We start from the raw sequence: 68,413 nt of genomic DNA on the forward strand, positions 1-68,413 counted from the left end.
CCCTCTTCTGGCCTCTGCAGGCACCTGCACACATAGAGAGGGACACACATATATGCACATAAATAAAAAGTAAAATAAATATTTCTTGAAAAGACTATGATACCCCCCAAAATGTAGAATTGCTTAATATAATAATAGTGACAATTCTCATGAATAATATAGGTATAAGTTGTATATTTCCCACTTGGAATCTATTTTTCTGTGTTCCAAAAAGGAAAATATATATATATCATTCTTGACTGCTCAAATATATTTTCTAATTTCTTTGGTCTATTAGTTGTTCAAGTGTGTGTTAATTTCCATATATCTGTATTTTTTTCTTCTGTTATTGGTTTCTAGTTTTCATTCACTATGGGCAGAAAAGACAAAGGTTACTATTTTAGTCTTTCTAATCCTAAGGCTTGTCAACCAGTGTGAGGTCTGTACTGGAAAATGGTGTGCCTGTACTTGAGAAACTTGTGTCCTGATGGCAATGATTATAATTTCTATGTGAGTCTTCTGGGTCCATTTCTTCCCCAGTGTTCTCTAAGCCCAATGATTTCTTTTTGGTCTGTCCATTACTGAAAGCAGAATAGACCCTGCTACTAGTAGCATATGGCTGTGCATGCCTTTCCTCATCTCTGTTCTTATCTGCTTTATATATTTAGATACTCTGGTGATGGCTGCATTGATGTTTAAAACTATTATCATAGCTTCTTTCACCAATCATTTTATCATTATATAATGGCCCTTTATGCATTTTATGACAGTTTTATATATTTATATTTATTAGCATTTTCATGAACTACATTTCCATTTTTTAACTATCAGCCAACAAATGTCCAAAATACAAAGTGAGGCTCTGTTGATGATACGGAATAACTTTATACATTCAGCTGTTCCATGTCTCCGTTAAGGGGTTGAATCCATTTACTTTTAGAGTACTTATGGAGAAGGGGTTGTGACTAGTAATTGACATTTGTCGTGTGATTCTTCTGTCCCCCTTTTCCTTTCTTGTGTTGACATGCCATACGGCTTCAATCACTTTCTGGTTTTGTTCATTTTTTAAATATTTTACTTGTGGCTGTAAGGCTTACACAAAATATCTTATACTCACTAACAGTTTAGTTTAAGCTGATAACAGCTAAATTTCAAATGTGTTCTAAGATTCTGCATGTGGACTTTCCTGATTGACTTTGGTGCAACTCAAGTTACAATTTATGTGTTTCATGTTGTGCTTCAATTTTTGTAGCTATAGTTTTACTATTTTAGCCTTTTAAATTTTATGCTAAAATTAAAACTGATTGCCTGGCACTCTTTTGTTATGGTAGTCATCTGTATTGACCTTACCAGCAACTTTTTTTTCAATGTTCAATAAATTTAATATGAATTATTTTACGAGTTCAAGTTAAACAAAATTAATTTACATACTTTCTAAACATGACCATAAAAATCATTAAAAGATTTAAATCTTTTTTTAATTTATTATCTTTTATATTAATTACAGTTTATTTACTTTGTATCCCAGCTGTAGCCCCCTCCCTCATTCCCTCCCAATCCCATTCTCCCTCCCCCCCTCATCTCCTCCCTGCCCTTCTCTAAGTCCACTGATGAGGAAGGTCCTCCTTCCCTTCCATCTGATCTTAGCTTATCAGATCTCTTCAGGGCTGGCTACAATTTTTATTCTTTCATAACCTTTCATGTTTAATTTATTTTTTTTCACTTTGAAGAAGTACCTTTAGCATACCTTCTATAAAGAATCCTCCCAGCTTTTGTTGGAGATATTTTATTTATGCTTCCTTTGAAAATTAATACCTTTTTGAAGAATCAATAATTCTTTGAAAATTCAGTACATTTATACACTGCATTTTGTCACAATTTTCACAAATGTATATAATGCATTTTGATTCTATTATCCAATTTTTTAACTTCAGAAGTTCTTATTTTAAAAAAAAAAACTTTTGAAGACTCTAAATAACTTTAAGTTCTTAGATATTATGTACTAATCTTTTTCATAATTGAATTAAAGTCAGAAATAGTTAAGCAGTTACAAATAACAAAAAGCTTTGTTTTTAATAAAAGCATTTTAGGAACAGTAAGTGTTTTCAAACAGCAACAATACTTACTGGGAAGAGTAGAGTTGATTTTTAGTTTAAGTCACCTTTTTTCTGAATTAAGGATGGTTGTCTTCTAAATTGTCACTAGTCTACAGAAAGTTATTACTACTAAGAGCTTGACACTGGTAACCTATCTTTGAGAAATAACAGTACACTATTTAGTGTAGTGAAGTACTCCAGAGTCCAGAGGCACATGCTGAATGTAGTTTTGGTTTCACTATATACAACCTTTATCACTATAGTTAATACTTTTAAATTAATTCTTCTCTTCATTCCTTGGGGTTAGAATCAACACCTAGGTATGATAAGAGTAATTTTCTTTTAACTATAAGAAATTCACAATAATCACAATGTTCCTTGTAATTGGTTCTAATGTATAAATGAAGAAAATGGGTAATCAATTGAGGGAGAAGAGGAAAAAACACAAGAATTTTGAGTCAGCCACTTTTCAAGACACTTCTTAAAATGATTCATTGAGGAAAGCCCCTCAGATTTCATGTACAAAAGGACTGTGTTAGGCTTAGCAGTTCAAGAGCCAAGCACATAAGGTTCTGTCAGTCATGGGACTTCAGCATTATCTGAAGAGAAACCTGAATCAGCAGGGTCATCCTAGAAGTATTTGAAAGCCCTCATTGGTCCAGGTGGACAGGGCCAGGCTTCACCAAGAACAAATGGAAAGGAGCCAACGGTGGCTGGGTGTGGTGAGGATGTCATATATTTCTGGAGATGTGAACAACTATATCCTAAGAGAGAAGAGACCCTGTAAGAAAGATCTTAAGAGGTAGGCAAATGTCTCTATTCTCTTTAGGCATTTGGGCAATACTCTGATTACTATGAAAATAAGGTTTTGAATTGAGGTTGAAGATCATAATAGTTAAATGAGAATAACTAAAATTAGTGCCTTTCCTATCTTTGGTTCTCTTCTTCCCTAATCCATGATCCCTGAGATGCTAACAAAAGAAATACCCACAGCTATGTCTCAAACGTTACTAAGCATTATACAATTCATGGTTATCCACTGTTTGTTGCATATTTTAACTGGTAGTCTCTACAAAACCATGCATTTCTTTCGATGGCCAGTCATTCTGATTAAATCTACAAAGGAAGGCATTATATTTTGTTCAACGTTGTCATTGCTTACCTCTTCCAGGGACTTCAAGGCATTTTCCACTGAAGTTGGTGCCATGAAGTTACTTTACCTTCTCATCTCAGTTGTCTTCTTTCTTTGTCAAGTCATGGCAGGTAAGCCCTGTTCAGCATCTGTCTTCTCTTCTAAGTTCAAATGAACTCAGTTTCCCCAAGGATGCTTCTAGGAAGCAATAGCCCATGTAGGGTGGAAAGATGAGAAAGGGAGGATGCTCCAAACCATGTTTCCATGCTAATCCTGAACTGTGAAGGAATACTGCAATCTAGGAAGAAGCAGGGAGGGGGCTTTTCTCAACCACACTGCCAATGCTCTTCTTATCCCTCTACTGATGTGGCGTTGAATCACAGCAGTCTTTACCGTTAGCCATGGCCTGGAGACATTGCACTTGAGGTTTGGCTACAAAGACAGGAAGAGAAAGCTCAGAGCCCTTTAGAGAATGGCTCCACACAGTTGGAGCCATGGCACTTTGGAGGAAACTTAGACAATTATGTTCCCTGTCTTGAGAAAAGAGTGCCGAGTGTGGGATGAAGGGAGACAGAGGTTTGGCTCTCTACCTACTGTTCATCTCTTACATCCTGGTGCAGGACTGCAGGTTACAGTGGAGCTCATAAGGTTTCTGAGCACTCTGACTCCTTGATTGGGGAGGTCATTGAGAATTCAGACCTTGCTTCCTTGCAACAAGTTAGATGTCATCTCTCCACCTCAGCCCTCCTGCTCTCTTACCTTTTCCTCCCATGATTAGCCCTAAAAACATATAAAATAAAATATTTACTTCCTGTGTCTTCCTGTTAAGAATTCAATGTGCTTTCCAGGCTAACAGTTCAGAAGACTGCTAGACAATGAGCTCAGAATTTGGGGGCAGGTTGGAGGAGTCCTCTCCCCTCCATCCATGGTCCTTCTGTCCCTTTATATGGAAACAGTTCATTATCAACGACCCACTGGGAATAAGAAATAATGTCTCATTCAAAACACTGATCCTGGTTTCGTTTCCTTGCTAAGCTAATTTTCAGTCAAGTAGGTGGTAAACTGCAAGGGGCTTTCCTGTGGAGGAACAGGGAGGGCTCCCAGCAGTTTCCATATGAGACACTTGCTTACAGTATTTGAGTAGAAATGACTTGTACCGAGGAAGAGGAAAATAATATTACAAAGTTCCCGACTTATGCTGGAGTGATGCTGTCACAGGATCCCGTGATAGGCATGTCTGTGAAGCTCTGCTACAAGCACAGTTCTAGTCACTTCCCTTTCACTGTGCAGATAGAATGGTGTCCAACTGGTCTGTGGAAATAGGGCTGAGGCCAGGTTATTATGGCATGGGATGGGTAGATGCTGCATTCAGCCATGGTACTAGTTCTCACATATGATGGGCATAGCCTGGGAAGCTCCTCTGAAGCTGATGAGAGACCTCTGGGACATCCACTGAGCTGTGAGGTTGACAGCCTCTGCTGGTGGTCCCTAACATACAAACCAACCCACAGGGGCTACTGCAGCCCTGCACTTCCTGTGAGCTTTCCTTTTCTTCCAAGTGAAGGGCAGGTAAGAAGCAGAAGGAAACTTCCATGTCGGATTGTGTCTGCCATTCTGAATCCTTTACTTGTGGAATCGGAAATCTAGATCTACAGTCTCATTTTCTTACCCCACATATGTTACCAAATGTGAATTTGTGAGCCTGGGAATTGTGTGTGGATGTTCGAGTGTTGCTGACACCTCAAAAGGTTTGAGGCATATTGTATATCTTCATACACGTTAATATCTCTGTTAATAAAATTCTTCTTGCTCAGATGTAGTCTATAGGCAGCTCAGTCTCCCTGTAGTTCCCTAGTAAGGGGAGCAGGAGCTGTCTCTGATATGGACTCTGTTGTCCGCTCTTTGGTCACTTCTCCCTGGTGGTGGTGGGAGGCATTGCTAGGCCACAGAGGAAGAGGATGCAAACCATCTTAATGAGACTTGATAGGCTGGGGTCAGATGGTAGGGGAAGTGGTGCCCTCAGGGAATAAGGGGATAGAGAGAGGGAGGGTGGGACTGGGAAGAGATGAGGGAGGGGGCCACAATTGGGATGGAAAGTAAATAAATTTAATATAAAAAAAAGAAAAATTAAATTCTTCTTGGGAAACAAGCTATTGAATTATATCATCAATACTATCCTGCCCCAAGAGGATGAAAGCATAAAGTCTTTTTTAAAATATAACTTTATTGATTTATTCACTTTACATCCCAATTGTATACCCTCCCTACTCTCCTCCCAGTCCCACACTCCCACTCTTTTTCCCCCTCTACCCTTCTCCACAGAATAAGGGAACCCTCACCCTCTTATCAACCCACCCCAGCACATCAAGTTGCATGAGGACTGAATATGTCCTCTTCCCCTGTGGCCTGGCAAGGCAACCCTGCCAGAGGGAAGTGATTAAAAAGCAGGCAAGAAAGTCCATGTTGCAGACAGCCCCTGCTCCCCTTACTAGGACCCACATGAAGACTATACTGCCCATCAGCTACACATGTCTAAGTCCAGTCCACGCTTGGTCCTTGGTTGGCACTTCAGTCTCTGTAATCCCCCACTCCACACGTCTGGGTCCAGGTTAATGGACTCTTTTAGTCTTTTTGTAAAGTTCTTGTTCCCTCCAGATCCTTCTATCCTTCCTCCCACTCTTCCACCAAGCTCCCCTCTTTCTCCCTAATGTTTGGCTGTGAGTCTCAAATCTGTTGGTGGGTGGAGCCTCTCAGAGGATAGCTAGAAAGTGTAAAGTCTTAGAACGCTGCTTCCAAACAGCATTTTTGAGCTGCTCCATGATAGAGCTCTAGTGTTGTATATGATACAGGCTCCATGACAGAGCTCTAGTGTTGTGTATGATACAGATTTAATTATATGTTGGTCCTACGGGATGATTCTTATTCTGCAAATTACCACAAAAATGCTTTCATTTATAACCAGCTCCTAGAGGCTGTAAACCAGAAAGAGAGACTAAGCAGAATGGTCCAGTACAAAAGAAAGACTCCTTCATCAGCACCTTCATCAACACCATCATCACCTTCCTCAACAGTGAGTTCATGGGTTCCAACCCTACTGGATGGATCAATTCCTGCACAGGGGGCTTGAGAGTTTCTGCCTAAAACAGCTTATGTTCCTTCTACAGATTATGAGCCCCATTACTGTGACTCTCCTACAACCGTGTGCCTGCGGAAGAAAACAAACTGTACTCGTATGCCAGGACTGTGCCCTGGCAGGAGCTTCTGCTGTGTGCGAACCATGACCTGAGGAATTCCTCTTTCCTGTCCTTCCCGAATTATATCAGAACACTGAGACCTCATTGTGTCATTCTCTTCATTACTCACTAACTTTGAAGCACCACCAAGTACCTTTTGTGTGTCAGAACTGTGCTGGTGAGCTGGAGATATAACCCCAAGCTCAACTTTACCCAGGAGCTCACAGGCATGGAAACTGTATCTATAGGTAGATTGAAGTTATCGACCTAATAATGCCATGCCTGAGTGGAATCTCAAGTGTTAAGGACTATCCAGAAGAGTTGAAGTGGTCTAAATATCTTCCTGTAAGGCTTTCATGCCAGAATCATGACTGCCATCACAGGGGTGGGGGAATTTGGAAACTAAGACATGGGAAACAAAACTTGCAAAGGAATAGCCTATCTTTGGAGCCCTTCAGATGCTAAGCTAAATGCATCTAATTTAATCTTTTGTACTGTAAAGCAACACTGGAGACTTTTTAGTGGTGTGCAGAAAGGTTGGAAGGCTAGAAACAGAAGCCAGGGGATACTACACAACTTTAGGTGGAAATATTTGGGGACTAGGGGTATAGATTAAGACATGCAGCTGGGCTTAATACAGAACCAAACATGGTGGAACATGACAGGAGTTCCATTTCTTGGGAGGTGGAGGCAGCAGAATCAGGACATATAAGGCCACTGTCAGCTATATCATTTCAAGCCAAGATAGTCACAAGAGGCTAATAACTAATTAAACATATGCAAGAATTGGCAGCATGGGGTTTGGTCTTTAGAGATGTGGAATCTGGGTGAAAACTTCCATTTTTGACTTGTTGAATAATGGGCACCTCCAGGAAATTAGTTTCTTGTGGTGCGGAGTTTTAAAGTGTGGATTTAGGCAGGCGACACTGGGACACTGGGACTCATCCCGCGTGGCAGGTATGGCAGGATGAATCCATGAGAACACAGGGGTAGCAGAGTGTACTGGGTGAGGAGAGAGGCTGGTGCCCTCTTGAATACCGACCTTCCAGGTGTGGAGACAGGTTAGACATGGAAGAGACATTGCCAAGCAGTAGAATGAAGGCACAAGTCCAGGGTGCAAACCAGGAGGGAGGGAGATGAGAGCCACTACGAGGTCAAGGTGCAGCCTGTGGGGATTTTGCTTATGGCCACCCTGGTTAACTGCCTCCTGTGTCCAGTTTAGGATCAGCACAAACTTGCTGCAGATCTATGAGGTTGAAACCATCTTAGTTGTATCTTCAATTTTGATGTCTCCTGCTTGAATCTAGATCATTGAGTGTAACATTTGGCCTCTGAAAATTCATCTTCTTTCTCGCATCAGTGGGTTTTTAGAGGGTGGATTTTTTTTTTTTTTTCCCATACTGTGCCTGGACTGTGAAGATCGGGTGCTCCAGAACTGTTAACAAGCCCTATTGGTGATCATTGATGAGTTCTCAGTGCTCTAGTAAAGGGAGATACCCTAAGTTCCTTAGGTCACCAGGCACAGGGTAGCTCAGTGAGTTATAGAAAATAATTTATGCTGGGGGGGGTGGCTCAGTGGAGTAGGCATCCCTGCTGTACATTTGCGAAGCCCTAAGTTTGAATCTCTGGACCCATGTAAAAGCTGGATGTAGTGGCCAGTTCTTGTAACCTCACCAACCAGGCAAAGTCAGAGAACAGGGTCTCCAGGGCCCACAGACAGACAGCAGACAGTTTGGCTGAAATAGAGGGCCTAGGTTTAGTCAGATTTTATCTCAAACAATAAGGTGAAGAGTACCAGAGGAAGTACCCAAGCCAGCCTCTGGCTTTCTCTCTCTCTCTCTCTCTCTCTCTCTCTCTCTCTCTCTCTCACACACACACACACACACACACACACACACACACACAGTGAATACACTTATACACATATGTATCCCCACACATACCTAATCCTTTCCTAACAGTTCTACTAACCGGGTAGCAAGCATTCAAACATACAAGCCATCAGGGGTGAGCCCCATTCAAACCACCCTCATCTGTTTCAATCTTGTCACTGACAACTTTGCTCAGCCTGGTGTTTCAGCTCCACAGATTACCTGGTTTTGGCTTTTCACAAACTGTGCCATGCACACCTCACTGTGTGCATGAGAAAGGCAGGCAGGAAGTGGGATCTCAAACATCACCCTTATTTGCTTTTAGCCCCAAACTTTCAGCAAAGTTTCCTTGCCCTTTTTGCAAATTTTCGTGAGCCTTTTATTTCTTGAATAAGAGGCCACGAGCCTGGAAACACTGGACCCTCAACCCCAACCCCACCACCACCACCACCACCACATTCTCCATTTTCAAGCTCACTGGCATGTCACCTAAAATTTACTCCCTTGGAAAGAACAGGTGCACATGATGATGCCTTTATTACACGGAGATTGGAGCAGGCGCCTACTCTTCCATTGCGCTGCGCGCGCCCGCAAGCTGCCGTTAGAGCCTGCAGCAGTGTTTGTATCGATTTTTGCATTCTGCAGGCAGGATGGAGCATCCATGGGTCCTCTGATGTTTGCAAATGCCACCCATTCTCTCACACAGATGATATTTCAAATTTCTTTTGCGCCCTGAAAGCAAAAGGGAAGGGAGTAGTGAAGAAGCAAGCAAGGAAGGCTTCATTAAACCAAAGATAGTATAATTTATCGTGCCTAGCCAGGGAGGGCAGAACAGTCCACGAGACCCACACTAACTTTCTGATGGCTCAGGTGTGGCCTGAGCTTGTAACCATTTTCTCATTGGCAGGCTATTAAGAAGAAAAGCCAGGCAAGGAGGATCATTTGAGAGTGTATGAAGTCACATGTGGGTGTCTTTGAAGAAGACAACTGGGAGACTGCCACGCCCCCCCCCCCCCCCCCCCCCCCCCCCCCGCTTACTCTCTGTGGTTGTTTTCACAACAAAGGCGGAGGTGACCTGTGGTAGCTAAAGCCATGTGACCCTCAGAATCTGGTGGTTTTTATTTCCCGGGCCTCCAGGAAGCCTGAGGTGCCTGTAACTTATTTTCATTTTCACTTGAAGTTGCTTGGATGGGAGAAAGCACCTCAGATGACTTTGTTCCGGGAACGCGAGTGTAGTTTACTTCCTTTCCCATGTTCTGTATAAAGCCTTTCTAACGTGCCTTCCTCCTAGACCGCGCAAACTGTTGCGGGTGTGCAGAAAATATCGAGCAATACACAGTGAGTGCTTGACAGAAGTGGCGTGTCGCTGGTGGTCGAGGGGTATGCCTCCCCTGTTTGGTGTGGTGCGGGGTTTCATACACAGAGATGCCTTTGCACAGAGAGAGCGTCATGTGTCCAGTGGGCCAGAGAGTTAGGCTAGGAAGGTATGGAGCCGTGGAGAGATCAGGGCGAGAGGAGACGAGGCCCCAAACCCTGTCCAAAGTCAAGAAAGCCAAAGAATGAAAGACAGCCACGAAGGAACACTGAATACTGCTTCCACCAAAACCTGTGGCCTTTTGAGGTGACGGAAAACACAGCAACTGGGAGTGAGACACTCTGGTTCTAAATATAGCTTATGTTACCACTGAAGACAAGTAGGCTTTTCCAGAAGAAAACAAAAATGAACATGCAGATATAAACATATGCTTCTATCCGTAGCCACTTCACAGCCATATCTTTCCTGCATGAATATATTCATCAGCTAGCTACGATCCTCTATCCATCTTCCCCTCTCTCTTCCTTTAGGCTGTTCAAAAGCTGCTGTCTTGACACAAAAATATGATTATCTTATGTTTTGCCTGAGTACATGTAGCTATGAACCCAGTCAGTCAATTTTGAACAAAAATGATGCCTCTGAGGGATGGAGTCCTTAACTTCTAGTGTGAAACTGTTTGGTGTTGTTTGTTTGTTTTTGTTTTTGTTTTCAGTAGCTGGCAACAGCCATGGTGGTAGCTGTTTTGTCAGTGTGAACTGATAGATTGCAGTGAGCAGAGTACCCCTGTGACCTGAGGGGATTCACCTCAACAAGGATGACTCCCTTTGTTGTCTTAAGATCACAAGGCTGAGAATATTGTTTGTTTTGGTTTTGGTTTTTCATATAAGATCACCAAGTAAGATAAAAGGCCACCTCACTAAATCTGAATTTTCAGGTAGATAAGAATTCAACTATGCTAGGCATGGTGGCACAAGCCTTTAATCCCAGCACTTGGGAGACAAAGGCAGGCAGATGTCTGTGAGTTCCAGGCCAACCTGGTCTACAAAGTGAGTCCAGAACTGCCAAGGCTACACAGGGAAACCCTGTCTCAAAAAACTAATAATAATAATTAAGTTTTTAGAATAAGCAAACCTCAAATACTGCATGAATCATATTCACATGAAAAGCAATCCTTGTTTACCTGTAGTATAATGAACTTATTACCTAAGATTGTTGGGTATTTAACACTATTATCTGCAGAATTGAACTATTTTTACTTTTATCACCTATATGGCTTGAAGCAAGTTTTGTCATTTCTACATAACAGTTATGAAATACTCTATAACTATTGCTGCAAACAGTAAAGCAGCTATCATATGACAGAAGCCTGTTTTGTGCCCAGGCATGGTGGTCCATCTTCAGTTCTAGCTTTCAGGAGGAGAGTGATCTGAGTTTAAGGCTAGCCTGGTCTACATAGTGAGTTCTAGGCCAGTCATAGTATCTGGAAATCTGCCTCAAAAAAGAAGATATTTAGAGACTAAGCATTTAGGGACTAGAAAGATGGCTGAGCAGTCAAAAGCACTAACTACTTTTTAGAGGACACAAGTTTGATTCCCAGCACTTACATCAAGCTGCTTATGACCACCTATAACTCTAGGTCCAGAGGAATCCAGTGCCTCCTCCACAGACATAATAAAGGTAATAAAAATGAAATATAAAAATTTGCAGGAAAGTTGAATGGACTTATACAATATTAAGTGAAACACAATATTAAAAAGAAAAAAAAACACATTTTCTCTCTCTGATGCAGAATCTGTGTGTGTGTATATGTGCATGAGTGTATGTAAAGAAATGTACATACATGAATAGAACAAAAAATACTAAGTATAAGGCGATGAGGAAAGACTGAATGAAGGTAGTAGACATGAGACATGAAGAAGACATAAAGCTGTTTTTCTACTTCTAATCCTGTTGAGGCACTTTTTGGTTTGGTAATGGCCAAGTGCAGAAAATACATTCAATGCTGAAAGCGTAAGATTTAATGTGAAGCTCCACCACAGCTTCTGATCTGAATGCCTGTTCTAAGTGTGTAAAGTTCGCTGAGTGTCTACACCTTGAGTCAGTAATAAAGTCAACAAAATTAAAAATAAAATACTGACAGATATTTAATTTTTAAAAAGTGATGTTTGGGAAGAGAAAGTGGTCGGGATCGTTTGTCACTATTACTATTTGTGCTGGTGCTGCTGTTTTTATTCACCTGGAAGTGATTTGTAACCTGAAAGGCGCATTACAAATGTGTCACAATTATTAGTTGTCACCAGTTAAAGATAACGTAAGGGAGATATTTTTATTGCTTTGAGCTTCTCTTTCTTTGGTTGTACAGTGAAGCAGTTCTCCACACCATCACAACTGAAGAGAGATGGACTTCATTTTAGCTCACAATTAAAACACGGTCCCATGGTAGACGTCAAGTCAAGAAGCAAAGAGGGGCAAGCTTCCGGGAGCTTGCCATGTTCCATCAAAGTAAAGAAACAGAAAGGGGCAAATGCATGCATGTTTGTGGTCGGCTTACATCCTCCTCTCTGATACAGTCCAGGAACCACTGCCCAGGAAGAGCATGGTCTTCCCCTATCAACCAGCATAATTAAGATGATCTCTTATAGACACACCTAGAGGCTTCACCAACATGATGCCAAGTCTGTCAAATTGATGGCACCAGCAACTAGATCCACCATGCTTCTTATAGCCACATCAAGATAGTATTTTGTTGTCGTTGTTATGCATTTTGTTTCTATAATTGAATTCGTTTGGTTTACTCCAGGCTGCAAAGTCATCTGCCATCCCATCTCTCCCATCCAGGTGGGGTCAGAGCTTACCTGAAATTGTCTGAGTAAAACACACGAGAAGAAGAAAAAGAAGGAATAGCAGCCTCATGGTGAGAAATGAGTTCTTGGGGTGGAAGGAGGAAGTGGCGGTGTCCTTCTTCAGTGCACATGGATGTCAACTGGTGATCTAGGGGAGTTGGAATGACTCAGCTAGGAGGAAACTCCAATACGTAGGAGGTAAAAGGCAGAGGGATTGTACATTGAAGCCAATCTGGGTTATACAGTGAGTGACAGAACAGCATGGGCTACCTGGTAAAAACCTGTCTTAAGTCAAACAAAACAAAACCCTACGTAATAAGCTTTACAGGAAGCCAGGATTTTCAAATCAGTTTTGTTTCTAATTGTGATTCAAAGGACTTGTGTTTGGTTTTGGATGTGTTTGTTGAGACAGGGTCTCTCTGTGTAGCACTGGCTGACCTCAAACGTGCAGTGAATCACCTGCCTCTCTTCCAGGTGCTGGCATTATAGTGATACACCTCGCCCATTTCAGAAGCTAAAAACCAGAAAAGATCTTTGTAAACGGAAACTCCCTTTTTTCCTTATTTGATTTCCGTATTCTGTGAAAACCAATTGAGAAAGGCTATTCCTATGCAGGTCAGGCTCCATGGCTCCCTGGCCAGCTCTTGCATGGACCACAGCTGGTGAGGCCTACAGGACCAGAAGCTGCTGCATCGAAGCCATCGGTACACGGCTGAATGAATGGATGGGCAGAGGAAAGAAGGAAGAAAGGAGGTAAAGAAGTGTTACAGGCTTTGTGTTTGTGTCGCCTGAAAAACTCCATGTTGAAATGCCCTAAGGAATGGGGTGAGAGTCAGTGTTGGGATCAGGGCCCTCATTAGAGAGATCCATGTCTTTACAAAATAGATCTACCCACACCTTTATCATGGGGTTCTCCACCTCTATGCCTATAAGAATGAAGTTTGCGTGTGCATGTGTGTGTGTGTACACAAGCTTGATCCAGAGTGTGTGCATGTGTGCCCATGGGCACGTGCATGCTTCCCAATTAATTCTAGTTTGTTTTAACATCTTGAAGGAACTAAGACAGAAGTGGAAGGAGAGAGAGTAGGAACTAGGAAGGGAATCCAGAAACACATATATCCCTAAGCACTTACTCATGGCTGCCCCACACAGGTAAGTGACATTCCTAGTGAGGAGTCAAGGGTGCTTGAGATACTGACATCAAATAAATTGCTCTACCTATGAAGTAGGCCATGGTCTTTGGTGAATGGAGAGAAAGAAATCTTACTGTGTAGCTAGATAAGCCTGGGATCAAAGCCTGCTTTGCCTTTCATTGTTTGAGTGATGTTTTGCAAATAACTTCTCCTCTAAAGCTTTCATTCTTCCTCTGTTCTTGCCGCACAAGTGTGTGGCAACACACTCTCGAAGGGCCCAGCCCCTCTTCTCACTGGGAGTAATTATATGGCCAGCTTCCTTCTCTAAATTCCAGCAATGGGACTTGGGATGGTGTTTATTTAGCTTTACCTGAAATCATACTTCGGAATTTCAGAATAAACTGCAAAAGGATTAAGGAACCTCAGCATATGTTTCCTTATATGAAAACTAAGCAGCCTCAGAAAACGGGGGGAGGGGAGAAATTTAAAACTAAATAAAGATAATTTGTGTCTCTTTCCGTCCCTAAGTCAAAGATCAGTAGGGGAACTGGCTGTGTGGGATAAAATCTTAGAAAAGAACTAGAATTATAAACAAATCTCCACTGGATTTCACTTCTAAATAGTAACATAACTTAGCAGGTTTCTCACTTAATAAAACAATATTGAACTTCACCCATTGCTCCAATAAGAGAACTTCCTTAAATAACTTCCATTCCATAGTCTTTGTTTGGTTTGGTTTTTTTGAGACAGGGTTTCTCTGTGTAGCTTTGGTTGTCCTGGACTTGCTTTGTATACCAGCTGGCCTTGAATTCACAGTGATCCACCTGCCTCTGCCTCCCCGAATACTGGGATTACAGGTATGTGCCACTGAGCCTGGCATATTGCATAGTCTTAAATGTGGCATTTAGCTGATGCAGCATTCATGTGACATAGGTACTTTCTTCAAGCAAGGTAAGGCAGGTCATACTGAGCCTAAATCCATTTCAAAAATTACAGGGTTTTTTTTCTTGCTAAGACAGTAATATTTGGAGAACATGGCTACAGGAACAGTGTGTGTGTGTGTGTGTATGTATGTGTGTGTACACATGTATCCTACCCATGTACATATGTGAACACACCCAAGATTAGAGAGTAACTATAGGGTACAAAAGGTCTAGTCATTCTTTCTATCAGAGGGAAGGGCCATGGCAGGGTCAACTATGATAGGTTGAGATGCTAAAGCAAAGTTACGAAATGAGTAATCATCTAAAGAGAAGCAAGATTTCAAGCTTTATTACTGATAGTTGCTGTGGGACAAGAGTCAGGCTGGGAACCAGATGTTGCTGCCTCATCTGCAGAGAAACCTCTCATTTAGCAAGCATATTCCTGCACTGCATGCTCAGTATCTCTCCTCTCCATCCCCAACCCCTGGAAATAACAAAAAACAGTGCAGGACCACAGTGGTTTTCCGGTACATGGGGATTACTGAGGTGCAGGCTACCTTCTGCATTTCCTACTATTTTCCATTTCCCTTCTTAGCCTGAACATAGTGGGAGGCTGAGATCGGAGATGGCAGTAGTGAACACCTGGATCCTCCTCGAAAGTCATTGCTACCGTTTGGAATGTATCTCCAAATTTTCAGTAAAGGCAAACCACCCTCACCTTGAACCTCACTCCTCACGGTGCATCCCACAGAAACAGGGCAGGGATTCCTGAATCTCAAGGGAGACTCTGTAGAGGGCTTTCAGCCTATCTATTCTCAGCTGTGAAAATACACCTGTTTTTCTCTTTTAAAGCCCCCAACACAGCAGGGTATAGAGTAAAGCTAGCTTGGTGATGGAATTACTTCCTTTACCTTCTGACTCTACTGTGCTGACTACTGGATTTTGAGAGATTTGGAGAGGATTTGTTACCCTGCTCTTCAGGGTCCCTGTGGGAAAACATTTACTTCCTCCCTGGCCTTCTCCTAACTAAGCCTGCCTCATTCAGAAGGGAACTAATCTGTTCATTATCTAATCAAGTCACCAAAATCTCCCTTCCTAACTCTGCTGTGCCAGAGATCATATTTTGACACACAAATGACGAGCAGACACGAGCATGTAGGCGATAGCGAGTGAAGAAAGAAAAGAAAGCATGTGGTATAAGCTTTGTCCACACTTCTGTGCGTGTGTGTGTGTGTGTGTGTGTCTTTCTCTTGTATTTTCAAATGAAAAACAGTCCCGATAGTCTCCTCCCCTCCTCTTTGCCACAAGATGGTTCCCGCAGTGACTTACCTAGCAGTTGGTCCCCTCTACCCACCACAGGCGATGTGCTGCCTGTACACTGAGGCAGAGCGGCTTGGGAGCAGGTGCCCAATTATGATACAATTAGGAGTCAGGAAAGCCATGTGCAGAGGGAGGGCCTCATAAAACATGCATTATGACCCTGATGACTAGTCAGGCCTGAAAAGGAGGAGAAAAGAAAGGAGGGAAAAGGAAGGAGGAGGAAGTGGGGCTAGTGGAACACCTGTTTCATGCTGTTTCACTGAATAGTCAAGCAAAGCAGTGCAGAGTACCTGAGGGGTAACACAGTGCCAAAGACTTTCACATTGATACACTCAGTAGTGGCCATACAAGGTAGAGCCAGGCCCCTCTCCTTGCTTTTCTTGGCATCTCTAGTGTGTCTTCTGGCTCTATTGTCCTATTAGGTTGGTGCGTCTCAAAAAGACTAAACAATCCACAAGCACAGTGAAACAGAAAAGGGTAATCAATAGAAAATGGCTTCCATGAATCCCACAAACACCACATGCCTGACAGAATGAAATGAATGAATGAATGAATGAATGAATAGGCCATCTACTCAGAAGTCAGGAAATGCCAATCTAGGGTTTATAACCACACTGCTTTTACATCTGGCTTTGTCCTGTCCTCTGAGATAAATGTTGGTCACACAAGCTAAAGTTTTATCAGTTACAGTCAGCCCAAAGGGAAACCCCAGTGGAACTAACCTCAGCGTGCAAGCTTGTAATTGAAGATTTTATAAAAGACTTAACTAGTTCATTTAAAAATCTGCCATAGCCCTTGGGGTAGACTGAGACTAACTGGTGTCTGGTGGAAAGGGTGCTCATGAACTGACAGAAGCTGACCCAGAAGCCTCTCAAAACTCACACGCATGTTAGAAAGGGGGTGAGGGAGGAGGGCTGAGGCATCACTGGGCACCCCTCTTTTTCCCCTCATGGTTTCTCCAGATGGCTCTCAAACATAGTAACTTAAAAGTGACCAGGACTTGCATAGCATGGGTAAAGGCTCACATCACAAGCCTTGTATCCCGGCAGCCAGAGAAACACATGCCTGATTGCCATCTCTTATGACATCAAGGGTCTTTAGCAACACAGAGACCCTCTCAGCTGTGACAACTGCAATAGCCTATTTGGGAAGCAAGGGAAGCTTCCATAAACCACTTCTTGATGGAAGAGTGAGCTATGTTGGGAACATTTGGAAATATAGTATCATGAAGACTGTGAAAGCACACATGCCCCACAGAGACTCATTAAAAATGAAGCCTAATGTCCAAGGAAATCATCTAACAAACTGTGTAATCAGCTCATCACTAGAAACAAAAACAAGATGCTTTGGTAAAGAAATAAACAGTCTATAAGTACTAGCCTTCAGATGAGGATGAAAACCAACATTGTTTTATGTCTTGTTGAATTTATAAAATGCCAGGAGGTAAAAATTAATGCACTAATCGCTGAAGACTTTATCTTTAGCTAAATGGATAAGATAGGAAGATTCCTAAGAAGTACTAGTGAGCATCACAGCACTGTGCAAAGACTCAAGAGGAGGCAGGTCATTTTTCCTTATACTTTGCCTACTTTGGGGCCTGGCTAACAACATCATTATCTACAAAAAGCAAACTGAGCTTAAGTTCAAACAGGCAACCATGTAGAGAAACCTTGAGAATTGGGGCTCACTGGGAAATTCTAGTGCTATAAAAACTCACAATCTTTTATTGTAGAGGATTGTTTTAGCGATTCTGGGTTTCTTGTTATTCCATATGAAGTTGAGAATTTTTCTTTCCAGGTCTGTAAAGAATTGTGTTGGTAATTGCATTGAATCTATAGGTTGCTTTTGGTAACATGGCCATTTTTACTATGTTAATTCTACCAAGACGTGAGCATGGGAGATCTTTCCATCTTCTGATAGCTTCTTCTATTTCTTTTTTCAGAGACTGAAAGTATTTTTTCATACAAGTCTTTGATTTGCTTGGTTAGAGTTACACCAAGATACTTTATGTCCTTTGTGGCTGTTGTGAAGGGTGTTGTTTCCCTAATTTCTTTTTCATCCCATTTGTCTTTTGTATACAGGAGGGCTACTGAATTTTTTTTTTTTTTTTTTTTTTTTGTATCCGGCCACTTTGCTGAAGGTGTTTATCAGTTGTAGGAGTTCCCTGGTCCCTGGTAGAGTTTTTGGGATCACTCAGGTATACTATCATATCATCTGCAAATAGTGATACTTTGATTTCTTCCTTTCTAATTTTTATCACCTTGATCCCCTTAATTGTCTTATTGCTCTAACAAGGACTTCAAGAACTGTGTTCAAGAGACATGGAGAGAGTGAGCAGCCTTGCCTTGTCCCTGATTTCAGTGGGATTGATTTAAGTTTCTCTCTGTTTAGTTTGATGTTGGCTATAGGCTCACTGTATATTGCCTTTACTATGACCCTGCTGTCATTGAGCAGAGAGTTATTCAGTTTCCATGTGTATGGATGTTTCTATGTGTGCACCCTCTACCTCTGGTTATGTCAGAAAAGCAAATGGTCCTTTAGTTTTTAGAAGTATAAAGCTGCTTAACGTTTTCTTGCTTTTATCCTTTTTACCTATGAAATCACAGGTCTTGACTTTAAAAACAAAACAGCCACTGAAGCCTTTTGCCAGGTGAAATTCACTGAGAAAAACCAACCTAGCCAGTCATGCCGTCCTCTAAAGACAAGAGTTACTATTTCACTTGCAGCAATAAACTCCACCTTATTTCTGCAACCTAAGACCGTGACTCTGAGTATCAGTAAAACAACAAGCTTGTTATAGATGAAAATTACAAATTATCAAAAAAAATTATTTGAGGACAGTATCTGGGGAGCCTAGCATCAAAGTGAGGTGTCTGGGTTTAGTAGCGCAAACACAAGGTCAGATATTGTCCTTACATAAAAATCAAATCCTTCATTGCTTGTGGATATTTTTAAAAAACACTTTCATTTGTGTGTGTGTGTGTGTGCGTGTGTGTGTGTGTGTGTGTGCGCGCGTGCGTTTTGTAAAGCATTTGTTTATGTTGTTGAATACATGTGTACATGCATGTGAAGGCAAAGTCAAGTGTTCTCTTCAATCACTCTCTACCTTATTTTTAAAATTATTATTATGAATTATTACTTTTATGTGTATGGTGTTTTAACTGTGTGTACTGTGTGTATGGCTTCTGGAAAGGCAAAAGAACATGTTAGATCACTTGGAACTGAACTACAGAAGGTCATGAGACACCATGTAGGTGCTGGGAAATCCAACTAGGTCCTTGAGAGTATCCGGTGCTCTGGATTGATGAACCATCTCTCCAAGGAATCTGCCTTTTACTTTTATCTTTTGAGATGGACCTTTCCTGGAGCCCGTGGCTCGCGCATGTGGTGCGGCAGGCCGACTATTGAGTTCTGGGGATCCATGTGCCTCCATCACCCCCAGGTGCCAGGATTACAGATGTGCTGCTGTCCTGGCCTGTGACATGGTGCTGAGGATCAAGTCAGGTCTGAAGGCATGCACCGCAGACTCTTTATTGACTGTGCCCTCTCTTCAGACCCTTACCTTCTTGGTTTTTGCTTTTCAAGACAGGGTTTCTCTGTCTTAGCCTTGGCTATCCTGGACTCACTCTGTAGACCAGGCTGGCCTTGAACTCACAGGGATCTGCCTGGGACTAAAGGCATACACCATTCACATTATGAAACTTATCTTCATATCTTCATCTTATCTCTTGTTACACTTCAATCACCTGACCAATGCTCCCTTTAAAAATTGCATCTATCCAGAGGAAATACTTTTACTCTGAGGTCTCACTTCTTCACTCAGTCTCAGAGTGTAGAAAATCTATGGTGTCATGCTGGAACTGACTTAGATGCACAGACAGATTCTATGCAATAAATAGCTTTGCCTGAGAGGACACAGAGTCCATCACACTGTAAACGCCCCAGGGGGAATGACAGCCCTAAGACAGGCTGACTCTCTTCCTACCTAACTATAATCTCATTTCCATCTTCCCCCTGCTCTTAATTCTGCTTTCTATAAGGTCTTGTTTTCCTTCATAAGTTCCTTGTATTAAGTCTACATATAAGAAAACCTCTTTATTGGCTTAACTTGGCCGTTCAACTTAAAATAACGTATGATGCACTATTTCCCTTCGGTCGCCGGTACATAGATGAATTATGCCACACGCAAGAGCTCTCATCATCAAAGAGTGTGTTAAAGACTTAACCACAACCATGGAAGGCACAATTGACTAAGAGGCACAAGCCAAAGGGAAGCTGGAGCTGCCTTCTGTGGCTTTCACTGGGTTTGGGTGGATGAAACTAGGAGGTGAGAGGAGGCAAAGGAAAGCAGAAAGAGGGGCAGGATGAGTGCTGGTTATAGGAAATCACCCACCACACCAGAGGCAGAAGGACATAAGAGAGCCCTGCTTTTGTCACTGACTTCTGCCATGGCAGCTCAGTCTCCAAGTGGGTTCCTTAGTAAGGGGAACAGGGATTGTCTCTGACATAAACTCAGTAGCTGGCTCTTTGGTCACCTCCTCCTGAGTGGGGAGCAGCCTTACCAGGCCACAGGGGAAGACAATGCAGCCAGTCCTGATGAGACCTGATAGGCTAGGGTCAGATGGAAGGGGAGGAGGACCTCCCCTATCAGTGGACTAGGGGAGGGGCATGGAAGGAGATGAGAGAGGAGGGTGGGATTGGAAGGAAATGAGGGAGGGGGCTACAGCTGGATACAAAGTGAATAAACTGTAATTAATAAAAAATAAACATTTAATTTAAAAAAGATTTTAGAAGAGGAGGACCTCCCCTACCAGTGGACTTGGGGAGGGACATGAGTGAAGAAGGGAGAGGGAGTGTGGGATGGGGAGGGGAGGAGGGAGGGGCTATTGGGAGGATACAAAGTGAATAAAGTGTAATTAATAAAATAAAATAAATTTAAAAAAAAAAGATTTTAGAATTCAGCCCACAAGGAAACAAACTATTTAAGCAAAGTACTTTAATTTGTTTTAAGCTTTTGTGCATCTTCATGAGGGAACAAACTCTGGAGTTTTATTTGTCTCAATGGTTCTTGGTCTTCTTGTTTACTTTTTCTTGCAGCACCTGACTTTAGGGAGGCCACAATTGCCAATCTGCCGGAAACCCCCAGTGCATGGACCCCAGCATATGCCTCCGTTGGTGAAACAAGTTAATGGATTGTTGATTCTTTGGGTGAAAGCTGAAAGATGAGTAAGAAGAAAACATGTTAGAGTGAAAGCATCCTATCAGAAATGCATATCCATGTGGTTTTATCTTGAAAAAGTCCCGGCAGGCTTCCTCCTCCCACTTCCCCACCCCCACCCCTGAGACTGGGACTTCTGTTTCATCAGGGTTTAATATGGTTCTTGACAGAGACTGGCACTGCAGCTGTAAGGGGGTGCTGGCCCAGGCACCCCGATGTTGACAGGACTGCTCCACGCCTGACTGCCTGCAGCTTTCAGGGCAGTCAGAGGCTCAGTAAGGATTCCGTGTGAGTCCCCAGCTGCTTCACACGTTTGCCTCTGCTTCTCCGAACACGCGCCCCTTGTCCTAGTATCAGAAACAGCCAGTGGGTGTGTGCGCGCAGGTCCATATACATGTGTGCACACCCATACAGAGGCCAGAGGTTGGCATAAGATGTGCTCATCAATCGCTCCCCTCCTCAGTGTTTGACAGAAAGCCTCTCACTGAACCCGGAAGTCACTGGGCAGGTGTGCAGTGGGTCCCTGAGATCCTGCCAGCGCTAGCATTCCAGATGTGCACCAGCTGTCTCTGCTTCTGCATGGACAATGCAGATCCAAACTCAGATTTTCAAACTTGCACAACAAACACGTTTACTCACCGGCTCATCTTCCTATTTTTAACTAAAAAATTAAACTTCTGGTTACCTATTGTTAACTAAGTATTTGACCTGAAACTTGTCATATACAATTTGTTTAACGATAACTTGACGCCTAAGTTACAATAGAAAACAAAACTCAAAAGAAAAAAAAAACTGTCTGGTGCAGTTTCAGGCATTTGCTTCATTCTTTCATTTCACATTCTCTCTGGCTTGTTTTAGCCCCTTCTCTTGAGTTGTCTATCCCTTTTATTCTGTTTCCCTAATGTCAAGGATTAAATACAATTTGGACCCTGGAGAGATGGCTCAGCAGTCAAGAGTGCATGCTGGTCCCACAGAAGACCTGAGACCAGTTCCTAGTACCATCTCAGACAGCCCACACCTATCTATTTTTTATGGCCTCTGTGGGTACCATACTCCATAGCACATATACATACACAGATACACACATGTACCCGTAATTTAAGAGAAAATTAATCTTTCCCAGAAAATACAATTAAGACAGAGTTTGGGAAGCTGTTTTCAGTGGCCTCCCCTGAGCTGGCAGCCTCATCCTGCTGTAGAAAGTGTGTGCATAAGGGTCCTCCATGGGGGGGGGGCAGGAAGTTCTCAGATGGAGGCTGGGCTGGTTATTCTGCAGGACAAACTAGAGTAAGCAGAGACTCTGAACCTCAAGTGTAAAGGTTTCTAAGTGAATCCGTTTTTCCTCAGATAAGAACCAATCTTTCTTTGGGTTATTATTTTTTTTAAGTCACCTATACAAGACTCATTTCAAGTTTAGCGTGAGGTGTTAGGAAATGGAAGACAGGTGCTGCCAATCCGCTCAGAAAGAGTCTACATTAGGCAACTTCAAAGTGAAAAAGAAAGGGTCTTTGGTTCATGTTAGTAGACCCACAGTACACATTGTCTAAAATGTGCTTAGAAGAAAGAAAGAAAACAGGAAGATAGAGAGGAGGAATGAAAAGGGAGAGAGAGGAAAGAGAGAGAGATAGAGACAAAGACACTGTCTCCCATTTCCCTTTGGAACCACACTATTCCCCTGCCTCACCTGCAAGAGGTGACAGCAGCACCAGGAGAAACGCAAAGAGAAGGTGATGGATCCTCATGACTGAAGCCAGGTGAGTTGCAGAGACGAAGAGGGAGCTGAGCCCAGAGACTTATATAGGTCCAGGTGCTGGCTCCTGGGTAGAATTCTACACTGACTAGAACCCCAGTAATTACAGTGATGAAACACAGAGAGCCTAACCTCTCTTGCCAAGGAGTGGCCCTTTGAGAGCACACTCAGTGTCTCTTATGCAAATGGGGGAGCGCCAGAAGATTTCCTCCTACACTGGACACAAAGGGCAGTTTCCTGCCTTACTTCTTTAGGTGTGACAAACCCAGGCTACCCTGGAACACTCTTACCACTCACAAGTGACTTTACCTGCCTGTTCCTCAGAGCTTTAACTTAGTCATCTCAGAGTCTGGCAACAGGCTTAGGCCCCAATGGGAATCAATGTCACATGGATGCATCTAAGCTTGGGCATACTCAGCTGCTGGCTGCAACAGGACGTGGGCCAAGCCAAGGTTTCCCACACTCTTCCAGGTCAGAACATGGGTCTAGTCTCAGGTTTCTCCAAATTGCTGCACAATAATGAGAATCATTTACTGGAAAATCTCCGGCAATCCACCCAACGTGATAGGCATGGAGTCAGGTAGGTGTGCTGTTTCCTCTTCCAGAGAAAGCAGTAAATTGGCAACATCTTACCTGAACATGTCTCCCTATGCCCACCAAGAACAAAGCAGTGAGTGGTTGGTCTGGCCACCATGTGACATGCAACCCCATGGGGCTTGATAGCCTTTGGGGATGTGGTTCTTGGCTTTCTAAGACACTGTGACTGTAGAGAAGATAGGTCAAGTTTGCTTTGTGGACTCTATTATGAGACTCCTAACAGTGGGGCTCCAGTCTTCCCCACCATCTCCCTATTGCTCTTGGTGGCTCTTGGCTGAGTGAGATCTCTTGTCTTTTCCACAATCAAGTGGTTCATTTTTAACCTAGAAAACCATTGACAGTAATCAGAACATAACCCATTTAAAGAACTGAGAGATGAGCATTTTTTTCCTCAGGGAAAATAAGTTATATTAATTAAAGTTAAATTAATAATTATATTAATTATTTCTCTTTTTTTTAACACTAACTTCCCCTCACCACTGCCTTTCTCTGGTCACCATTAGCCTACTCTGTAATTAGAGGCATTTTTAAACATAGCCGGTGATTGATCAGTAATGACAGTTTGATCCAAAGAGGAAGTTTCTGATGGATCAGGGAATGGCAGGGTTGGGTTAGGGAGCTGCTGCAAGTTATAAACAAATTCCTCTCTGAGGCTGGAGAGCAGCCAACTAATGTCACACCCCTTTTCGAGACTTTGTTTTCCTGTGTGATGCTGGCTTGTATTGAAAAGCTCGCTCATTCACTAAGCTGTTTCTTCCAGGCCAGGGAAGCACATACAAAACTTGAATGTGGAGAGATAATTGTCTGAAAACTCAGCCTCAAAGAATACTCCATCCTCTCTATTTGCCCAGTTTCCTCACTTTTTTTGCAAAAAGCAAATGCATTCATTTTCTTTCAGTGTGTCAAAGAAGAAAGGTTATCTCAGCTCAAGGCTCAGAGAATCAATGGGCACCACCATTTTGTGGGTCTGTCATAGCAAGGAGCGTGTGGTGAGGTAGAGTCCCTCACCTCCTGGCAACCAGGAAGCAGAAGGGAGGGGGATGGTATGCCAATACCCACGTTTGTGTGTGTCCAAAGACCTAGCTTGAGTCTACTAGGCTCATCAGCACTGGCCCTCCGTCTCCCAGAGGAGCCTCTGCTAACCAAAACCCTAACACCTCTCTTTCTGTGGACGTTTAGGATCTCAGCTAAGCCAGGAATGGCAGTGAACAGCCAGTAGCCCCACCTACTCAGGAGAACTACATTTGAACTACATAATAACTGTGAGGCCAGCCGGAACAGTTTAGAGAGACCATATCTCAATCCGGTGGGGGAGAAAACAAAGTTGTGGAAGAGGAGCTTCTGTTGAAGACCATTTACCCAGCACATGCGAGGCTCATGGTTCACTCTCTAGTATCATGAAAAAAAATTAAAATTACATATTTATTTTTTCAAAACAGGATTTCTCTCCCAGAATTCAACCTGTAGACCAGGGTGGCCTTGAACTCAGAGATCTGTATGCCCCCCAAGTGCTGAGATTAAAGGTACATGCCATTGCAGCCCAGAAAAAAAAAAACTAAAAAATTCCTGAGTCTCCAGCACTTGGGGACACAGAGACAGGCATATCTCTGTGACTTTGAGGCCAGCCTGATCTACAGGCTACACAGAGAAACCCTGTCTTGAAAAAAAAAAAAGAAAGAAATCTATTAGACTTTTTCCTAATCATCACATCATATGTTTCTTTAGAAAAACATTCCCTCATACATCACAGTCCTGTTTATATACACGAAGAAGTAATCCTTAATTTAATTTAGTATCTGGCCAATAGCCATATACCTCCCATTTTTACAAGTAAGATCTCATTAGCTATTGATTTAATTCCTGGATCATTTTAAGTCTAAACACACATTTGAATTAGGTTAGTGTGACTATTTATTTGTGGGCTTTTATTTTGCTTTTGAGCAAGCAACCTTATAATGTAGGGGAGAGGCTTTATTGGAGTTAGTGGTTCCCACATTAGCACGCTTAGCATTAGCTCTAACTCATTCTTTCTGGATGACTCATCTGCTTCCAATTGTGATCAAAGCGATGTGCTGTCATTTACAGATCCACCCATACAAATGTGGATTTCCCAGAAAGCCCTGTTGCAATCCCAAGGAGCAGCCAGTAGCACTTTCCTGGGTGACGTCTGTCCTGTTTTGAACCCAGTGAGTGAGTGAGGTCTTGATATTAAAAAAAAAAAAGAAAGAAAGAAAGAAAGAAAGCAAAGATGATCTGAAACACACAAGAGAGGGGAAGGGGAGAGAAAGGGAGAGAAGGGGGCATTGCCTCTTCCCCCCTTTCTTTGAGGACAAATGCCTCCAAGAGATGATGACATCAGCATAACTGTTGAGGACAGTTGGACTGACTGTCTCTCAAGAGCTCGTGTGCCTGCAGCTCATGCTTCTCTCTTTACGTGGGCTAAGATGACTTCTTGTGGCTATGTTCATCCTACTAAACCCACCTGAAAGAAACCTCCAGAATGGATTTCCTCACCACTACCATCCCCAAAGGCAGAATAACTATTCTGCCTCATCCTGGAAGACCACACACCACCATAAACAAGGACCCCTCCCCAGAACGTGGAGATGAGGTTGCACAGCTTTTGGAGTGAGCTTCATACTGCGGGTACAGTAGTAACCCACCAAGCTGGGCGCTGGGGAGAGTAGACTCATGGCCCTTCTCTCTTAAGGTGAGATAAAACCGCACCTCCATATCTCTCATCTACACTTGAGGAAAGCAAATAGAGTCTGTGTCTCCACAGGCTGTTCATTCACCCAGGCAAGGGAACACCTGCTGATGGGCTTACAAAAAGGAACTCTTTCTGGATAATAAGACTCCTCCACATGATGGTTCCAGTGTTTCTTTTTTAAAATGGTTTTTCATCTTTCTTCTAATCCTAATGGGGGGGCATGAGGGACAGAATTCAGGGAATTCTGAATGTTGTGGGGTATCACACAGGGCCCTGAAATAGAAGGAAGGTGTTGTTTAGTGTCACACTCTGTTGCCATCATCTTAGCTTTTTCTTTTCTCTTAACTTGGCATTTTGTCAGTGACATACAATGAGACCATGGAGAAAGCACTTGGAACACTGGGCCTTTCTGGAGATGAAGTACACAGGCTCACGAGCAGAGGACAAGGCTGAGCCTGCCATTCTGAGCATCTAAGGGGCATCCTAGGGCTTCAGGGTCCAGACTGGTGATGGTCGTGGTAACTGGAGAAAAAAAAATGCTCTCCACGTGGGCCAATCTTGGAAAGCACATTTATTTATCCACCAATGGAAATACCCCAGAATATGAACACAAATGTTAATTCTGACCTAAGCTCTGGGCTGGAACTCCAAGGTGTCCAGCAACAGTCAAGGAGTGATCTTAAACTACATACAACTGTGTAAAAGAGCAGAAAAGAGAAAGAGAAAGAAAACAAAAAACCAACGCTCTTAAAACTCTTACAGGGACTTATACATCTCAAGGGCTTGGTACAGCCTCCAAAGTGAGGATTAAACAAACGTCTGGAGAGCTGGGCTCAACAGGGAATAGCACCATTTTCATCCGAAGCTCCAGATAATCCCATTGTTAGCAAGAAGGACGATTTTGACTTTCACTTCTCCTTCACAGTGAAGATGCAGCCACTGAATGCAGCAGCAGAGGAATAAACTACAATAAAGCATGGAACTAGGTTCATCGCCTTACCTACATAAAATATGAGCAGAAATGTTAAAGCCCCGCTGAACACAGTTTCATTTAAAATTAAATTAAGGGGCTGAAGAGGTAAGTCCGTAGTTAAGAGCACTTACTTCTCCTGCAGAGGATCCAGGTTTGGTTCCCAGCACCAATATGGTGGCTCACGACTATCCATAACTTTAGTTATAGAAGAATCTAACCCTTTCACTCTTCTGATCTCCATGGTTACATGGTGCACGGACAGACATGCAGGCAAAAACACTCACACGTAAAATAAAAAGAAACAAGTCTTAAAATAAAATAAGTAGAATTAAATTCAAATATACACCAAACAGAGACATTTAAACAATTAAATATTAGAATCTTTCTAAGAATCACCATCATCAAGATATGTGTGCCACTTTTGCATTCCAAACCGATACATCTGTAACGTGGGAAACATTACCAAAGAAGGACTGGAAAGACTGAGAGAGCCAGAGGACCAGGACATCAGTTATGATATTATATCTTCTACATATAATAAAGATGTGCCCCCAGGAAATTTCAACAACACAATTACCTAAACAAGACCTATACCTTGACCAATTATCATTCCAACACAGACTGGGGAGATCTCACAAGGCCTCACCCCAAGATGAAGAGATACAGGTACTTAATGGCCGCTCAGAAAGGAAGAACTCTTATTCTCCAGGAATGAACCCCCTCACGGGTTATCCAATTTCAAGTCATTCCGTCTAAACACATACACGCATGAGCAAGAGTAAATGAACCCAGCAGGTTTATATTTACATAACAATAATAACCAAAGAAGCAGTCACAGAAGTTTAGGAGCAGTCACAGAAAGAGGTGGACAGGGAGAGAAGGAAAAGGAAAAGTTGTAAACAAAGTACTTACAAAATTATCAAGAAAATTTATTGTTCTAAAATAAGAAGAGCCAACATCTCTAGATATGGAAATATACCTATCTCATAATAACTTATCCTAATACTTCCATAGCCTGCAAAACATCCTTTACTCCTGCATAGCCCATCACCCGATTCTAAAAAAAAAAAAAAAAAAAGTGGCTCAAAGTATATGTAAATGATGGAAGAAATGAATTTGTAAAAATGTTGGCCAGGAAAATCCCATAATCAACCAATATATTTCACTAATAAATTAACAACTAGAGCAGTCTTTTACCATTTATAAGCCTGCGCTACTAGTCCCCTACAGCTCTTATTCCTCTTATTCTTATTACATTTCATAAATTATGAAGTGTAACTAAAGAAGAGAGCTTTTTATCTTCTTGTTCGCACCCCTCCCTGATCCTTGCATAGATACCTGTATTTTCACCCAACACTGAGCTTTGTAAATGTGAGGGTGGCTCTATTTTGATCACTTTGAGTATGAGTCATTTCATTTAATCCTCATTCACAACCTGCCAGAGAGGCAGGACTCCGATTCACGCATGAAAGCCCCAGGACCTGGAAAAGGTCAGGGACACCCAGAGTTGAGGTTACCTAGCTACTGAGTGACAAGGCTGTCGTTGGAAAACAAAACGAGCCTGTCTTCAAAGTCTTTGCTGCTAATCCCCATCCAATGACCCAGGCATCCCAATAACTTTACTCCCTCAATTTCTCTACAGCACAAAGCCAAACACTAGCCTTACTTGGCACTGCTACAGTCAACCCCCACCACCACCCCCCATGCCCTGAGAGGGTGGAGAGCAAGGATGACCATGCCAGGAATCAGAATGGAGACTATTGCCATCTTGTGGTGAGCTTTTGTCCATGCCCCTGTAAGACAAAGGTCATCTTGGCTCTGTATCAAATTTGATGCCCTTCATTTTTGAATCCTCATGCCATCCCCCCCAAGTGCTAGGATTGCAAGCATGAGCCTAGTTTTATGCAGTGCTGGGGATCAAACCAGGGCTTCATGTGTGCTGGATGAATGCTTTACCAACTGAGCTATGTCTGCAGTCATAATTCAGCATGTTTTATTCCTCTCTGGAACTTCCATTTAATCCTTTACATGCTTCATGTTTTTCCCCATGAGCATTTTTGCCCTAGGCCCTGAAATTGCTTACACTGACTCTTTTATACCTTGCTGACTAATTCTCCTGCCCTCAGCCTCAATGGGCCCACCTTACTGCATGGCTTTTCTTCTGGTAGTGGACTGTATCCTCCTCCTCCTGCTTCTCTGCCTGTCTGGTAGTTTCTATGGAATCTAGCATAATAGACAACTTGAATTGGTAAGTGATGGATGTGACGGTCTCCTTGAAAGGAGAGCTGGGGTTTACTCTGGCTCGGATCTAGGTTTTTCTCTGATGGTTCTTTCAAAAATCATTCTAAAAACTTGTCAGGGAGCTGCAGGAATCTTGGCAGAGAGCTCACCAGCGTCCCTGCACTACTTCATGAAGGTGGAGCGCTCTCACTCTGCTGGATGCATTTTCCAGCCCTGTACCCTCCTGAAACATCCACGTGCTTCCTTTCTTGTGTTTTTATTTCTCTGGCCATGTGACGTTTTGTTGTAAGTGTCCTTGTGTCATCACTCACCCTTGTTCCACTCTGATGTGGCTCTCCAACACTGTCTCCATCTGAGACCCTCTCCTCTTTTTTCCCGCCTCTGAGGGGAATCTGGGAGGTGTATCATACTATCTGAATTATTTTATCGTCTCAGTGGCTTCGTGCTGCGGCGCCTCTTGAATCTGCCTCCCTGTCTGTGCCTTGGCTTAGAAACAGCCCATGTACTTAGTGTTGTGTTCATCATCCCTCCTCTCTTTCTCTCTGTCACAGGTCTGCACGGGTTACTGTTTAGTGTCTGGAAAAGGCCTTTCACATTATTTGTTTTTGATGGAAGAGGATTCTGTAAACTTTGTGAAGCAGGGTGATTCTTCTACCTTGCTGGGAGCCCCGTTACCTGTCTGTGTACCCCTCTAACTGGGTATGCCGGAATCACTCTGCATCAACTTCTGGAAAGCGCCAAATAAAATGAAAACACCTCTACGCTACACGAATGTTCTTCAACTCAAAGGACACTTGCTAAGCAGTTCCACGGTCAGGGTACTGAGTGTCTAGAGATGAGATCCAGGCCGTGCCATTAAGAGTCAAGAATCACGCAGGGAAATGTGGAGGGTGGCGATGCATGAATGTCCACAGATCAGGAACAGCTGAGCGCATCTGGCAGGGCTGTAAGTGGGGAAGGACTTGGTTTTCTTTCAGGGGCTGGCTGCTGGGAGTTTGACCATGCTCCAGTGACTGTATGGGCAACAGGAATTGGACTTGTGTTTCTTCTTTTTGTGAGGGGGGAGGGGGAAGAGACCACAAGGGTGAAAGGGCAAACCTGAAAGGACTGGGGAGTAAGTGTGATCTGGGTGCATGACGTGACATGCCCAAATAATCAATAAAAATATTATGTTGGAAAACAAAAACAAGCAAGAATTATAGATAGAGGACTCAGTCAGAACATTGTGCCAGGCACATTTAGTGACAGACGGTTCCTATTTGGGAAGCTTGCTGTTTTGAGGAAGAAGAAACTGAAGGACAGCCTCTGGGGTGAGGTGGCACATCAGAGTTGAGAAACGTGTGGGTAATGCGTATACCAGGAAGAAGCAGCAGAGTAAAGGCCAGCAGGAAAGCAGGGAGAACACAAGGGAGGGCTGAGTTCCCGTTTCTCTGAGCAAAGGTTTTGAGAGGGGCTTAGGGCTGACCTGGAATGAACTAACATTTTAGATTCAGGAGAACACAATCCTGGGGTGAAGTCAGAAAGTTCAAAATATCTATAGTAAGACACGAAGGGGTATATTTCAAGAGATAACAACTTTGCTTTCAATGGGATATAAAAATGAACAAAATATAGAATGTCTGTAAGTATGTGCATGTCATATATACACATATATTTATATACATGTCACACACACACACACACACACCATTGGCATCCTTGGCCCTTGGAAAATAAGCTTAAGTGTCTTGTAGACCACGGCAGAGATGCTGCTTCCTTCAAACCAAATTGAGTCTAATGACTTTCTTAGTTGTCCATTTTGTTAACAATGACTAGAATTTTCAAAAATATTAAGCTGCTGTTTTTTTAAAAAATATATATATTAATTTGATTGTACTTTTGTACACCCCTCAAGAAGCTCCCTCCCCTACCGCTGCCACCACCGCTTCCGCCACAGGACGACATTCTCGTTTTGTATCTGGGCATCCTACTTCTTCTTCTTTCGGCAGCATTTTCGACCTCTGTTCGAACATTTGCTTATCTGTTCTTCCTGTCCAAGGCAGTTGAGCACAGCACACCGGCCGCCTCTTATTCGGCAGAAGAATCTTCGGAGTCCATTTGCAATGAATCCATCCCCTGTGAGGCGGAAATAACAAGGATATTTCAGAAAGAGAGTGTTAGGAAGACACCGGATCCGGCAAACCATGTATCGCTGAATTAGTTTCTCTTCACCTTTGTCTCTTTTCTCTCTTCTTATAAAATCGAAAGTAAAATTAATGGTGGTCTGAGCAGGAGGCAAACAGCGTCTCTGTGGGCTGCTCCTCAGCTGTGAGCACACAGCGGCCTGGGCTCTAAGTCCAACAAGAACTGAGGGCTGAGCCACCGTAGTCACCAGAACCTTTCAAGAAGCTTAGCATGTCTCTCTCCCTCCAACCGCTACAGCCCATTAGAAGAGATATCTGTGGACTTGTTTATCAGACTAAAATTGTTCATTTCTGTCAGAATTAGAATTTCACATCAGCTTTTTCATATCTCATTAGTAGCAATTCAGTGATGAGGTGGGTGGAGAGCTGGGATCTGAGGCACTATTTACTCTTTTAAGAGTGGAACAGGACAGACGCAGAAGCCTGCTCTAAGGCTCTTAATGATTGTTGTTGCAAGAAAACATTGGTGATAATTGGTATCTATTCAACAAATCCACCCTACCTCATGCTCATTGAGAAGGGCAGAGTAAGTGACACCTTATGAACCCTTTCCACCCATCTTATTTCCCAATCCATCTTACCTGGAGCAGGCACCAAGAACAAGATGAGGAATGCAAATAGCAGATAATGGAGCCTCATAGTTGACTGCTTCCCAAAGAGCCGAGACTGGGCCAAAAGGTGTGCTTGTCCGCCTATATAACAAGGTAAGCCATGATTACAATTCTTGTAATGTCACAGCAATGACAATATGACATATTTCCTGACGTGTCTTTCCAGTGTCTCTCACCGCAAAAGACACACCCACTCACCCAGGAGCTTACAAACCTGATGGGAGTCATCCAGTTTGACAGGACTCTCCGGAGGTCCTCCAGGCCCTGGGCATATTTCCAGATCAGTTTCTGGCCGTGGCACAGATAAAACTGGTATGGACAAGATATTTTTTTAGGGATGGCCCCAGGGCATGTAGCTTGGTCCTAAATTGCCCTTGTATGTAGTCTTATGCTTTCTGTAACTATTTAAAAACTTGGAAGGGACTTTTGGGTCTTCTGAGAACAAAATTGGTTAAGCTTTGAACACACTCAGAATTGAGAGACAAAGTTAAAATTTAGGTAGCGAAGACAAAAGTAAAAGTGGGCTGTATTGTAAAGTCTTTGCTATGGGGGTACTCTAGTTTAAACGGAACCTGTCTTGTACTTCATCAGTTCCTGAGAACTGTCAAGATTCGTGAGTGAGAGTGTTTCATTTTATCAGAGAGAGAGAGAGAACCACAGTGATACATACTCATCTTCTCTCTATACCAGAAAGGCTTACAAAGACAATACTGACGATATCTAGATGTTCTTGACCCTGAGCTTCTAAAGAAGGCCAAGGTTCAGTCAGTTCCGCTGGGTGTAGCTTCAGTAGCTGAAGAGTGAATAGAGTATTGACTAATATACTTAAATGCTGAGGAATCCAATTACTGGTTTATGCTCATTGATAATCTAGTCAGTCAGGAGATCAAGTTACCCACACGGGGCCCAGCTGTTGCAATGTGTCAGTATACCTCGAGTGGATCCAAGGTTCTAGGTGTGTTAGTTTTAGGATGGAAGGGGTTCAAAATGCCGGGGTATCTGGGATAGAAAGGAGGACAACATTTGATGTGTTCTCTCAATGATCTCACAATGGGCTCGAGCCTATGTGAGCAGACATTCAAAGAGCACAGGTCCTGACCAGCGCATGTCCAAGCATAGCACTATACAAATGTATAAAATAGTGGCTCGGGCTGAAGAGCGGTTCAGATCTGTAGATTTAGGAATGCTTTGGAGTTATAGACACTGTCTTTTAGAAATCTAGTTTCCCTCTTACATCTGGGATTAGAGACAGTGGGAAATGTTTTGAAATGGAGAAAATAGATGAGTGTGCGGAGTAGGCTGGGTAATGACTTGGCAGCCCACTGTATCTTACGTATTACACAAGGTACAGGAACTGGTCTAGGTATCAGAGAATGACTAGATCGCAACCATGACCATCCCATCACTCCACTAAAAGTAGAGATGACTCACTTTTCCATGTGGAAAACAGACTCTGCAAGTGAACACTTGGCTATGACATGGGGCGTGGAAGGCTGAGAGGCCTTTCTAAGGCACCACCGTTGTCTCAGGAGAGGCACCTTAGGAGCAGAAGCCGCTTCTCCTTGTTAAGCCCTTACAGGTTCTGTTTGTTCTGCTCTGTGCACTCCTGCGGTCTCCTATCTCTCAATGGCATCTCGGCTGTGCCGGCAGTTTAGAAGATACTGTCCTCCCTTGAAGGCAAGTTCAGAAAGCTAACTCACGATAGCGGAAACGGACCAGGGAAAGCATAGGCTTTGTTTCACACCGGGTACCTGAGCTGCGGGACAGGACAGATGCGTGATTGGCAGCTCAGTCTCCAAGTGGGTTCCCTGCAAGGGGAACAGGGCCTATCTTTGACATGAACTCAGTGGCTGGTTCATTGATCACCTCCTCTGAGTGTGTGTGTGTGTGTGTGTGTGTGTGTGTGTGTGTGTGTGCAGCCTTACCAGGCCACAGAGGAAGACAATGCAGCCAGTCCTGATGAGACCTGATAGGCTAGGGTCAGATGAAAGGGGAGGAGGACCTCCCCTACCAGAAGACTGGGGGAGAGGCATGGGAGGAGAAGAGGAAGGGAGGGCGAGATTGGGAGGTGAGGAAGGAGGGGGGCTACAACTGGGACACAAACTGAATAAATTGTAATAAATTTAAAAAAAATTAAAAAACAAACAAACAAACAAACCAGAGCTGGGGGCCTGCATTGCCTGTGTAGGGCTGTTCCCCCTCACAGAAGTTCATAGGCCACAAGACTGTGCTCTGGAATGTGTCTGCTGTGAGAACCAGAAGGCAGAATGCTTCAGATGTTTCTAGCCGAGTAGAACATTTCACAGTGTTCAAGCTCCAACCATCACGGATGGCCTTATTTACAGTAGATTATGAAAACACAAGGGTTAAAGAAAAGATTCATTAGCTAAGTTGCATGCACTGTTCCAGGCCATCTCCTCTGCCTCCATGTGACGAGTTATCAGTACGATCAGAATTCTAGGTAGCTTGAATCTAAGCTTCGTTAACTAACTCAAATGCAAACTTGTCCCAAATCTTAGCTTCTATCCAGTTTCCCCAGCTGCTCTGTGCTTCCCACCTCTGTGATCTTGCTTCTGGGGGGCAAATGAGGAGAAATCTGTGTGACTGCCTGCACTATTGAATTAGCCATAACTTGAATCCCATGACTCAGGATGAGCTGGGGATCCTCTTCGCTAATTTTTCATCCCTGCTCTGGACGCTCTGCCCTCACCTTCTCTCTCTGGCTCTCTCACCCTGAGATAGTGGATGGAGTACAATGGGTAGAGAAAGCTATCAAACAACATTCAGCAGTCTGTGGTGCTTAAGCCACAGGGCCCTCCACACACGAGGGTTCCTACACACGAGGTACAAAGCCTCTGAAAAGCCTTTGCTCTGACAATGACACCGGGTGTCGGGTCATATCCAGTGCTGTCCCGCAGCTCAGGTACCCGGTGTGAAACAAAGCCTATGCTTTCCCTGGTCCATTTCCGCTATCGTGAGTTAGCTTTCTGAACTTGCCTTCAAGGGAGGACAGTATCTTCTAAACTGCCGGCACAGCCGAGATGCCATTGAGAGATAGGAGACCGCAGGAGTGCACAGAGCAGAACAAACAGAACCTGCAAGGGCTTAACAAGGAGAAGCGGCTTCTGCTCCTAAGGTGCCTCTCCTGAGACAACGGTGGTGCCTTAGAAAGGCCTCTCAGCCTTCCACGCCCCGTGTCATAGCCAAATGTTCACTTGCAGAGTCTGTTTTCCACATGGAAAAGTGAGTCATCTCCACTTTTAGTGGAGTGATAGGATGGGCTACATCTGTGCAGGGATTCTAAGTTACTCCCATGCATGGCCCTTGGTTGGAGTATCAAGTCTGAGAAAAGATCCCTGGCGTTTGGCTCTGTTGTTCTCCTTGTGGAGCTCCAGTCCCCTCCAGGTCTTTCTATATCCCCTTCTTTCATAAGATTCCCTGCACTCTGCCCAAAGTTTGGCTATGAATCTCAGCATCGGCTTTGATACCCTGCTGGGTAGAGTCTTTCAGAGGCCCTCTGTGGTAGGCTCCTGTCCTGTTTCCTGTTTTCTCCCTCTTCTCAGTGTCTGTCCCGTTTGCCTTTCTGAATGATGATTGATCATCTTACCCAGGGTTCTCCTCCTAGCTCAACTTCTTTAGGTGTACAGATTTTAGTATGTTTATCCTATATTATATGTCTAACATCCACTTATAAGTGAATATAAAGCATGTGTGTCTTTCTGCTTTGGCCTCCACCTCTTGTTAAGGATGTGGTCGAGGCCCATTCGTGTGATGCACTGGTCTCGCAGGGAATCATTGAGGCTCAGTCTTGTAGGCCAGTTCTCCACCACCACTTCCGATCCTCTTTCTGTAAGAGTGGATGTGCTCAATTTGAAGAGCTGATACTTTCAGGGAGCTGATACTTTCAGGGCTGATCACTTGGTTTAGATACCAAGGGGGGGAGGGGCTTTTTATGCAAGGAAGACCATTTTCTTCTGCTCTCAGCATTCCTTAGTTGCTTGTAGTTTTTGGTCTGGCACCATGAGATTTCTCCCTTCCATGTTAGCATGTGTGTTGGTGTTGTACTCCTTTAGATCTTGCTTGGGCAGCTATGTTGTTGAGACCTCACTGGTATAGCCTCTCTGATATTTCTGGGGCAGAGATCATGCTTAACATAAAGGCCTCTTTTTTTTTTTTTTTTTTTTTTTTTTTTTTTTTTTTTTTTTTTGCATCTACCACATCTCGCAGACACACATGCTGCTTGGGTTCGGATGAGAAATAGCTTAGCAGAATGAACCCACGTTCACACTGGCCACTGACCACACGGCGTGCTCTTATTGATCTCTTATCAAATAATGAGCCCAAACCCCTCAAACTGTCCTCCATGGCTGTCTTTCCAAAAATCACTATGCTTAGCTAATATTGCCTGGACAAGCACTACAGGAAAGACAAGGAAAACCAAAATTGCATGGAGGGATGGGGCCTCCGGAGACTGCAGGGAGTGCAGTCTGAAGACTGTGTGCTGTCCAGAGCTCCAGGCTCAAGGCAGTGAACACTATGTACAGAGATGAAGGCTGGAAGACTGGAAGGCTGGCGTGGATGCTGTCTGAAAACCTGGTGGTCTTTCTGCTATTCTATGCAGCCAGCCTGCCTGGATCTTCCAGTATCTTGAGCATGGTTTAGGCCCTAACTCTGAGCCAGTCAGTGAACAGAACCCACCCTTAGGAGAGGTCCCAAGTGCTTAGCATTCTCCACTGGTAGAATCTGTCCTTATGCTTTTTAGAAACCCTTCCTCTCTCAGTCCTAGCCCTGAGCTCCGCTCTTCAGCCAATAGTACACACTCTTGCTGTCGAGGTCACGGGTGTTTTGCTGCTTTGCTAGGAAGTTTCCATGTAGCTGTGCTGAAAGCTTTGTTGTGAGAACTGTCACATGGAGATGTTTTCCCCAAAAAAGTTTGACTGTGTTTAATGTATAAGAGAGTTAAACCACAGGACCAGACTCCCTAGAGATTTTGATCCTGTCTGACTGACCAAGTCCAGCTGTACCAGGTTTTCATTCTCACCTCTTCAGGTTTTGTTTCTCTGCCAGCCGTGATAGCCACAGGGACCCCATAACAGAGGGGGGGGGTACCACTAGGGAGGAGAATCAGTGGTGACACTTGGCAGGTGGTGAGAGAAGGCATGATCTGGAGAGAGAACCAGGACGGCCTAATTTTTGCTAATTTGACGCATGCACAGAATACATTTTGATCAACTCCATCCCCACCCTCCCCCACGTTCTACCACATCTCCTCACTACAATTCTCTCCCAGTTTCATATGTTCCTTAGGGAAAAAAAATCACCCGAGCCCGCTTAGTGTTGCCAGTGTGTGCGTGCACAAACAGACATCTACTGGAGCATGGGTGTTCTCTTAGGGGTCCCAACCCTGAAGGTAACGGACACACCCTCCTCCAGCAGCCGTCAACTGCCCATAGCCCTTCAGCACGAGGCGGAACCTAGTGACTGCCTCCCCTGCACACGCTGAGACTTCGTCTGGCTTCATCAGTCCTTGAGTATGCGGTCACAGCTGCTGCTGACATGCTCAGACTAGTTCAAGAATCTGATGTAGGTGCTCTGTCATAGTTTCCAAAATCACAACCGACCCCTCCCCTGGCAAGGCTGACTACCGACTCTTCAGACTGAAATAAAGCAAGAGATAGTACATCAAATTTTACCTAAGGTTTCCCCAGGGACATTCTTCTATACATCTAGCAGGGATAGGATCGCTTCCAACAGGCGGGTGCACTGTGATGCCTCTGTTACTCCCTCATCAGAGCTTCCAACTGCATTTCACAACCCAGCCCCAGAGAGGCCTCACCATGAAGCAATCTGTGCCAACACCTTCAAGTCCTCTGAAAGAAAGGCAGAAACGTTTCTCATAAAACAATCTTGAAGTCAGCTCATCAAGAGGCTGGGGACTGGACTCAAGACAATCATGTATCCAAAGGCAAAAGGTGGAGCCCCGGGGATTATTTTATTTAACTTGTTTGTTTTTTTAATATGTTTTAATTGAAATAGCATTACATAACTTTCCCCTTGACTTCCTCTCTCCAGTCCCTCCCAGCTATCTTTCCTCGAACCCCACTTTCAGGTCGCTAGCCTCTTTTTCTTTGATGATTGCTATTGTTACATATTACACATACATGTATGTTTATCTTATGTGTATGCACAGATACATATAAATGCAACCCTCTGGATTTGTTTTTTGTTGGTGATGAGTGTTCAGTTTCAAGGTTGACCACTCTGCTTTATAGGAACTCATAAGGGGGCTCAGAGAAGCTAACTCTCTTCTCACAACAGGCATTAGTTGCCATAGTTTCATCTAGTGGAGGGACCCTGAGAGAATTTCCCTCCCGTGTTAAAATGTCCATTGATATTGCCATTGTTCTGGTCTTGTTTATGCAGCCGTTTCTAGGAAAGACTGTTTGACAGCAGTCTCCCTGGTGTGACATAGGTGTATCCATTAAGGCTGGCCTCCATAGAGTCTCTGCATTGTGTCCAGTTGTGGTTTTCTGTTGTAGTCTCCATTTGTTGAAGAAAAAAAAAAGAGGCTTCATTGATTGGGATGGCAGCTAATCTGTAGGTATAAGAATAAGGTTTAGATTGTAGAAAGGCATACTGGTCTAGCACTAGTATATTCTTTTCTAAAGTCCGTGACTTCACTAGCTCTAGCAAGCTGCTAGATTTCCAGTACCAGGCATGCTTTCTTCCTGTTCAACAGCCTCTTTTCTTCCATTATTGCTATTATTATATATTACAAACATATATGTATGTTTATGTATGTGTATGCACAAATATATATAAACACAACTTTCCAAATTTGTTTTTGAAGTCCAGTTAGATAGCTGTGGGTTGTTACCTACTTGTGAGCACACTTACTGCACGCTTATGCGTATTTTGCCAAGCTGGTAATTGTCATGGTTCATAAGTGTTGCAGCTTGATAACTGCTTCCCTGTCCTGGCAGCTTGCATAGTATTTTATGAAACCACAGAAGATAGAGCATAGAAAAGAGACTTACAGGTCAGATCCAACTCCAAGCATTCCACATTCTCCTGCAGCTTAAGTGTGTGTGGTGTCTACAGCAAGGTGTGGGCATCTTCAGCCCCTGAGAGGCCACAAAGGCCTGCATCTATAATCTGCTTTCTGGGGAATCACTTCAACTACACTCACCAACTGTTTGAAAGGAGGTTTCTCATGCCTGGGGTTTTTTTAAATCTATGGTTCTTAGAGAGAACATTGTCAGCCCAAGTGGCTTATATATATATCATAATTTTAGGTAAATATAAAATGATTCTTTGAGGATTTATTAAACAACCCTGTTTCTGTTAGTCCCTCATGCATCCCTCTCCTTTTGTATTGTTCTCCTTCCCTTCCCCATTCATATTACTCCATTTTCTCTGTCATCTGTATCCTGCTGTTCCTCTCCCAACTCCCCTCCACCTACAGTATCTCTATACTTTTCTAGTCTCTAGAAAAGTTGTTTCTAGTCTCTAGAAAAGCATGTCGTATATGCACTGTTCTGGCTAGTTTTCTATCAACCCGACACCAGCTAGAGTCATCAGAGGACAGAGTCTCAATTGAGAAAATACTTCACAATATTAGGCTGTAGCCATGCCTATAGGACATTTTCTTAATTAGTGGTGAGAGAGCCCAGCCCATGGTGGGTGGTCCTTTCCGGGGCTGGTGGTCCTGATTCTATAAGAAAGCAGGCTGAGCAAGCCATGAGGAGCAAGCCAGTAAGCAGAATCCAAGACCTCAGCATCAGCTTCTGCCTCCAGGCCCCTGACCTGCTTGAGTTCCTGTCCTAACTTCCTTAGCTGGTAAACTGTGATGTGGAAGTGTAATCTGAGTAAAACCCTTTCCTCCCTCAAGGTGTGCTTTGGTCATGGTGTTTCACCACAGCAAGAGAAACACCAACTGAGACATTTACAGCTGAGAATTTAGAGCTAGAAGCTGTTGATGAGAGAGGTTTTTGTCCTTCTGGATCTAGTTTTTTCAATATAAAAATGTCTAGGTTCTTCCTCTGTGGCCTGGTAAGGCTGCTCCCTGACTCCTGATGAGACCTAATAGACTAGGATCAAAAGGAAGGAAAGGAGGACCTCCCCTATCAGTGCACTTGGGGAGGAGCATGCATGGAGAAGGGGGAGGGAGGGAGGAATTGGGAGGGGAGGAGGGAGGGAGCTACAGGGGGGATACAAAGTGAATAAAGTATAATTAATAAAAAATTAAGAAAGAAAGAAATAATTTCTAGATTCATCCATTTACCTGCAAATTTCACAACTTCATTTTTCTTTGCACATGAATAGTTTTCCATCTTGCATATTTCCATCATCCATTCATCTGTTGAAGGTTGTTCTTCTACCTTTAGGCTATTTTCATTCCCTAGCTTTTGTGAATAGAGCAACAACAAAACATTTCACACCATTTTGGCATCTATCTAAGTCATGTGGTAGATTTATTTTTAGTTTTTTGAGGATTCTCCACACTGATTTCCAAAGCGGCTATACCAATTTGCATTCCCAGCAACAGTGAATGACAGTTCCCTTTCCCCCATTTCCCATCTCCCATATCCCCAGCATTCACTGTTGGTTGTTTTATTGACGTTGGCCATTATGACTGGGGGTGAGTTAAAGTTGTTTTATTTTTAGTTTTCCTAGTTACGAAGTATCTTACTTACTTTTCTACTGCTGTGAAGAGACCCCATGAGCAGGGAAATTCACAGAAGAAAAGGTGTATTGGGCTTACAGTTTCAGAGGGTGAATCCAGGAGCATCACGATGAGGAGTGGGGCAACAGGCAGGTGTGGCACTGGATCAGTAGCTGTGAGCTCACACGTGACCGACAGAAGGGTGAGAGAGAGAGACAGAGAGAGGGAGAAAGAGAGAGCGAGCTATCTGAGGATGGATGGAATTTTGAAACTCCAGAGGTCACCCCCAGTGCCACACCTCCTCCAACAAGGCCACGCCTTCTAATCCTTCCCAAACAGTTCCACCAACTGGGAACCAAACATTCGGCCATAGTGAGCCTCTGGAGGGAATTCTTATTCAAATTATCACGTTAAGGATGACAAATAATTTTGTAGGTATTTCTTAGCAATTTTTATTTCTTCTATTGAGAACTCTCTGTTTCAATCCCTAGCTCATTTTCCCCCCATTGGGTCATTTGTTTCCTTGACTGTTTTCTGAGTTCTTTGTGTATTCTGCATATTAATCCTCTGTCACATCTATATGTGGCAAAGATTTGTTCCCATTCTATGAGTTTCTTCTTTACTTTATTAACTGTTTCCTTAGCTGTACAGAAGCTTTTGGTTTTATGAGGTCGGGGTTGTCAATTGCCAGCCTTAATTTTTTGGTTAAAGGAGTCCTGTTCAGAAAGCTTTCCCTTATCTCTATATCTTTTAGGGAACTGCCTTTGTTTCCTTCCATCAGTTTTAGTGTTTCAGGTTTCGAATTTGAGGTCTTTGATGTAACTGGACCCAGGGTGATAGATATGTGTCTAATTTCATTCTGCTCCATGTAGACATCCAGTTTCCCCAGCACTATCACTTGAATATATTGTCTTTTTTTTTTCCCAGCACATGTTTTTGACCTTTGGTTTCTCCTCCTTGTCAGATATCTCTTGGTTATAGTTATAAGTTCTCATATTTGGGTCATCTGTTTCATTCCATTAGTCTACATGTCTGTTCTGTGCCATGAATCTTAGGATGCTCTTTTTCTATCACTGTGCTGTGGAGAATGTTGTCGATATTTTGGTTGGGACTGAATTGAATCTGTAAATTTCTTTTGGTAGAATGGTCATTTCACAATATAAACTCTACCAATCTATGAATATGGGATGCCTTTCCACTTTCTAGTGTCTTTATCATCTGTGTTTGTTTGTTTGTTTGTTTGTTTGTTTTAGAAATTTGAAGCTTTCAATGTAGAGGTCTTTCACCTCCTTGGTTAGATTTATTCCAAGATATTTCATTGTCTTTGATGCTGCTGTATAAGTCACAGCTAACTGATTGTGCACCTCGAGAATTCTTGATGCTACTGTAAATGGGAGTCTGACCATGACCTCTGCCTCAGTGCTCTTGTTGGTGTTGTACACGAAGGCCACTGAATTACCCTGCTAATTTGCTGAAATTGTTGACTGTTTCTAGAAGTTTTGTGGTGGAATTTTTGGAATGTTTTCTGTGTAGTATGCATCATCCACAAATAGAGATGATCTGACTTCTTGTCTTCCTATTTGTATCCCCGGGGGTTGTTTTTAATTTGGTGTCTGACACAATCACGTAATCAGGACTGGTTATTAAAATGAACTTGCTGTCTAATGGTGCAACGGGCCAGGGTGAAACATTGACTGTTTGTGATGGCTGGCACCCAACAGAGCCGTGGCTGTGTACCGGCCCTGTAGCTGACACTTTATTCTTAATGTGTACTTTAATGCCTTTTTCTGACCCAAATGATGTGATGATAGGTAGTATTATAATCTGTATTGTAAGAAGAATAAAACCAAAGTTTTGGAACCCAAATTTTGGTGGCTAAGCCATCCGACTCACAGACTGCTCTGCTAAAATCCCCTTTTTCTACTAGAGCTCGTCTCTTGTTTTTACATCCACCTTTTTTGTCAGAGGTTCAGAAGTTCATTTTCTCAGTGGAAAGGCCATTGACGATAAGTGACAGAATACGGATGACAGAGATTTAGGAACTGAAGATAGGCCCACACATGCAGTAGGCTGCCGAGAAATTCTGGTTTTGAGAATGAACAGGTAATCCTCTTATGAAAGTGAAGGCTGCAGCATCTATGGTGCTGGTGCTGAAGAGAAGTCTGGTCATAGCCTCTCGCCTTCTCTTCTGTGTTCTCCAGAGTCTTGGAATTTCGTCCGTTAGGAATCAGTGAGTCTCCTCTATGAAGGCTAGACAGTGAGGACTTTTAGGCTTTGCTGGCCACATGGTTTCTATTGTAATCACTCAACTTCATGGGTAGAGTTCAAAATGTATCTGAAACAATAAGCGAATTCCTATGGCTCTGCCCCAGTAGGACCCTATCTACATAAACAGGTGGCATCTGGCTTTAGTTGGTGGGCTCTAGCTTGCTGACCTCTGGCACACATTCAGGGGACAAAGGGTCCAGTGCACAATCTCCAGGATGGCATCAGTAGCCTTGCTGCCTGGCATCCATGTTGTGGGCCCTGTCCCTTTGGATCAGGGCCTTGCCTTACTGGCACTTTACCCACTGAGCTATCTTCGCAATCCTCTGAATACACGTGAGGATGTGAGTTCCATCTCCAGCACCCACATAAAAGCCAGGGACAGTGACACACGCCTGCAGTCAATCAATCTCAATGCTGGGTGTCTTCTGTATGTCAGATTATGCGTTGCTCATACCATCGTACACACCAACAGCCAGATCCAAAAATACACTGGGGTCTGCCTTTTAAGAAGACTGTGGGGGTGAAAACTGATAGCTGGGTGCCCCTCTCAAACTGTACCCATTTTTTGCATGAGCAGTGGCATGATGGTGCTATAGAATACCCTCATCAAGAGACAGTCTTTACCCAAAGGGAAAAGCCTTTTTCTTCACACACGCTTTCATTTTTATATATTATCTCTCTATGTATTTTATTTCACCGTCATTACAACTGCACTACCCTGGAAAGCAAACAGCCATCCTGAGGAGTGGTACAATCATTGCATCCAGGAAGGTTATGATGTAAAAAGATGAGATTATCCACACTCATGCTCAAAAGACCAGTGCAGGAAGCCTGAGCGGCTGGCCCCTTTCTATCACACTCACCCTCCTCAACCCGGACATTCTATATACCCACAATTATCTTATCCTGCTGCTCCTCAGTCTGGTCACTTGAAAGGGTCCCCAGATAAGAACAGACCAGGAATGGGATCTCCAAGAGTAAGTGGGAGAAAGGAAATGAATAGAGTAGGAAGCGAGCTTTCAGGCAACAGACTGAGCCTGGAACACACAAGACCCCACCTGGAAAATCAGCTTTTTAGAGAACTCCAAAAAAAAAGTGTAAATTTGCTTGACTTTAGAATTTTCCCATCTCTAAGGAAACGCTGAAGCCATTTGTGTTTGTATCTAACGGGCCTAGGGCAGGTGTGTTAGGGACGGGAGGCAATGAAAGATGATTATCACTGTTTTCTGTGAGCAGCTGGTGAGGAAACTCCCTCCATCTCGTGCCTGTGAGTCACAGCCGCAGAGTGGCGGGGCTGAGGGAGGCTCACGGCTGCTCTGGAGGAACCGGGATTCCACAGTGTGGGTGACCGCTGTCACCTCAAGATACAAAATAAGTGCCAGTCCCGAATCTTGAGAAAACTAGTCACGGAGCTACAGCAGCCACCTAGGTCAGATCCCTGTGAAGGTGTCTGGGCACAGCAGTAATTTGTCCAAACTCCGAAGATGGGGCTGATCATCGTTGCAGGAGAGGGTGTTGATTCCTTCAGCTTGTGTGTGGCACATGAGTGGCAGAGAGATAGGCCTTGCAGGAAGAATCCACCTCCTTCGAGCTTCCTCCCCGTGACAACGCAGTGAGGGCAACAGTGAAATGAGACACTTTCTGGTTCCTATGTTTATGCTCACCTGGGACGTCCACCACGCCCAGCATCAAGAATTACAGTGCAGCCTAGTAAGCGAGTCACGACTCTCAGCTACCAACTGGTCTGGCAAAGGTAGATTCCAGGAAGCCCCGGGTTGACTCACCAAAGCCTTCCATCCGCTGGGAAAGGCCCAGATCTGTACCCCGTCTCACAGTGTAGACCAGCACCTGGATTGCTAACATCCACAGTGCTTTCCTGACCTGCAGGGTGGGGTGGGGCGGGGCTGGGGTGGGGGAATATGCGTTTTGCAAAAGGAATGGGGTAGAGAGATGCTCCCTTTATAGAGGAGGAAGACAGACATACACAGTGACGCAGAAAGGTTTCTTCGGAAGACTTCGTAACCTATCCCCTGGTCCACCCTCCTGAGAATTTCCTCCTCAGCTGTCCCTCCCTTCCGATCGCTGCCCTGCCTCCTGCTCTGGCAGCGATTACTTCTTCCTTAGGTTTCCTCATCCTGCTGCTGGGAGTAAGCCAACAAGAACAGAGAACAACCTGGCCTCGCTGACCCTCTCTATATCCTGGGGGGCCTTGTCCGTCTGAACGCCAGTCTGGCTTTTGTGTATTTTTTTTAACTCCCATCATTTCTTCTTTATTTCCTTCCTAACTTCCTTCCCTCCCCTGATCCCTCCCGTCATCTCCCTCCTTCCCTCCTTTTCTTCCTTTCCTCCTTCATCTTCTCTTTCCCTTTCTTTCTTCTGTCCAATAATACAAAATAATCACACAGTTTAGGAAGCAAGAACAGGACAACTCTGGGAGTTCTGGGTGTGTGGCTGCTTGAGGTACATGCCAGCCGCTGTCTGCTGAGGAAGAAGGCCAAGGAGGTGGCCTGGCCAATGCGTCGTAAAGCTTAGAAATACTCTGGGCAGCCTTAAAGATGGAGCTGGTTTCCGCCTTCCACCTTCCCGATGGTGAGTGCTCTCTGTCACGAACAATTCCACATTTGGCTAAGGCCGAAGATCTGGCTGGCTTCCACGTATGTGGACCTATCTGCATTGCCCAAATGGCACGCTGGGGTTGGCTACCCAGAGGCTGTTTAAGGTGTGGGCTGGCTTTCCCCAGGGTCAGATGATTGTTCAAGGTTCCTGAATAAACTGCATTGAAAAAAAAAAAGAAATACTCTGGGCATGAGGAACAGAGGCCCAAAATCCAAGAAGTAAATGTTTGGGAGGTTAAAAAATTTTAAAGATTTGAGCTGATTAAAGCTCAAGGAAGGGCTGCAGCTGAGTTTTTTAGTGGGGTTTGACATGAGGGGTCTCAGAGGCCATGTTGGGGAAATTAGGTATAAGTGCCAAGACAGATATTTAGGGAATCCCAGGACCCGAGAGATATAAAGGGACCCTGTCCTTCTTGACCAGCGTCCCATTGGCTCAGTGCCTGTAGCAGGCATATGGCAAAGGGTCTGTGCCTCAGTCCCTTTGTGTTTTCAAATAGTCTTCAAGCAACTGGCTCAAGCCCTCTTTGGAAGCTCACATGTCAGGGTGAGACGGCTGCTGTGGGAGTGAGGAGATCACACAGTGGGTGAAAATCCTTTGCTCCTACTGCCAGGCTGTAACCGGAGAAAATCTCCCACCTTCCCCCAGCCACTTTGACACCTGCCCGTTCCCTCTTTTCTTCCAAGATAGGGCAGGGGTCCCTTGGCTCTTGAGGTGACTCCCAGACTCATTCCCATGTCTAGAAACATCCTAGGTATGGCAGAAATCCCAAAGTCCTCTCACATACTCCCACCAAAGGGGGAAGACAGGGCTGCCCCATTAGTTGCACAGCCTTGAACTGCTTTCCTATCTCACATTCCCATTCCCCTGTCTCTAGAACCTGTGTGATACCCAGGATGCTAATTAAGAAATAAAGTATTTCCAGTCATTCCTCATGGTAACAGAAAGCAAACACAAGGATGAAGCTGGGTGTGCCTTGGAGTCCTGCCTGGTCTTTGGGACATTCCAGCCATCACTGGGATGCTGAGAAAACCTCATCTGACTTTTGCATTTTTGCCCTGAGTCAAGCTACACTGATGCTCTTTGTCTCCCGAGACCCCTCCCTGTGGGTCATACAGAAGCCACCATCCCCTGGCTGCCCTGCTGGCAGGAAGAACGATCTGTGAATCCTCAGACTTGGCTGGAGGAAGCATGTTTCCTTGCACGTGAGACACGTGACAGCTGCCAAAGGAGTCAGTGATGGAGTCCAGTGTGAGCTAATGCACCCTGGGCCTCTCCCAGGAGGAGGCGTGGGGAACTGGCAGGTTCACCTGGCACCCCTCCAGCCACCCTGATGACTCAGGAGTTTAGAGAGCCATCCTTTGTGGACTGACAAAGACTGGCTTGTGCCTGGAGTGAGGAAAGCAGCAGAGGACTGTGGGCATGCGGAGCTCCTAACTTCCAGAGACTTGACTCTCTGGAGGAGAAGTGTGTGGCCCTGCTGAACCAGATCCTATTGGGGACGTGACTTTCCCAGGCATGTTCTGCGGAAGGACTCTGAAGCCAGTTCCAAAAATGGAATCCTGATGCTTTGAGCTGTTGTCACATTGCTGATAACCGTACCTAGCCTGTGGTTCCCAGACAAAGTGTTTGGGGTGTTTCTTGTTTTATAAATACATATTTCATCTGTCTGTCACCTTCTGGCTCCAAGAGAGCTGTCCTGGGGACTGGTGACAGGACCATGAGTCTAAGACAGCGGTTCTCAACCACTGTCATGGCCCCCAAAAGAACGTCAGAAAGACACAGAGATTTACATTCTGATACATAACGGCAACAAAATTACAGTTATGAAGTGGTAAGGGAAATAATTTTATGGTTCGGGGTCACCACAACTCCAGGCTCTGTAGGAATGGGTCACAGCATCAGGAAGGCTGAGAACCACCACCAAGGATGCGGCCACGCACACATCACGCTCTGGTGACAAAAAAATAGGAGCAGAGCACTGAAGGAAACCCGTGTTGAGGTTTGGCTCAATTAATTCACCAAGTCACACTTATCTTTTTCTTGTTTTGGTTAGTGAAAGTATAAGTGTTAGCGTTTGTGACTACCAGACCCTTTACACTTATGCGGCACGGATTATGGGGCCAGAAGGCTAAGCGCTCTAAGAGGAGCGCCCAAAGGGCACAAAGAACAAAGAGACAAAGCAAGAGGTGATGTAGGGAGGGGAGCAGCTGCCGGAACAACTCAGTCTGAGCTGGATTCCTCCCCATTCACTGGAGGGACCTACAGCGTACAGCTAACATGTGTGGAACGGAGATAAAGACACTACAGCTAGCACCAAGAAATTCCCGCTAGAGGTGCGATTAATTCTGAACCCTGCCGCAATTCCAGGTGTTTTTTCTCTAACCGTGGGACCAGCTTCCGCGGAGAAAACAAATAAAAATTAAAACCCAAAACCAAGCTGGGCGTGGTGACGCACGCCTATGATTCCAGCACTTAGGAAGGCAGAAGCAGACAGATTCCTGTGAATTCGAGGCCAACCTGGTCTACAGAACGAGTCCAGGACAGTCAAGGCTACACAGAGAAACCCTGTCTAGGAAGGAAAACAAACCAACCATAAAACCCTTATGACATTAGCAGTGACGGCGCGCCCTCTTGTGGTCGTTATTGGTATCGATGAGTGGCCTCTAGGCCCAGGGTTTTTGGTTTGGTTTTGTTTGTTTGTTTGTTTGTTTGTTTGTTTTGGCCTCCAGAAAGACAATCAGCATTAATACCAGCCCAGAACTGTTGAAGACCGAAAATACTTTCATTTAATAACATGAGAAACCGAACGAATGAGGAGAAAAGGAAGGAATGCTGTTCTTGGCGCTCATCAGGAGCTCTAAATCAATTCCTTCAGACTCCAGGGGGCACCTCTCACTGGTAAATTACATATCACATCGGCTCTAAACCACCTGGGGGAAGCCTGTTGCTGGCTGGCAATCCGGTTTTTTCCCACTGTCACTGCGGAGCTGTCTGTCTAAGCCTCGGTTTCCAGCAGGTAGGGAAGGCTGCAGGTGCCCCTTCTCTTCCGTGTGTGAGGCACACAAACTAAGAAGTTTTGCATCTCAGCCAGAGGACATTCCTACAGTGTCGCCCGGTTTCCCACTCGAGGCTATTACACAGGGATGCGGACTGGGGCTCAGTTAGCAGAACGCGTGCCTAGCAGGCTTGCGGACTGAACACACACGCCCAGTATGAACAGCCATTGTGATGGTGCACACTTGTACCCCCCCCATCCTCCCCTCCCCCCCCCACCGCAACACACTGTTGGTGGATACGGTAGGTAGGATCCAAGGCAGGCCTGAACTACGTGAAAAAGTGTCCTCAAAAACAAAATCAACAACCAAACACACTTAAAAGCATATGACAGAGTGAGCGATGTATTCTATGGTGAGAGTGTGTAATAGGGATTTATGAGATCCATCTGGCCTAGCCCTCGGTTGTTCTCGCACCATGTGTAGGCTGTGTGGTGGAAAGATGGCAAAAGGGTGGCTCCTCTCAACACTCTGCTTGTGGAGAACCCCACCCAGAACCCCTAAAGAAGCATCCTTCTGCTCTGGAAAGCTCCGGCGTCCTGCGCTGGAGCCTCGAGCGTCTAGCTCAGCTTCTTCATCTAACCCTGGGAAGCAGGAACACGCACTTCCGGCCCTCTGTGCCATGCTCCGTTGGGAGGGTGGAACCATGCCCCTGACCCATGCTCGGCGCTGGAGGCCACTTCCGGCAGCCAACCACTTCCGGCTGAGACAGAACTGTTGAGCTCGGAAAGGTGGCTCTCAGAGCAGAGGCTGAGCCTGGAGCCAGCACCCTCCCCGGACAGGCATTCCCACGGGCACGGAGGGTGTGTTCCACTCTGTGCAGCACAAGAGAAGGCTTTAAGAAATGCGGGGGTCTGAGGCAGCCTCCCTTCTCTGCAGCCCCAGGGATTATATTGGGGGGGGGAGGATTAAAATGAATGCACTGAGAAAAGGCTGCAGAAGGACGGAAGCAAGGATGTCAGACGCTCATTGTAACTTGGGATGAGAATCCAGGCCAGAAGTAGGTCACACGGGTTCATAAGCAAGAGTAGATTCAAGCAGTAAACGGAAACACGGGAAGAGGGGTTTTTGTCTGTTCATCTGGAGAACGCTTGGCCTGTGGCCTGTAACACAGCAGCACATTTCTCTTAATGACGGCCTGCATTCCTCCCCTGTAGTTAATTGTTAGGAAATTTCACACATGAGGTCCTGCGGAGCTTCGGGTGCTTAGAAACATTCTTTTAAAGCAGCAGAGTGGGCTCAGGAAGGAGGTTCAGGCACTGAAGGCTTCACAAGTCTGATGGCCTGAGTGCCACCCTAGGACGCGTGGAGGGAGGAGAGAACTCACCCCCAAAATCCTTACCTCCGCATGTGACCTGGTGTGAATCAGTGCGCGCGCGCTCTCTCTCTCTCACCCTCTCTCTCTTCTCCGTGTCTCTCTCTCGCTCTCTGTCTCTCTCACACACACAAAGGCACCATACATACACACGTATACACGAACACACCAATAAACATTTAAAGATAAAAGTAACTGATCACTCTTACAGGCTCAAGCATCCCATTGATGAATTTCTTATTCGTGGCAATTTGATTGGCCTCAAGAGTATTTTTCATTGTCCTTAAATCCCAGGAATGGCCACACTTAAACCTGACTGTATTCTCTGTAAGATGGCAAGTTCGCCCTGTTACTCAGCTTACATGATATAAGAAGAAGTGCTGAAAGACAACAAATTAGGTTATGTGTTGGTAATGACGTGAGGAGGGTCTGGAGATGGGGCAGGGGCCCTAGCGACCTGAGCAAGAAGGAAGAAGCTAGCACTGGGCTTGATAAGATGGATGCTGTAGAGGACATACGACCAGCAAAGTGGCCATTCTTGGCATCTCAGGAGCTGAGCTTGGTTTCTGCTCTATACTATCCCTGGGTATGTGGGGACTATCACCCACTACAAGGAAAGGATGGAGCACAGGACTGCAGAAAATGCCAGGAACTCCTCAAAGCCCTTTAAAAATAAATGGTAAGTTAACGCTTTGTCGATCAAATCCTTTCATCAAACCTCTGCCTCGGTGCTAGGTTCATTCAACAAGCATTTATTGGGCACACGCCAGCAGCTGCACAGACCCAAGGCCTCTGGGGTGCTGCCAGGTCTCCGTCTTCCAGGAGCATACACCCCACACCCTAGTTCTCAACAAAACTGGGCACACAGCACCTGTTCCAGGGGTCCGAGCAGATGTCCCCCTTTTTCTCACCAGAACGGCACATAAAAAGTCTGCAGTGGCCCCGCTGCATGAGGCACACGGTGTTTCTGATTCCCGGTGGCATGTCCCCTGTGGGTGCAACAGACAGAGATGAAGGGCAGCTCCGGCCCACAGCCCGGTGCCGACAGCACGCTGCCTTCTTACAAAGCTAAGCCCCAGCTTTGGGAAGACTTGATCCCTTAGCTTTTCATAGCAACCATTTCTATCTCACGGTGTGACTGGGAGGGTGTGAAATCCCCTGGCCCACCGCAGGCCCTGAGAAACTGGTGTTACATCAGGGTTCTTCAGCTGCCTGGAGATAGAGGTCCTCTGTGGGGAGGAAACCTCCCCTGGTCAGTGCCTGGCAGAAATTTCACACTCTCCCTGCAGCTTGCTTCCTTGTGCACAGACTCTGGGCTGCCTGGACAGATCCCTTGCTCCCTTCCAGCTCTGATACACATATGACTGTAATTCTTTGCTGAACTAGGCATCTTGGAAAACAGAGCAGAGTAATCGGAGGCAGGCCTCTGGCTGTAGAAAATTAGAAGTGGGCCTGCCTCCTGTCTGTGGCTGGATTTCCACTCTTATTACTACTATAAGAAGAAGAAAAGTAAAAATATGACTTGTGTGTGGCCCTTCTAAGTAAAAAAGTAAATGAGAATCCCCGTAAAGAAAGCACTATGGGAAAGAGATGGTTAAAAAAAGAGACCTTTCTAACAAAACAACAGTAACACAACATAGGTCTTACATGCTTAGAAAAATAGTCTCCTGCAAAGCCAGACTTCAGATGGGTGCTGACTTATGGGGATATGGAAATGTGGTGTCGCCCACCTTGACAGAAGAGCCACTAACCCAAAGGCTTCAGCATCAGGAGCCACTTTTCTTTGAGTAATTCATTTTCTCTCACTGGAAAATCTTTTTAAAGGATACAGCTGGTGAGTGTGTGTGTGTGTGTGTGTGTGTGTGTGTGTGTGTGTGTGTGTGCGTGCAGTAGGTTACATGCAAAAGCTAGAGGAATGCCATGGATGTGAATACCTTCTCTGTTCACTGCATAGCAGTAATATCACACTGCTTCTGCAGGTGCTTCCTTGTCCACAGACTCTGGGCTGCCTGGGGAGAGCTCTTGTTCCCTTCCAGTTCTCACACACGTATGACTGTAATTCTATGCTGAAAAAAAACTATCTCAGAATGCAACCAGACCTTTCTATTGTACTTGAGAAAATAGTCTTTATGTCTTGTGCTATAAACCCTTACAACTCTCAAAGAACAAACAAACAAACGAAATAAACCCCGAAACCTCTTCATTATGAGTGGTCCACCATCTGTGCCCACTGTCTGTACTCAGACACAGCTCAGTGCTGTCCACAAGCAGGAAAAAAAGCCTTCTCCAGGGCTATTCAGAAGATATTTACCTGAGTTTTCTGGGATCAAGCAGAAGAAAACAGCACAGAGTAGCAAAGCCTTCATGCTTTATGGCTCCCTCTCTGGGCAGAAAAGCAGGTGTGACTAATGACTGAGTTGAGCCAGGTGGGGAAGGAAGATGAGACCTTTATAGTTTTGGAGAATGCTACTCAGATGTGAAGGCATTTATCTGCTCTACTGAGTTAAGCTGTGGGCAGAAAGTGCCAGGTAATCTTTCTTCTTTGCCTAAAAATAGACCACACCATGGCATTCCCTAGAGGCAGAGATAGCCCAATTTAGCATGTGAAACTTGAAGAAGGACCTTGGGAGACTGGCTGCTGCACGAAGGCACTGTGGTAGGCTGGGAGGTGACAGAGACTTAATCGTGTAAAGATGTGTCCTTGGCCTTCGAAGTGTTCAGCTGGGCAGGACCCACCTCAGCTGAGACACCACAGAGACTGTTCTGAGCAGAAGCCACTCCCAGAGATCTGCTCAACAGAAACGCAGCCCCGTATGCACACACAACTTTCAGTATAGTGTGACTCATCACAGTCCATAGACAAGAGTTAGGCGGCAGATTATGACATAAGGAGACAATTAGCGATTTCCCACACAGCAATGAAAATAGGAGAACATGACAGCAGCAGCAGCAGAGGGATGCAAAGGCAACAGGAGGCCAGATAAAACACACCAAATTCACAAATTTGCAAAAGCAAAACTACTAGAAGGTGGAATACTGTCCACACTGGGAGAGGAAGGCATATCTCACATCTGTCCGGGTCCTCTCCACTTGAAGAGGTCAGTTGGAGGGGTCAGGGAAACAAAAAGCAATCTTTAGAAAGAGGGTCCCAAGCAGAATCCAGGGCAGATGATCCTGAAACAGACAGTCAACGCAGCTACTCATCCTGTCCTTGTTTTAGTCTCTGGTCAGTTGGATTTGCTTCTCTTAAAATTCTGATAAAAATGGAAAGCCTTTGCCCTTGAACTCACAGTTATGGTTACCCATTCGAAATTGGACTGCCCAACAACCTGCCATGGAGGAGGGGAGGGACTCAAGCCTAGCCCCTCTCTGAGGATCTGACATTTTATCCAGCGGTGTAGATATAACTAAGGTCTCCATGTTCCTGTGAGGAACTCTTCATAACTGTTCCTGTAAGCAACCCTAGTGGAGCTCACTAGCTCAATTAAAAAGACAAAGGACACAAAAGTAGGGAGTTAGAGTTAGACCAAGCTATGCGGAAGCGGGAGGGGATACAAGAGAGCAATGGGTGTGAATGTGACCAAAATATAAAGTATACATGCATTAAGCTATCATAATGAAACTCATTATACATAATTAATATGTATCAATCATAAACCAAAGAGTAAAAGAAAACAAGCCTATCCTCAGTGCTCCCATGGCAATTCCAGTAGTTTCTCATTAACCCTTCCAATAACTTTTAACTTCTGAGTGGATGTATAGGCATCATAGCCTCATTGCTAAATAAACAGCAGACTTCACCCATTACTCTGGCCTTTCCTTTGTTAGGTTGGCATATGTTGGAGAGATGTTTTAAGTGGGAATATGGAAAGCTTTCTCATTTTTTATGACAGCTTCATAATGTTCATGCCGGCTGACCTCCACCTCAGTTACCCAGATGAGAGCACAGGTACTTGACCTCTAGCCTGAGCAAAAGTGCATTTTGACAAAAAGGAGTAAAACACAATGCCAGACTGAGCTGCGGCTGAACAGTGAGTTCCCTCCACAGAGAGGACAGCCAAGAGTCCATCAGACATTTCCAACTCCGCAACAATGATCAAAGCCTGAGGACCCTGGCAACTGATCCCCAGGCCTTTCTGTCCTTTGTAAAAGTTCAGGAAGTTGCTACCTAGGATCAAAATAAGTTGTGTGAAAATATCGAAGAATTAGTACAAAAATATGAAAAAAAATATCAAAGTACCAATAAAAATGAGACGACAGGATAAATGGGACCCTGAAATTGCTTCTGTGCCCACAATCAATCATGAAAATAATTTAAAATAAAATGGACCATTGCCCTAAGCGATACTTATGAATTAAGGATGTAAAGCAGACATGAAACATGTGCATGGTACATGTGTGAAGATCAGACTCAGACTGACAGCTATGCTATCTGCCAGAACAACTGGAGCTTGGCTCCTCAGGGCCCCACAGTGTAGGAACCTGCGTCTCTGCTGGAACGCTGATGAGACTTGTCAGTGAGCTCCACTTTCTCCTCTCCCTCCTTTACAATGGCATGCCTCACTCTCCAGAACGAAGTCTTGAGAGTCACTTTTCTCAGTCTCCTACCTGGAAACAGACTCATCCCTGGAGGAGAAGGAAGTGGAATAAATAGTGATCCTATTTATTTTGGCCCCTAATAAGTTGATTGTCCAACCCAGGTCATGAAGTTTTCAAACTGTACTGGAGGTTTTTAAACTATAATTTCATAGCCCTCTCACTAGTGGCATTTAATGTACTTATATTTTTATAAATGTATACATAGGTACTGAATTGTGATTGCATTGACTCATCGTTACCCCTTTTTATTCCCCACTTTCTTTTATTTGTTTGTTTGTTTTTGGTTTTTCAAGACAGGGTGTTTCTGTGTAGCCTTGGACTTGATTTGAGTTCAGGCTGGCCTCGAACTTACAGAGATCTATCTGCTTCTGCTTCTTCAAGTGCTGGGATTGTACACCCGGCCCCATCTCCCTCTACTGTCAAGACTTTTTTTCATACTTCTGTTTTCTAAAATGTGAAGACTGTGGGTAGTAATCACTTAGAGGGTATAAAGAAGCTGAGGTGCGCAAACCTTTCAGGATATAGCTATAAAACAGTGAGGCAGCTGATAGACTGTATGCTAAGAACACCCCCCACACACACACTGCATTCCTTAACAGTCTCAATCAATGTTCTGTTCATCATTGGGGAGGAAGTTTCAACTCATTAAATAACTAAACATGGGCCTTCATACATTTTATCTTTGGGTTCTATATCTGAATGATGAGAACAATACAAGCTACTTCAAGGGATTATTCTATTCCTAGCACTGTGTCTACAATACTGTGTGCTTGAAAAGCAATTGACATCTTTGTGAGCCAGAACCCCATACCTACTCTGCTGCTCTACAATAGCCTCAAAGCTGGAGGAGCTGGAGTCTTCATCGTGTGAAAGATCCACAGAAATCTGGGGCATAGGTCACTAGGTATCTCTGCCCAGTTTTGATCACGTTTTTTGCTGGAGGAATCCTGTGGTTTCTGTGGTTGCCTCACAAATGTACAATAAAGACTTTACTCACAGTTTATTTTCAATGACAGAATCAGAGCTGGTCGGGGGATGGCATTTACCTGAGACAGAGGCAGCACTGAGCAGGAACAAGAGTAGAGAGGTTTGGCCCAAGCATTCTTTAGTGTATATTTTGCATCTGGAATATTGCTTGACATATAGTGGGTACCAGTGAACACCCATCAAATAAGCCACTGAAGGAACCAGAAGACAATTTTATCCCCCCATATTAACAAAATTTAATCTTTGTTATACTGATTAAAGACAAGCATTAAAAATGACAAAGCAAGGTAAGAGCAACAGCAGCAGGGCTGAGGAGGGAGGGTTAGGAGGGCAGAGCAAAGCTTATGGCATTCAGAAGGCACCACTTCGGAATTTGAATAGATGAGGGCCAAATCTGAGCCACCATGCCAAGAGAAGGAGAGGCACACCTGAAGGAGTAGTTAGAGCAGGTGAGACAGGAAGCTGAGTCAGCCTGGAGAGTGTGGTATACTGGGAGCCAGAGACCTTTCAAAGAAGAAACAATGTCAAAATACAATTGATAAAATTCCAATCAGTTAAAAGCCATATGAAAATAGGGCCGTTGGTAGGGCTAATGATTTTCAGATGAGGTTAATAAAAGTGTCATGAGAGTCAGACCTGTCATGAGGCTTTTGTTCTGCCATCCACTGCTGGGTGTGGAGACACTGCTGGAGCTGGTTGACCCGGCACAGCCACATGCCTAAAGGAAAATGACTCCCTTCACCCAGAAACCATCAGCTCCCAAATAACAGGGAAGGAGGTTTAATGGGGCAGGGTGGGGGAGACAGTGGAATGGGGGAAGGATGACTAACACTAGGGAGTTTTGGAAAAGCTAGGGGATAGGGAGGATGAGGGAGGGAGAGTGGGACCAGGAAGATATGAGGGAGGGGACTACAATCGGGATATAAAATGAATAAATTGTAAAAATAAAAAGAAAAGAAAAGCCACATGGAAACCTACTATTTTATATATACACATAAATGCATACACAGAGGAAGAGAGAGGGGTTATATAGAGCTTAATTGGAGCTACCTTACAGAGGGGAATCTTGCTCCTCCCAGAAACCATAGGTTGCCAAATAATTTTTACTTTTAAAAATAATCCGTTGCCCTCTGAGGAAATGGAATGCTGGGTGCTAAATTCTTCCTCTCAATATTCTGTATTATGACCCATTTTCTTATATCCTGATTGTTATATTTGCACATTATCGCAAGAGTGAAATTATGACTTTGGGGACTGGCAGGAGGGCCCAGTGACGAAGAGCACTTGCTGCTCTTGTGGAGAACTCAGGTTCTGTTCCGTAGCTAGTTTCAGGAGACCACTCTGCTAGCCTGCATGAGCACCAAGCCTATACACGTCACACGTACATCAAAGCAAGCAAATAAAGTAAAATACATAAATATATAAAAATAAATATGGTAAGTAAACAAAATAACATAATTACGACTATGTCCTTCTATGCTGAGTCTCTATGAACTTGATCCTGTTAGTCCTTGAAGTCACATCTACAGTGGATTAGCCTATCCTTATTCAAAGTCTGCTTCATACTTAATTAGATGACATGATAGGGAACAGAGGAATGGCTAGAGGCCTTTCCGTCTCCATGTTGCAGGACGGAGTCTGCAGGTACACAGCATTAGTTGCTTAGCAAACACACATTGTTCCACTAGCTTGTTCTGAGTCAATGCTGCGGGCGGGTAATGTAGACAGTGACGTCACTCAGTCTTCCAAGAAGCAGCTGAACCCAGACGTCCAGGGAACGAGGAAGAGTGTAGGGGAATGGTAAAAGAGGCACACACATCACAAGTCTCATAAATGAGGACTTGGCCTGAGGGGCCAACCTCAGCTCCTGTGTGACTGACTGCCTCTGTCCCTCCCTTACCTGTCAGGTCTGCTGGCTGCAGATGAGAGAAAAGACAGCTTGTTTTCAAGGAGCCTGTCCCTCTGCCTTCTCACATCCCTGGCTCTCTGGACAAAGCACTACTTAAAGATCCAATCCCTTCCAACTTCTGGCTATTACAAATAAAGCTGCTAAGAACATGGTTGGACAAATGTCCTCGTTATGTACTTGAGCATCTTTTGGATATATGCCTAGGAGTGGTATAGCTAGATCTTGAGGAAGCACTATTCTTAATTGTTTGAGAAAGCGCCAGATTGATTTCCAAAGTGGTTGTACAAGTTTACATTCCCACCAGCAATGGAGGAGGGTTCCCCTTTCTCCACATCCTCTCCAGCATGTGTTGTCACTTGAGTTTTTGATCTTAGCCATTCTGATGGGTATAAGGTGAAATCTCAGGGTTGTTTTGATTTGCATTTCCCTGATGACTAAGGCTGTTGAGCATTTCTTTAGTGTTTCTCTGCCATTCTATGTTCTTCTATTGAGAATTCTCTGCTTAGCTCTGTACCCCATTTTTTAATTGAGTTACTTGATTTGTTGCTGTTTAACTTCTTAAATTCTTTATATATTCTGGACCCTCAGTTGAGGAATGGATACAGAAATTGTGGGACATTTACACAATGGAATACTACTCAGCAATTAAAAACAAAGAAATCATGAAATTTTCAGGCAAATGGTGGGATCTAGAAATGATCATCCTGAGTGAGATATCTAAGAAGCCAAACGGTATATACTCACTTATAAATGGATATTAGACTTATAATATAGGATAATCATACTAAAATCTGTACACCTAAGGAAGCTAAGCAAGAAGGAGGATCCTGGGTATGATGCTCAATCTTCATTCAGAAAGGCAAATGAGACAGATATCAGAAGAGGGAGAAAACAGGGTACAGGACAGGAGCCTACCACAGAGGGTATCAAAACATATGCTGAGATGCATACCTGAACTTTGAGCAGAGCACAAGGAATCTTTTGAAAGAAGGGGGAGATAGAAAGACCTGGAGGGAACAGGAGCTCCACAAGGGAAGCAACAGTACCAAAAATCTGTGCACAGAGGTCTTTTCTGAGACTGATACCCCAAACAAGGACCATGCATGGAGATAACTTAGAACTCCTGCATAGAAGTAGCCCAAGGCAGCTCAGCATCCAGGAGAGTTCCCCATTAATAGGACCAGGGACCATCTCTGACATGAACTCATGGACTGGCTCTTGGATCACCTCCACCTGAGGGGGGAGCAACCTTACCACTCTGCAGAGGAAGACAAAGAAGCCAGTCCTGATGAGACCTGATAGACTATGGTCAGATGGAAGGGGAGGAGGACATCCCCTATCATTGGACTGGCAGAGGGGCATAGGAGAAAAAGAGAGAGGGAGGGTGGGACTGAGAGGGGATGGGGCTACAGCTGGGATACAAAGTGAATAAACTGTAATTAAAAAGAATAAAATAATTTAAAAAACAAAAAAAAGCTAAATTAATAAAAAAGATAAATTAAAACTCAAAAAAAAAATCCAATCCCTTAAAGTATTGTGTGTCTTAGAGTGAAATAAAACAAAGGTATGGACCTGGCCCAGAGCCACAGAGGTACAAACTGGCCCCAAGGATAACAGAGCCAACTAACCAGGGCTCAGGGGGCTTACGAGGCTGAAGCACCAACTAAGGACCATAAATGGACTGGACCTAGGCCCCCTACACAGATGTAGATGATGGAGAGCTTGGACTTCATGTGGTTCCCCTAGAAAAGGAAGCGGGGTGGGGGCGCTGTCTCTGACATGGACTCTCTTGCCTAATTGACCACTTCCGGGCTGCCTCGCCAGGCCACAGGAGAAGAGGATGCGCTGAGTCCAGATGCTACTTGATGTACTCGGGTGCAAGGGGAAGGGAGGGGAGGCTCCCCTTTTCTGAGGAGTAGGGGATGGGGAAGAGGGAGAAAAGGGAGAAAGGGTGGGACCTGGAGGAGAGGAGGGAGGGGGCTATGATCAGGATGCAAAGCGAATTAACAAACAAAAATAGAGTGTAGCAGGCAATGACTAGAATTCTCTCTGCCTAGAGTTCTTCTTAGCTAGAGGAAGATGGGGTGGGGTCCAAGCAGGGAGTCCCCAGAAAATAGAGGCAAAAAGAAATGCTTCTGGAATGTTTCCCCACTTCCCTCAAAGCTTAAATACAGTGGCCTGATGTATCATCCCGTCGCCCAGGAAGCCCTTAAACTCAACAGCGCCAAGTGTGGGACCCCTCTAAGGCGATCTCGGCCACATCGGGAGGCTGTGCATTGGTTTTTCTGCCTCCCTCCTTGGCAGAGGAAAGCTGACATCATTTGGATTGCTCCAGGAAGCTGTTTCGTTTCCTCAAGACAGCAGCAGAGCCTGTGTTCCTGAACTCAGTCCCACAAGAGTTTTCCTTCTTACTGACTAAAGGGAGTAAGATAACATGGGAGCCACAGTATCTTTTCCTATGACCTCAAAACAAGCCAGGCCAGAGCAGCTCAGGTCCACATATGCAGACAGGGAGAAAAGGTGGTCCTCGTAGGTCATCGGAAGCCAAGCTGGGGACAGGGTTGACTGTGCCTGCCTATTCCCAGCTTCCTGGGTGGCTTTGGGTGATGAGGAAGAAACAGATTTCCCAACGATGGGGAAGCTCCAAGCCATGAACAGAGCAGAGAAATCAAAGCCTTGGAAGGCTTCTGTGTTCAGTAGGAGGAAGGACATTGTGGGTGTAAGGTTACGTGGGAAGAAGAAGGCCAGGCAATCAGCTGTGCCTTGACTGGCTCTTCAGCAGCCTGAGGTATTGCTGACTAGAGTATCTTCCCACGAGGGTACAGCTGGTGTCCATAAACCTGGTGTCATTGTCTGGGATTCTGTGAGAAACAGCTTCTGCAAAAAGAGCATAAACAAGATGACTAAAGGAGCTGACAGCCTCACAAGTGACCTTGAGAGGCCCTTATGTCCACTTCCTTGTCCACAAACAGAAATGCAAATTTTACTTCAGATGGGTGAAAAAAAAATAAGAGTTGTTGTGGTGGTGGTGGTTGTTGTTTTATTGGAGGGGGTTGTTTTGGTGTGTGTGTGTGTGTGTGTGTGTGTGTGTATGTGTGTGAATCCAATGAGGCTCCACAACCTTCCTGGATAACACGTTTTAAAGTCTTATTATTTTAATATCCAGAAAGTTCTTTCTTAGGTTAAATTCATAACTCAGTACTGTTTAAGCATACTACAAAATATCAGTTTATGCTTAAAGATAGCTTTGTACATACATGCATATCCTTGAGGCATAGGACTTTTTGTTCCTTATCATGGAACTAATAAGAATAATGCAATAGTTTTATGGAGTGCCCTGGAAAGATTAAATAATTAAACCCACCAATTTATGTTGGACTTTGGATTTATTTTAAACGGCTTTAACGATTTAGCTTTGCACAAAATTATATGAACATTTGTTTCCTATGAGGACAAAAAGCTGTGATTGAGTTTCTCTTTTCTTTATCTTAAGCTTGTAGTAGGAATTTTGTAATTCTAGTTTCTTTGAAAAAAACACAAAAATGTTATAAGACTATGTTTTGTTTTGATCCCAGGTATGGGATATGGGGCTGCTTCAGACTGTCCACAGCAGATGACTGTTGTCTTGTACTCTAGAAAGAGCTAGAGGCTATAATTATTTTCTATATACAAAGAAATATATATATATATATATATTTTGAGCAGGAGTGTGTATGTGTGTTCCAGAGACTAGCATTGTGTTATGTATATGTTATGTATGGAACTTTCTTAGACCTGAAAGCAATTAAAATAATGACACAGAGACTTATGATATTTAAAGGATTAGTTGTATAGCTGGGTAGACTGTCAGCTGGCTCATCTAAATTGTTTTGGCTACTCTAGCCCATGACCAGCCGCAATCAACAATTGAATATACAGTGACAACCTTCACACAATGTACCCCAACATCTCCTCCTTTTGTCCAAAACATAGCTTTATCTCTAATATCAATAAACTTTACACAATAAGAACAGCTATAAGAACTGTCAGCTAAGAATTATATTCACAATATTCAGTCCATTTGTATTTAGCAACCTTGGAAAAAGCATTCCATATCTATCCTATCTTGATGAGTCCAGAGTTCTTTACCTAAATCATTTTCTTCTTTTTTAAGCACTCTTTTTAAAAATAATAATAATAATAATTTATTTAGTACATGAGTGCCCTTTCTGCATGTACACCTGCATGCCAGAAGGGGGCACCAGATCCCATTAGAGATGGTTGTGAGCCACCATGTGGTTGCTGGGAATTGAACTCTGGACCTCTGGAAGTGTAGACAGTGCTCTTAACCACTGAGCCATCTCTCCAGCCCCACCCCCAATAATTTTCTATCACTATTTAAGCTTTTATGTCTATCATCTTTAATAAAGAAAACTGTAAGACTATAGCTATCTAGTCTTCAACCCCATCAGAGACCTGAGAAGGATAAATATAGCCTGAGTAAACAGGAAGTGCAGAGCAGGCAGCTTCCAAATATAAAAAAATAACAGAGACCAAAGCTACCTGGCTCCTCTGTATCAGTGGGGCATCCAGCTTCAGCCAACAGGCCCAGAATATCTGACAGACTTTCCTGGGAAGCGGGGATTTTGAAGGACTTGCCAACCTTGTCCAACAAAGTTGGACAGTCATCTTCCCAGGGTCCTGCTTGTCCACAGTTTGGACAGCATGCTGACAGCAGTCAAGTATCTTTGCCCAGTGGATAGCTTTACCACATTTGAAGCAAGCTCCATGAGGAGGTTCTTCAGTGCCATTATCTTCTTTGAAGTAGGTTGGGGTGCTGCCAGGAGCTGAAGTGTCAAAAGCTTTTCTGTCAGAAAAGCTTTTTGTCACTAAAACATCTTAAATGCCATTTTCTGCAGATCTCTGAAGTGTTTGAGGACCACCTATCTACCTAAAATATACCTAATTAGATAAACATTGTGTTTCTAGCTATTTACCATCGGCTTAACTTTGAAAACAATATACAGGAGGCTAAATAAAGCTCATTTCTGTAATTAACTAAACTAGTACCTAACATGACTACAATTTGGTTATTTATGGGTGACTGACTGCTAACTTGCATTTCTTAATTATCCTAAACAGTTTCCAATAGTAGCTTTCATAGGACTAGAGCTTTATACTAAACTCTTTAATGAGTTGCATATGTACAGATGCCTTCAACAAGAGTTGAATCACATAGACAGTATGTTGTAGCAAATAAAACCTTAAGTTTCTATCAATCTACAAAAATCCATGCCCATCTAATAGTTGAGACTTGTTGTTGAGTCTAGAAGGAGAAATAATAATCCACTCTTCTTTTCCTATCAAAGAGGTACAATAACCTACCTTCCTTTTATTTTTCAAGGAGATACAATAATCTATTCATTTTTGTCATTTTGTCATTTGTCACATTTTCCTTTTGTCCCTTTTCACTCTCTCACACTAGATAAGAGAAAAAGGATAGAGGGGAGGAAAAGAGAAAGAGATCCCTAAATCTACCCTCCTTTACTTTGTTTTCTTCCTGACCAAAACCATAAACAACTTATAACCAACCCCACTAAACAACGACAAACAACCATAACCCAGCAAATGACCAAAAACCACCCACCCCAACTCTTGGGAGTGAGGGTGTCATGTTCTTAAAACGGCGTCCTGTTGTCTGGTGGCACAGGCATCTTTTGGAGGCCCTCAGAAAACGGAGATGTTGGCCAAGTTCTTGGAGGTCAAGCTGTTTCATTTTCTAGCCAGTCTGTCTGAGAGGAAACAGCAGGGCTTAATTGAAGTGCTGGCTGAAGCAGTCTGTGAGGCCAGACCATCTGAGCTAGCTGCTGTGAAGAAGTTCTGGATGAAAAATCTGAGCAAACGGTGGCTCAGGTAGCTACCATGCTATCATCTGGGATACATGCTTTGTCTTCATTGGCGTCTGGTCCTTTTGCTCTGTAAACACACAAACCTTCAAAGGTAATATTTTTAAGGACATTTCTTCATTAACAAGTGTTTAGAATGTGTGGTGTATGCAAATTAGTTACTCGTGACTCTCTGTTCTATGTTTGAGCAGGTGAAAGGCATCTGTCAATATTACAAGTCCATTTGAACCGCATAAACAAACTGCAACATAAATCTCCATCTGTGCTATATGGAAGGATGACAACGTGGCAATAAATCATGAGGACCAGGTAGCTAACAATATCCAGTGGCTGTGCAGAGACAGCCATGTCTCAGCCAGTCTCTAAAGCTGTTCCCTTAAAGACGGATCAGCATTCATGTTGCCTATTTTGTTGTTCTTCTGAGTCTCTTCCTTCATGTCTGCAGAAAAGATTTTCAGGAAGTCTTACTCTGTCAAATCTAATCTTAATTAGATTATATTTTGAAGAAATCCTTTGAAGAAAGCCATAGCTTTTCTTTTCCTGTGAAAACAAAGGCATATCCTCTTCCCCAGCACAACACACTTCCTCATTTCCATTCTGAGGTTAGCTCATCCTTATATTGTGTAATAAGTTGATTTGATTCAGGAGTCCTTTCTAAAACCCAATGATTTTCAGCAGCTGTGTGTGGACCTGACACCTTAAAGGTCTAACAGCCTTTTTTGCATCCAGCATTAGCATTCCCAAAAGCTAAAGATTCAATTAAATTTTCTCTAGTGTCTGGATCAGATATTGCTGTATTTAGGGCTGAAGTTAATCTTTGTAAAAAGTCAGTGAACGATTCATCTGAATTCTGAGTTGTCATGGTAAATGATTCCAGCCAGTTTCCCTGTCATTCAACCTTGTCCCAAGCATCAAAAGCTACTGTACACTATTGGCGTAAGGTAAAATCATTAAACGGAATCTGTACTCTTAATCCAGAATATTGACCTTCACCTAGCAACTGATCCTTGGCAGTATTAATGCCTCCAGTATTACTTGCTCCATAACAGATGCCTCTTTCCACCATGTTAGCCATTGTAGTTGAAGGCCAGGTTCTAAGAATGATCACATCAAATCTCTCCAATGTTTTGGAATTATACGATTTTACGTGGCCCAGTTATTAAGTATCTGTTTTACACAGAGTGAATACATGCCATAAGGCATATTGCTTCTTGAAACCTTTATAAGTCTAACATCTCTGGGAGATGTCACCCAGATTCTTTATGCCCTTGTGGACTTCTCTCATCTGGAAGTACTCCTCAAACTGTAACTTTTGTCAGTTTTCTAATGCTATTTTGCAGTCTTGTCATAAGATGGCGCTGTGGGTTCCTCTAAAGAGTCTTTATTCTGACTCAAAGGACTCTCTAATCTCTGTTCTATTAATTGTAGGTTAGGATTCCATTTCTCAGTCCTCTCCTTATCTAAGTCTGCTTTATTCTGATCTTTCTTAAAGAGGACATATAAAATCGCAATCTTTACTGAACATATAACCATTTCTATGCTGATAGCTGAAACAAAAATATGTGGGGTCCAAGTGCCCTCTGCATTGTGTTCTCCATTTTTTGACACAGAAAGTATTTTCTCTTTGTACATCTCTCTAACTCCTTCTTTCAGAGACTTCACTTTGCTATTTTCAGATTAAATATTTCCTTTTCTTTTTTCTCTAGCACCTAAGTGCATCTCAAAATGTTTCTATTTGTTTCTTTTACTGCTTTCAAATTTAATATTTATCTTTGTACCTAGGTTTCTATAAACTCTTACTTATGGGATGTGCACATTTTAAGCATATTACTGGCTTCGGGGGGGGAGGGAGTGTTCTCTTTCTGAGCGCAGCAGGAGCTCACTGTGAGATTCTCAGTCTGGGCCTGCCTCCCACTGCCTGTAGTCACAGGACTAGCCAACACGGCCTAGCCGGGCCTCTGCACCCGGCTGAGTGGGAGCAGTTGAAGGCAGCAGCGGCTGGCTGGGCATGCACGGCTGGCCAGGCCTGGACCTTGGTGCTGGCTGCCATGCTGCTCACTGACTGCATTGCCACTCGGGCCTGGCCAGCCACCACCTCAAACTTTCACGCTTAGCTCGGTTGCTAGGAAACCACGTCCGGCGCCCATGTCTGAACTTTTGGCCTAATGCCTGAATCTAGTGCCTAAGCTTGGATTATGTGCCACCACGTTGGACGACAAATATAGCAGGACAAATATTCTCAGACCTGCCAGGGGGTTAACATAATGACACAGAGACTTATTAATATTAAAAAGCTTAGGCGTATAGCACGGCAGACTCTCAGCTCTTGAGACGTGGTGGGTCTCCCACACCTGCTTTCTTTTCCCAGAGACCCTCTCTCTGCACAGAAGTTCCATCCTCCACTTCATGCCTAGATATTGGCCATCGGATCTTTATTAAGCTCATCAGCAAGTGAGGAGGGTGACTGTTTACAAACTATGAGGCCGATAGTGGCCATAAGAGCATCAATCCGAGATCTGGCTGGTACTCAGCTCTCTGCTGCTATGATAATCAACAGCTGACTATGCAGGCATGGCCTTCACATAATGTGCCCCAACAGTTATTGCATGATGTTCGATAAACTAGGAGGGTTGGGGTGTTCTTACGCTCATGCTGTCTGTCACTGTGAATGTTAGTGAGCAGAGACAGGAGGTGAACATTCAGGTTGTGTTTTACTGAGAGTCAATGATCTGAGAAGGCAGAGGGTTAATGGCTTAGAAAGACCCTGCCTTATCTACCCTCTCCAGCCAGCCAGCTTCTTAGAGGGCTGGAGGATGTTGAGACAAAATCAAACAACCCTATCAGTCATTCTTGAGCTCAGGAATGTCAGCTGACCAGCCATATTTCTGTGCTTCTCTCTGCTCCTTGTCATTTACATTCTTCCTCACTCTATATGAAAAAAAAAAAAAATCTGGGGCAGGAGTACAAAGGGAGAATATGGGTAGCAGCGGGTGTGGAAGAGAGGGAGAAGGAAGCCTAGAAAAACACTCTGTCTGAAAATGCCATAATGGAATCTAACACATGTAACAATTTTTTTAAAGTAAAAACATTAATTTTTTAAAATCTAAAATATAGGTTTGAACAAAACCAATGTCAAGGAAAAGTAAGAAGAAAGGTAGTTTTGGAAGCAGAAGAGGAAATTCAACTGGTCTAGACTGTGGGGATCTGGTCTAGTGTGTTGGGATTCCATTGAGAACTACTATATTATGTAGCCAACACTGACTAACTCGGGAGAGCTCAAGCTTTTTTATAGCCGTAAAAGTCAACTGTGTAGGTTAAGGATGTTGGTCTGCTTAACTTGTAGACATTACTATGAATGGGCATATCAAAACACACCATTAGTCTGTAAACATGTACATTATAAAGGGGACAGTGTATGCTATTAAGGAGGTCAGCTGCTATTTTCTATCCAAACAGAGTTAACCATCTTAATTTTTAAGTTAACCATCTAATTTTTAGAATGTGTAGAATTTGCTGTTAATACACTGCTGATAGGGAATGGATAGAAATCTTCTTTAAAAGGAAATGTGGGCAATAGTGTAACGATAATCATATTGTCTATGACCTAACAATGTTAATTTTATCACTGGTATGCTTATTAAAGACAATTAAAGTGATGTCATGTCATTGTCTTTAATAGCAGAAGATGGTTGTGCCTTATATGCTAGTGAGTAAATTATATTAGAAACAGAATGATACAAGAAGCAGAATGTATGCAGCCATTCAAAAAGGGATAGCACTGAATATTATGTGTAAAGATCCCCTTGATGCCAGTTTTCAGATCTGCATAAAAGTGATCTTCTAGTTGAATCTGCATAGAATCTCCTTAAAAGTGTTCTGTGGAAATTGGCTTGTGCCGGGAAATGGCATGTAAGATTGGACAATGAACTTCCAGAACTAAACAGACAAGGAAGCATATCACACCTAAAAATAGGTGATGTCCAAATACACGGATGTACATTCCCTGCCTTCTGTGTCATGGCTCAGGAGGAAGCGGGAGCCCACTGGCAGACAAAGACTGATGCTGTCTTATTTGGAAAGAGGAGCTGAACAATGGTGCAACACCATATACAGCTTCTCTGCTAAGCAGTAAGCCCAAATCTCCAACCCAGCAGGAAGACAGTGGCTCTCTTCCCAGAATTCCTGGCCATGTTCAGTCATCTCCACCTAATCTGCAAGTTCATTTAGCAATCCCCCTAGCTCACGCTGAATTCTCATTCCCTTTGCTCTGATCACACTGGTCTCTGCCCAGTATTCTTCAAACATACCAAGCCAGGCCGGTACTCAGTACATTGCCTTTTGCTGTTCCCTCCCCTTAGTCCCCATGGCCATTATCCCTGATGTCCTTTAGGGTTTTCTCAGTGGACGTTAGGTCATGCCCCTCCCCCAAAAGTCAACATTCTGCCTCACAACTTGTATTTCCTTCCATGGTTTTCTTCTCCCGTTATGTTTACTATTTTCTAGCACGGCATATATCTTACTTGTGTATCTTTCTCATGGTTTGCCACGCCAGAATATAAAATACACAAGCACAGTGAGTTTTGCTAGTGATTGAATGTTTGAGCCTAAAGTAACAGTTGACAAAACGATGCTCACTAGATATTTGTTGAGTAACTGAATGAGCAAGTGAGTGAAGAACAGAAATAATATTAGATTTAAGACAAGTAATGAAAACTTATACCTCGGTTTTACAGGGAAGGCTGTGAAACCTCCCCTCCCTCTCATCTGTATTCCTTCTTTGGGTACTTCTCACACAAACCTGCATTCCTGCCTTCCACCCTCATAGTTAATCTTACTCTTTTAACTTTCATCCCACGACTAAACAAAACTGTCTCTTGAGTAAATTGTTCTCTCCACTTGAGAGACGTTGACTTCCTGCAATTGAAGACCCAAGGCCTTATTGACAATGGAACTCAATTCTCAGGATGGGGGTCAGATGTCCCTCCCAC

The 68,413-nt window shown here is 43.9% G+C and overlaps 4 protein-coding genes across 4 annotated transcripts; all 4 read right to left on the reverse strand.

Moving 5' to 3' along the window:
- Positions 1–8,912: 8,912 nt before the first annotated feature.
- Positions 8,913–12,620, reverse strand: LOC110566877 (beta-defensin 33-like). Its single transcript, XM_021664782.2, has 2 exons — positions 12,482–12,620; positions 8,913–9,043 (listed from the first exon to the last, which is right to left on the reverse strand). Exons 1-2 carry the CDS (start codon positions 12,537–12,539, stop codon positions 8,913–8,915), a joined length of 189 nt encoding a protein of 62 aa, XP_021520457.1. The 5' UTR covers positions 12,540–12,620.
- Positions 12,621–20,826: 8,206 nt separating this feature from the next.
- On the reverse strand, positions 20,827–22,920 carry LOC110566871 (beta-defensin 4). Its single transcript, XM_021664776.2, has 2 exons — positions 22,748–22,920; positions 20,827–21,060 (listed from the first exon to the last, which is right to left on the reverse strand). Exons 1-2 carry the CDS (start codon positions 22,803–22,805, stop codon positions 20,927–20,929), a joined length of 192 nt encoding a protein of 63 aa, XP_021520451.1. The 5' UTR covers positions 22,806–22,920; the 3' UTR covers positions 20,827–20,926.
- An 8,110-nt stretch (positions 22,921–31,030) lies between these two features.
- On the reverse strand, positions 31,031–37,907 carry LOC110566872 (beta-defensin 14). Its single transcript, XM_021664777.2, has 3 exons — positions 37,822–37,907; positions 32,099–32,209; positions 31,031–31,449 (listed from the first exon to the last, which is right to left on the reverse strand). The coding sequence occupies exons 2-3, from the start codon at positions 32,154–32,156 to the stop codon at positions 31,301–31,303; spliced, it is 207 nt and encodes a 68-aa protein (XP_021520452.1). The 5' UTR covers positions 32,157–32,209; positions 37,822–37,907; the 3' UTR covers positions 31,031–31,300.
- A 12,963-nt stretch (positions 37,908–50,870) lies between these two features.
- LOC110566875 (sperm-associated antigen 11A-like) lies at positions 50,871–52,411 on the reverse strand. The gene is made up of 2 exons (XM_021664781.2): positions 52,357–52,411; positions 50,871–51,034 (listed from the first exon to the last, which is right to left on the reverse strand). Exons 1-2 carry the CDS (start codon positions 52,409–52,411, stop codon positions 50,886–50,888), a joined length of 204 nt encoding a protein of 67 aa, XP_021520456.1. The 3' UTR covers positions 50,871–50,885.
- Between the last annotated feature and the right edge of the window lie 16,002 nt (positions 52,412–68,413).

Source organism: Meriones unguiculatus, chromosome 4 (genome assembly GCF_030254825.1).
Source record: "Meriones unguiculatus strain TT.TT164.6M chromosome 4, Bangor_MerUng_6.1, whole genome shotgun sequence".
Lineage (NCBI taxonomy): Eukaryota > Metazoa > Chordata > Mammalia > Rodentia > Muridae > Meriones > Meriones unguiculatus.

Bases quoted from the DNA above. Each gene is read 5' to 3' on its own strand.
- LOC110566877 (XM_021664782.2), bottom strand. From the start codon at position 12,539: ATGAGGCTGCTATTCCTTCTTTTTCTTCTTCTCGTGTGTTTTACTCAG. The intron at 9,044-12,481 runs GTAAGCTCTGAC...TTTTGCTTTCAG, and splicing joins TTTTACTCAGACAATTTCAG to GGCGCAAAAGAAATTTGAAA.
- LOC110566871 (XM_021664776.2), bottom strand. From the start codon at position 22,805: ATGAGGATCCATCACCTTCTCTTTGCGTTTCTCCTGGTGCTGCTGTCA. The intron at 21,061-22,747 runs GTGAGGCAGGGG...CTCATCTTTCAG, and splicing joins GCTGCTGTCACCTCTTGCAG to CTTTCACCCAAAGAATCAAC.
- LOC110566872 (XM_021664777.2), bottom strand. From the start codon at position 32,156: ATGAGGCTCCATTATCTGCTATTTGCATTCCTCATCTTGTTCTTGGTG. The intron at 31,450-32,098 runs GTAAGATGGATT...TCCGCCTCACAG, and splicing joins GTTCTTGGTGCCTGCTCCAG to GGGATGGATTCATTGCAAAT.
- LOC110566875 (XM_021664781.2), bottom strand. From the start codon at position 52,411: ATGAAGGCTTTGCTACTCTGTGCTGTTTTCTTCTGCTTGATCCCAGAA. The intron at 51,035-52,356 runs GTAAATATCTTC...TTGCACCCACAG, and splicing joins CTTGATCCCAGAAAACTCAG to GGGACATGCCACCGGGAATC.